General features: G+C 34.4%; 2 protein-coding genes across 2 annotated transcripts; one reads left to right on the top strand and one right to left on the bottom strand.

Annotated features, from left to right (window-relative positions):
* Positions 1-37,441: 37,441 nt before the first annotated feature.
* LOC142230444 (uncharacterized) lies at positions 37,442-38,486 on the bottom strand. The gene is made up of 3 exons (XM_075301086.1): positions 38,276-38,486; positions 38,022-38,220; positions 37,442-37,963 (listed from the first exon to the last, which is right to left on the bottom strand). Coding segments are annotated over exons 1-3 (570 nt in total). The 5' UTR covers positions 38,278-38,486; the 3' UTR covers positions 37,442-37,594.
* A 1,745-nt stretch (positions 38,487-40,231) lies between these two features.
* LOC142229534 (uncharacterized) lies at positions 40,232-41,482 on the top strand. Its single transcript, XM_075300096.1, has 4 exons — positions 40,232-40,569; positions 40,674-40,833; positions 40,891-41,008; positions 41,064-41,482. The coding sequence occupies exons 1-4, from the start codon at positions 40,440-40,442 to the stop codon at positions 41,403-41,405; spliced, it is 750 nt and encodes a 249-aa protein (XP_075156211.1). The 5' UTR covers positions 40,232-40,439; the 3' UTR covers positions 41,406-41,482.
* The last annotated feature ends 30,607 nt before the right edge of the window (positions 41,483-72,089 follow it).

A 72,089-nucleotide genomic window follows, 5' to 3' on the forward strand; every position in this document is an offset into this window, starting at 1 on the left:
TTATAGCCCACCCCACCCTATGGTGATATATATATATAAAAACTTGTATTTAAACGAGAGGTTGGGTGGTGTCTACAGAAGGATGGGGAGTATATCCATGAAAACAAATATGGCAAATTATTTTCCTGGTTTTTAAGGTAAACGTGTTAAATGCACTCTAGTGTAAATTCGTTCTCAGAAATTCATTCACGGATTGTGCCAAAAACGATATCATAACCATTAAACTCATAATGGGAAAATACAAAAGGCCAAAGGAAAACAATGCGATCTGAAAATAAGTGGATGTAAGTGTAATAAGATTAACACTTGAAAGTTATTAAAGTATACACATAGTTGAGGTAATAGAACGCAATAAGCGCTTTTGGTAAAAAAAAATTAAAATAAAATTTAAAATTAATAAATTTTCAATGAATCCTAACGCAATGGACTATCAAATATTTGTATACCCTCAAGAATAAGGATCTGGGATAAGGACTACATAATAGTAATTACGTTTGCAGTACATCTCAATATATATTAAATACATACGGGGGTTGCCTTTTACATTTTGGGATTGGGCAACCCTAGTGAGCCACCGTGGTGCAATGGTTTGCATGCCCGCCTTGCATACACAAGGTCGTGGGTTCGATCCCTGCTTCGACCGAACACCAAAAAGTTTTTCAACGGTGGATTATCCCACCTCAGTATTGCTGGTGACATTTCTGAGGGTTTCAAAGCTTCTCTAAGTGGTTTCACTGCAATGTGGAACGCCGTTCGGACTCGGCTATAAAAAGGAGGTCCCTTGTCATTGAGCTAAACAGACAGCTCTTCACAGACAGCTTCAATATGGAGCAATTTTAATAAATTGGAATTCACGCCGTGCGCCTTACGTGGGAGCCACCGATGTGCAATAGCCCTCCTTGGTCATGGATTCAACCCCAGTTTCGACCAAACAGAAAAATGTATATTCAGCGGTGGATACTGAGTGTTTCAAAACTTCTCTGAGTACTTCACCGCAATGTGAAACGCCGTTTGAACTCGGCTATAAAAAGGAGTTCACTTGTCTTTGAGCTACCCATAGAAGTACTCGTTTATAAGAGAAAGGAAATCGCGTATAGTATCATAATGGACACCTAACCTACGATACTTAACCTACACGGTGCTCTGGTTTGTTCAGTCGTTGTTTTATTGTATACCATTTGAACCACTAAAGGGTGATACGGTCAAAATTTGGTCAAGGGAAAACGCGTGTAAATCGGTGAAATCGTTTATTTAAAAAATCAAATTAAATTTCTTTTCCAAGTTCAATTAGTATACAATTCAGGAAAAATATTCAGTTAGGCTTTCGCTTTTCCAAATCCGAATTGCAGGGCCGCACGCTTGACACCTGCCATCAGATTTTGTACAGCCACCTTGTCCACCTTCGCCGCAGAAAGCCAGTTTGCCTTGAACTGCTGCTCGTCCTTAGCAGTTTTTATTCAAACACTCTTTCACGTAAATTTCTTGGTTGACAGTCCCGGAAGCTATGAAAATGCTACTTTTCAAGCCACAGGTACAGATGGCTTGCCAAACCAGATATTTCTTTGCGAACTTTGACAGTTTTATGTGCTTGAAAATATTTGCTACCTTTCCCCTTCCTTTTGCCGTATAAAACCCCTGTCCCGGAAGCTGCTTGTAGTCGGCTTTGACGTAGGTTTCGTCGACCATTACCACGCAGTCAAACTTCGTCAGCATCGTCGTGTATAGCCTCCGGGATCGCGCTTTGGCCGTCGTATTTTGTTTATCATCGCGATTTGGAGTCACTACCTTCTTGTAAGTCGATAGTCCGGCTCGTTTTTGGCTCGATGCACGGTTGTAGACGATACACCCAGCTTATTTGCGGCATCTCGGAGAGAGAGGTTAGGGTTTCGCTTGAAACTACCGGCAACTCTCTTTGTCGTCTCAGCGGCTTCCGGTTTTCGATTTCCCCCCGATCCAGACTTCCTGGCTGTCGACAAACGTTCCCCAAACACTTTAATTACATTTGTAACGGTTGATTTGGCAACTTTTAGCGATTTTGCCAGCTTTGCGTGCGAGTAGCTCGGATTTTCGCGATGCGCGAGCAAAATTTTGATACGCTGTTCTTCTTGCTTGGACGGCATTCTGACAACTGAAGAGTGAATTCCAAAATCAAAACAGGAGCAACATTCTACACACACACCCTTTAGATCCGTTCTTGTACCAAATAATTTTTTATAATTATCACAAATTTTTACTGGAAGTCGTTCGTTTACTCCAAATTCCAACGGTAGCACTGAGTTCACACCATCTACAAAGCTTAAATTTGATCGCCAATAATATACAATTCTTCCTGGCCTTCCACCTATTCCAAAATAATACTTAAAAAGATTCTCTGTTTTTCCACCCGTATCCACAACAATATCCTATAGCATGATCTCCTCGCACATGCAATGAATATATTCATAGTTTTATTGGATTTTAACTGCGCTATCATGTGACAGTTAAAGTGTTATTATAATTCGACATGCAGAAGGAGACACATGTTCATGTTAAAATGCTGGCATTTGTATATGTTGTGATATGACCCCAGCATTTTGAAAATGTTGCCACCCCACCAACAAAAACAAAACCACCGACAATTAAACCTGCAGTCACATTTTACGAAAACCAATATTGGAATTCAAGGTATTTCTCTTTGAAGCAAAAGCATAACCATATTTTGTCATACAATTTGTGGGTTTATCTATGGATGCGGTACGTGATGGTGACAAAAATAGCTAGTGAGCATTGTTGGTTTTACTAGCGGAGACAGTGGGCCATGGGAACGATGGTGCAGCAACTTTATAATTATACAGTACTTTCCTCCAAATCGAATAATTAGACTAACTAAATTACTTTTTGTTATGAAGTGTACTCTTCAAGAGCATTATATCCATGTGTTAGAAACGGAATAATAAAGTTAATATACCTCCCATCCTATAATGGAGGTTATATAAGAGGGCTAATGCTATACGTAGTTTTGAGAGAAGTAAACAAATCGTTGGGGAGTAACTTAAACCGATCGACTTAAAGTGCGGAGCAAAACTGAGTGGATATTTTACGTTTTTTCGTCCACAGATCACGCCTAATATTGATAAATTTCTTGGGAAATTTTTATTTAAACTTCGATTTTATTCGATTCCCAATTTGATTTTGTTTTGTACTTTGAGCTACTGTATATAAAATATGGCATATTATTCAAAATTCACATTTAAACGTGCAAATTGAGAACAATGTTGGTATTTGATTATACTTATTGACAAAGGTTGCAGCATATAACCGCATTCCGGCATTTCCATACCGATATTACATACCTTTAAATTCATGAAAAGAGGACACTCTTATAATTGTAGTCATTAGATAATGAAGAATTGTCATGCAATTTCGTAACAAAAATTCACAGCAAAACTATGGAAATTAATTTGCAAAGAAAATTTTGAAAGCACATCTAGAAGTATATGTTGAAGATTTTTTTGGATATATTTTAGAAAAATTTAATATTGTTTAAAAAATTAGATATTTTATTATGGTAAAATAATAATAAAATAATAGTCAATAAACACAAATAAATCTGAAGTTTACACCACCTTTGGACGCTAAAACACGCAGTGAAAGCTTATGATCACCTTAAACATATTTGAAGAGCATACTGTAATTTTTTATCAGGCAATTTGTGAAGTTTTATGTTTTTATTTTTAATTTAAATAAAATTTTTGTATCTTAATATATACATGTGTTTACCTTAATGCCAAATATTTGATCGCCATTTTCAGGTGAAAAAATTTGTGTCCCTTTTGTGCAAAAATTTTGTTTCCAAAAAGTCAAATCTGGAAATATTCAGAAAGTACAAGAAAATGTAGGTTAATTTAGAAAATTTTAACTAAATTATTTTACTAATTGCAACATGACACAAATAAGTTTATAACTTTCTTGAAATTGACGAACATTTTTACAAAACAAGACTTTTTATACACTCCACCGTAGGATGGGGGTATATTAATTTTGTCATTCCGCTTGTAACACATCGAAATATTGCTCTAAGACCCCATAAAGTATATATATTCTGGGTCGTGCTAAAATTCTGAGTCGATCTGAGCATGTCCGTCCGTCCGTCCGCCTGTTGAAATCACGCTAACTTCCGAACGAAATAGGCCATCGACTTGAAACTTGGCACAAGTAGTTGTTATTGATGTAGGTCGGATGGTATTGCAAATGGGCCATATCGGTCCACTTTTACGTATAGCCCTCATATAAACGGACCCCCAAATTTGGCTTGAAGACCCTGTAAGAGAAGCAAATTTCATCCGATCCGGCTGAAATTTGATATATGGTGTTAGTATATGGTCTATAACAACCATGTGAAAATTGGTCCACATCGGTCCATAATTATATATAGCCCCCATATAAACCGATCCTCAGATTTGGTTTGCGGAGCCTCTAAGAGAAGAAAATTTCATCCGATCCGGCTGAAATTTGGTACAAGGTGTTTGTATATGGTCCTTAACAACCATGCAAAAATTCGTCCACACCGGGGCGTAATTATATATAGCCCCCAAATAAACCGATCACCAGATTTGACCTCCGGAGCCTCTTGGAAGATCAAAATTCATCTGATTCAGTTGATATTTGGTACGTGGTGTTAATATATGGCCTCAAACACCCATGCAAAAATTGGTCGAAATCGGTTAATAATTATATATAGCCCCCATATAAACCGATCCCCAGATTTGACCTCCGGAGTCCCTTGGAAGAGCAAAATTCATCCGATTCGGTTTAAATTTGGTAAGTGATGTTAGTATATTGTATCCAACAACCATGCAGGAATTGGTTCCTATCAGTCTATAATTATATATAGCCCCCATATAAACCGATCCCCCGATTTGACCTCCGTTGTCTATTGGAGAAGCAAAATTCATCCGATCTGGTTGAAATTTGGTACGTGGTGATAGTATATGATATTTAACAACCATGCCAAAAGTGGTCCTTATCAGTCTATAATCATATATAGCCCCCATATAAACCGATCCCGACATTTGGTTTTGGAGCCTCTTGGAGGAGGAAATTTCATCCGAGTCAGTTGAGATTTGGTACATTGTGCTAGTATATGACCGTTAACAACCATGCCTAACTAAAGGGTGGTTAAATTGTAAGGGCCGATGTTGAAATTGAACCACACCTAAGCGCCAAGTTTTTTTCCGAATTTTATTTGACATTTCTCTATTTCAGACTTACTCAATTTGAACCATGGACGTCGTGAATGGGCAGAATGGTTCCAAGAAATGGCAACAGTGGCTGATCAATTTTCGAAGAAAATCATCTTCAGTGATGAGGCACATTTTCACCTCAGTGGATTCGTCAATAAACAGAATTGCCGCATTTGGGCGAATGAGAATCCAAGAGTGATTGTCGAAAAACCAATGCACCCACAAAGAGTGACTGTTTGGTGCGGTTTATGGGCTGGCGGCATCATCGCGCCGTATTTTTTCTAAAATGAGGCCGGTCAGGCAGTTACTTTGAATGGTGTTCGCTATCGTGAGATGATAACGAACTTTTTATGGCCCGAATTGGAAGATATGGATGTGGACGATATGTGGTTTCAGCAGGACGGTGCCACTTGCCACACAGCTAACGAAACAATGGTTGTTTTGCGCAACAAATTCAATGGCCGTGTTATCTCACGTAATGGCGATGTCAATTGGCCGCCACGATCATGTGATTTGACACCGTTGGACTTTTTTCTTTGGGGTTATTTGAAAGAAAAGGTGTACGACGATAGGTTAGGTGGCAGCCTGATGTATCAGGCTCACTTACACTATTTAGTCCATTGTGATACCACATTGTTGAACTTCTCTCTTATCACTGAGTGCTGCCCGATTCCATGTTAAGCTCAATGACAAAGGACCTCCTTTTTATAGCCGAGTCCGAACGGCGTTCCACATTGCAGTGAAACCACTTAGAGAAGCTTTGAAACCCTCAGAAATGTCACCAGCATTACTGAGGTGGGATAATCCACCGCTGAAAAACTTTTTGGTGTTCGGTCGAAGCAGGAATCGAACCCACGACCTTGTGTATGCAAGGCGGGCATGCTAACCATTGCACCACGGTGGCTCCCTGTACGACGATAAGCCAGCAACAATTCAAGAACTAATGGATGAGATAACTCGGCACATTAACGGCATAGAAACTCCACTATGCCTCAGCGTCATCGAAAATTTGGACCATCAGATGAAGGTGTGCCACTGAGGTCGCGGCGCCCATTTGGCCGATATTTTGTTCTATACATAATTGAGTAATACCAATATATCATAATAAAATAAAATTACAATAATTTCCTAAATAGTTTGTGTTTTATTCAAAATCAACATCGGCCCTTGCAATTTTAACCACCCTTTACGTCCATATCGGTCTATAGTTATATATAGTCCTCAGATAAATCGATCCCCAATCACACAAAAATTGGTCCGTATCAAGTTCATACGGCCTTAAGTTCGGCAAGGTCGAATCTTATGTACTCTCCACCATGCACGCAGAGAAGGAATATGATCACCTCAAACATGTTTCAAGAGCAAAATGTTATTTTTGTATGGTGACCATGTAACATGTTTGTCACGAAAATGTTATTTTCTCGTCAAATATAACCTGCTTGCCGAAATCAGATACATGATTTCCGAGAAAATAACATGGTTGCGAAAACCATGTTACATGGTCACCATCCAAAAATAAAATTTTGCTCTTAAAACATGTTTGAGGTGATCACATTCCTTCTCTGGGTGTGGATTGCGTAGAAACTTCTACTAAAGAAGGTCATCCACAATTAAATTACTTGGGTTGCGGCCGATGACAAGGCATCTTAAAACTTCTTAACATCATCTTCTGAATTGTACGTTAATGCATGCCGGATATATAGTAGACAAAAGAAAAGTCGATTAAATACGTATTTATTCAGTTCTCGACCGGTATAAATAGGGAAGAAATAATTACGATATTAACTTTTGTGCGATAATTATGGAGCCAGAATTGAAATATCGGGGTCGCTATATATATGGGGGCTATATACAATTATGAACACGAGTCTACCAAAAATTGCAGATTTTTTACTGTTTGGTAGATTGGTAGAATTCTTGATGTTTTGGAAGATTTTGCAAAATATTTCCCTCCAACTATGAAAGGTCTCATTTATCGACCTTTCATTCTCTTATATTAATAAAGCTAATCACGTACAGTTTAAAAATCCAAATTGTAACGAATACCACAAAATATAAAATGTTTTCTTAATTCCAAAAAAAAAAAAAAAAAAAAACTTTAAACTAAAGATGCAAAATCCTCAAAATAAATTTTAGCCTATATTTGAAGCGTTTTTATCCTAAATCAAAACATTCAATATTTCAGTTCATTTAAGGACGATTTCTTTAAATCCATTATGTGTTTCAATACTTTAAGGAAAATTTGATTCAGTTCAAAGATATACGATTTTAACAGAGGGACGCAAATTTCCAAAATTTGTAACCTAAATTTAATATCTTTTTTTTTTTTTTTGAAGCAAAAATTAAAAAAAACTTTGTTGTAATTAAAATTTCATTAGTTGAAAAAAAGTTGTCTTAATATCACGTAAACATTTTTTCAGTGCTTTCATTCCTTGGACAATTTTTGGGGTTTTACCGTTTTTTCCTCCACTTTTTGAACGCGATGCGACGAGGGGTTTCAAATGATACTCCCCGAAAAAAGTGAATCCACCATGAAAGGAAATGTAGGTTTATATTAGAAAATGTTAACTAAAATATGTTAGTAATTGTAACATAATACAAATAAGTTAATAGTTTTTGTCAAATTGAAGAAAAATTATTAAAGATACTATTTTTTATGTTGTTTAAAAAAATTTCATATTTTCGAAGAAAAACTTAAAAATTGTTAAAATGTCTTTAGCGTCGCACACACTGTTAGAAAAATATGTTTTTCATATGTTTCGATATAAACAAAATGTGTTACGGGCACAATTTTTAAACACAATATATTTAAGTGCAAACCTGTAATGTTCTCAAACTAACACTAAATGTTTGGAACACATATGTTAATATGTTAGAATATATTATGTTTGGGGCATGCATGTTTCATAAACATTATATGTGTGAATGTAAACATATATAAATTTACAAATTTCGAGTAAACATATATATGTTGTGATATTTTATTCAGAGAGCGACAGAGAGAGAGAGAGAGAGTATAGAGAAAGAAATAGAGATAAAAACCGGGAGGGTTGACGAAAGATATCAAATTAACACAGCGAGAGAATCGAAAGAGAGCAATTTCTGTGAAACCGTTTATATGTTGTTTCGAAAACTGCTTTATGATAAGGCCAAAAATTTTATACGCTTAAGTCTAAATATTATTTAATTTAAGTTTTAATATTATTTAATTTGTGTATATTATAAAATTATTTATGTATGTTTATACTCGACCCCACGTTCTTCCTTTGTTAGAGTTTTTGAATTCCTTCCAAAATATCAAACTTTTATACCAAACCCAGTTTTTTATTACAAAATTGTTATTTTTGCAATAAAAAAATAATATTTTATCCAAAAGCTCAGTCCATTTCGTTTATATCAAGCACTGTTTCTGACTGTAAATCTTTAATAACCCACATTTCGAAGTTTCATTATAAAAATTTAATATAGTATAAATATAAATGTGTAAATTAAAAAAAAAAACAATTGGTGTTTGGTCGGAGCAGGGATTGAACCCACGACCCTTTGCATGTACGGCAGACATGCTAACCACTGCTCCACGTTGCCAACACATGTATGTTTCTGTTAAATAAATAATGTTATGTTTGCATGGGCTCGTGGGCGCTGCAAACCATGCTATATAAATGTAACTTATAACGATAATTGTCTTCTGGTGACTATAACAGCTACGTAGCTCAGTGGTAGTGTGTTGGCTTACAAACTGTATGGTCCTCGGTTCGATTCTCCGTCCAGGCGAAAGGTAAAATTTAAAAAAATTATAAAATTGAATAATTCCTTCAACATTATTTGTATTACAGAAAAAGGTGCCAAGAACTAAAAAATTTCGTGGAAGTGAAAATTATGTTAGGGAATGAGCACAATCTTCTTTCGGGAAAATTCTTCCAAGCATATAATATTTTTGGGCTCAAAATGCTTCCTAACATATAATATTTTCTCATATAACAAACATATTAATGTTTCGGCAGTATCCAATAATATATGTGCTTCCTGCAAAATATGTTTGGAACATATGTTAGAGAGGCGATTTTTTTTGAGGGTGCAGAGGGGCAAGATCGCAAAAAATGGAGATTAATTGAAAAATTTAATTTTTGTTTTTTTGAAAAATACTTAGGATCCGATTAAAGTATATAAAATTCTACATCACTACTGAAAATTTCAATGTTATATGTTATTTAGTTGTCAAGCTGCTTTATGTTAAAATTAAATAATTTTTGAGCTATTTGCGCAAAGTAGTGTTTTTTTGAAATTCGGTATATTTCGGAGCCTAATATACAGTATTTCGCAAATCAAAAGTAATATTTTCACTACGGAATCTTCAACCTCTGGTATTTTGGCGTTGTTCTACAAAAATTGTGTAAACAAAAAATGTGTATAAATATTTTTAAAAAATATTTTAAAATGTGTCTAAATTTTGGCTATTTTCAAAATATTCTTAGATATTTAAACATGAATGGGGTCACTTGGCGTTAGAATATTAATGTTTTAATAAACTACAATTCCTAGGCTTTCATATTAAGTAATAAAATGTTGCGCGTTTTTGCGCGAAATTTTTTTTATTAAATTAACTGTGAAAATAGTCACTCAAGCAAAAAACACGAGTTTTTGTCTTTTCTTAGCTTTTTCTTGGTTTTCTTTGTTATAACTGTTGTTTTTAAATAGTAATTGTTATTGTGCGTTATGTGTTGTGTATTGAAATGCAAAAACGTCAACACGTCTGACGTTTTCGCATGATGTAAAACTTGTAATTGGGTTCCTGGGTTGTCCGAAACAAAGATTTTAAGAACTACAGAGATGTAGTTCAAATGTAGTCGACAGGATTGCCACGAGACATATTAAATAGGTTCCTACTTAGTTAAGATCCAATCCTATCTGGTAAATCAAAATTGCCAAAAAAGAAAAAATCCACCAACTTCCAAAATCAGTGATAGATCTACTTGTTTCGCCTTCAGTTTTGACGAACGTGGCACCAGAAGGCACAAATCATGAAACAGATGACGACGATGAATATTTGGAGGACAATGCATTCGAGTTTGATGACTTTGGGCATATATTTTAAAATAGCAGATCAGAAACACATGTCTTATAATATAAAACGATATAAATATAAAAACATATGTATAAACTTTTTTCCTACTTCGTAGATATGAAGGAACAAGCTATTTTTATAACAAATTTAATATCTGCTTTGGGTCTTGAATTTAGTTACACATATGATACAACAATACCTCTTTCGTCAACGTTATTATAATACAAATAAAATAATTAATATGTGAAAATTGTATTAATTTTTTTCCAAAAAACAAAAAAATTCGACTGAGCCAGAACATTTTTTAAAAGGGGGCGTGGCACCGCCCTATTTCACCTTGGATGTAACTCATACTGTACGATCAACATATATACCAAATCTCATATTCATACCCCTGATAGTTCATGAGATAATAAATAATAATAAAAATATATCCGTTCCAAGTTTGAATCGGCGGTGCCACGCCCAATCATAACCAAGTATAGCCACGGTCTATTAGCAGGACATGTATAGCCAAGGATTATTACCAGATTAATAGTACAACATTGCGAAAGTTTCATGACAGTCGGTCCGTTACTATGGCCGCTAGAGCTATTTTTAATAGTGGGAGTGGCACCGCCCACTTTTCCAAAAAATGTGTGGCCTATGTCACTCAGTGATAACGTAGCATTATAATAGTGAAAGAATTTTTAAAATCGGATAAGTAGTTTAATTAATCTCCATTTTGTGCGATTCTGCCCCACTGTGCGTCGTATGAAGTTCTAGATAGACATAATTTAAGTAAAATTTACTCATTTGAGAAGCTTATGAATTCAGTTTTAGAAAAATATAACCTTTCTTCGTATTTCGTAATAAGTAAAATTGTGTACTTCATTTTTATTAAATTTTGTTTTCATTTTTAGTTCACGTCATGAAAGTAAGACAAAAATAATTAAAATTAGAAAAATTTTCTCACATTTGGCAAAATTGAACTAAAATCAACTAATTTTCAATAACTAAAATAAACTTAAATCGGCTATAAAAAATTTCGTTGTCTTTTTTCTGGGAGTAGTAACAGGAAATTACTTGCCATATATATCAGTCACCCTGACTGTAGCGTAATAACGGGCATGATTATATTGTCTTATAATTTCTCCCTGATCAAGAATATATAATTTATATTGTCAAAAAATTATATTTGGAAGTGTAATAAACAGAATGGCAAACTTGTTATCATCCTATGGTAGTGTATATTATAAAATTAAAGATTTAACTATGGCTGATATTTAAACTTGACTTATTAAGTTACTTCATTTCAATAGAGATGGTTTTGCTACAATACCTATATGCATCTCTTAGAACTGAATGTGCAACCTTCCATAAGAAACATTTTTTTGCGACCAAATTGACCATTGTAACACCTTTTTGTAAATGCGGACCATCAATGTTATCGAGGGTGTAATGCATTGCTGTGTGTGTGTATGTACTGTGTCGGTGTGACTGCATTAAATTTCATCATCACGTTTGTTATCGCAAGTAAATTAACACCTTTGCAAAGCTCCCCCCTCCCTGTCACATAAGTGTTGGTGTTAAACACACATATTCACACTATCCCCCTAGTGACCTTTAACCGGACTCACAGGTATTTGTTCAACAACACACACACACACACGCGTGGTAACACAACATAATTTGTGGTTTCCCCACTAGCACTAAAGTCGAGAGTAGCATTTTAGTGAAATAAATAAAAATCCATTAAAATTAATTTAATTTAAATATTTGCTCAGCTTTGTTTTTATTGTCGAGATATACTCGTAGATAAGCTCGCGCGTGTGTATGTGTGTGTTTGTTCAAAAACGAGAGCGAGTGCCACATTTGCAATCACACATTTACCCATGTGTATAAAACTTGGAGTTGTTTTACTATTAAAAATGTATACGCTTGCATTTACGTTTTAATTGATATTAGTTCATATGAAATCATATTAATTTTTTTTTTGTGTAATTAAATAAAACAAGGACGACATATTAAAATCTCACATACAAAACAAATGACAGTGCCATACAATGAGATTTGTGAAAACGGATGTACATATTGTTAAATAATTTGCAATTTGTATAAATATGGAGATTTTTATTTATGTGAACAACTCGAGATGATAGTAGTCGTAATTAAATATAATAAAAATGATTCAACAAGTGAAAAAGTTAAAAAGAGTTGACCTAAGCTTAGTTTAGGCTGTTACTTAAGGCTCACTTATACCATTCAGTCCACTGGTCATGAACTTCTCTCTTAATAATGAGCGCTGCCCGATTCTATGCTAAGCTCAAAGACAAGAGAGCACCGTTGCCACAGTTGGTAGAATTCTACCAAAAATTAAGAGGTGCATCAATTTTCTATAGAAATAAAATGTTAACAAAATTTTTATAGAAATAAAATGTTGACAATTTTTTCTATAAAAAAAACACAATTTTGACAACATTTTCTACAGAAATGAAATTATGACAAAACTTTTTTAGAAATAGAATTTTGTCAAAATTATCTATAGAAAAAAATTTTTGATAATACAATTTTGACAAACTTTTCTATACAAATAAAATTTTAACAAAATTTTCTATAGAAATAAAATTTTGACGAAATTTTCTATGGAAATAAAATTTTGACAAAATTTTCTATAGAAATAAAATTTTGACAAAATTTTCCATGGAAATAAAATTTTGACAAAATTTTCTATAGAAGTAAAATTTTGACAACGTTTTTTATAGAAATAAAATTTTAACACAATTTTCTATGAAAATAAAATGTTGACAAATTTTTCTATAGAAATAAAATGTTGACAAAATTTTCTATAGTAATAAAATTTTGATAAAATTTTCTATAGAAACGAAATTTTGACAAAATTTTCTATAAACACTTTAAATAGAATACAATTATCACAAAATTTTTTTTAGAAATAATTTTTATAAAAAATTTCTATAGAAATAAAATTTTGACAAAGTTGGCTATAGAAATAAAATTTTGACAAAATTTTCTACAGAAATAAAATGTTGACAAAATTTTTTATAGAAATAAAATTTTAACAAAATTTTCTATGGAAATAAAATTTTGTTAAAATTTTTATAAATATAAAATCTTAACAAATTTTTATAAAAATAAAATCTTAACAAATTTTCTATGGACATAAAATTTTGACAAAATTTTCTATGGAAAAAAATTTTGACAAAATTTTCTATAAAAATAAAATGTTGACAAAATGTTCTATAGTAATAATTTTTTTTTTTCGTTTTGTTTGTTATTGTTGGTTTCTCTTCAATCGTTATTGTTGTTTTTGATCTCAGCTTAAAGCCATGCATTGACTAAACTACAAGTGTAGCTTAACCAACAGAGGAAAAGTATGCTTGTCAAATTTATTTGGGCAAAGCCCTATAGACTGCAAGATGGTTGCATGTACAGCTGTTTCGAAAATACCACATTCCTCATCAGCATCCTCTACTTGCAGCAAAACTATCAACCAATTATCAGAATAAATTCGGGTAATTCACTCAACCCAAAGTGAACTACACTTGAACCTCCCGAAAAAGGGTTTGATAGTCGGCTACTGCCTAAACAAATTTGCCAGCATATCTCTTTTTGACAATATTTTCTTTTTGACAATATTTTCTATTGAAATGAAATTTTGACAAAATTTTCTATAAACATTTTAAATAGAATAAAATTATCACAAAATTTTTTTAGAAATATATTTTTTTTTTTGACAAAAAATTCTATAGAAATAAAATTTTGACAAAATTTTCTATAGAAATAAAATCTTGACAACATTTGCTACAGAAATAAAATCTTGCCAAAGTTTTCTATAGAAATAAAATTTTAAAAAAATTTTCTATAGAAATAAAATTTTAACAAAATTTTCTATGGAAATAAAATTTTGTTAAAAATTTTACAAAAATAAAATCTTAACAAATTTTCTATGGAAATACAATTTTGACAAAATTTGCTATGGAAATAAAATTTTGACAAAATTTTCTATAGAAATAAAATTTTGAAAATTTTTTTTATAGAAATAAAATTTTGAAGAATTTTCTGTAGAAATAAATATTGACAAAATTTTCTATAGAAATAAAATTTTGACAAAGTTTTCTAAAGAAATAAAATTTTTTTTATAGAAAAACAAGTATATACGGCCGTAAGTTCGGCCAGGCCGAATCTTATGTACCCTCCACCATGGATTGCGTAGAAACTTCTACGAAAGACTGTCATCCACAATCGAATTACTTGGGTTGTGGTATCTTAAAACTTCTTAACATCGTTTTCTAAATTGTGAGTTAGTCCATACGTGGTACATATTAGACAAAAAAGGAATGTATAGGTAAGTCTAAAAATAATTACGAATCGATATGGACTTTTGCAGGGTACGTAGAGAGCCAGAATTGAAATATGGGGGTCGCTTATATGTGGGCTATATACAATTATGAACTTGATATGGACCAATTTTTGTGTGATTGGGGATCGATTTATCTGAGGGCTATATATAACTATAGACCGATATGGACCTAGTTAGGCATGGTTGTTATCGGCCATATAGTAGCACAATGCCAAATTTCAACTGACTCGGATGAAATTTGCTCCTCCAAGTGGCTCCAAAACCAAATCTTGGGATCACTTTATATGGGGGCTACATATGATTATGGACTGATATGGACCACTTTTGACATGGTTGTTAAATATCATATACTATCACCACGTACCAAAAGGCACCGGAGGTCAAATCTGGGGATCGGTTTATATGGGGACTAGATTATGGACTGATATGAACCAATTGCTGCATGGTTGTTGGATACCATATACTAATATCACGAACCAAATTTCAACCGAATCGGTTGAATTTTGCTCTTCCAAGTAGCTCCGGAGGTCAAATCTTGGGATCGGTTTATATGGGGGCTATATATAATTATGGACCGATTTCGGACCAATTTTTGCATTGGTGTTTGAGGCCATATACTAACATCATGTACCAAATTTCAGCCGGATCGGATGAAATTTGCTCCTCTTAGAGGATCGGCAAGCCAAATTTGGGGGTCCGTTTATATGGGGGCTATACGTAAAAGTGGACCGATATGGTCCATTTACAATACCATCCAAGCTACATCAATAACAACTACTTGTGCCAAGTTTCAAGTCGATAGCTTGTTTCGTTCGGAAGTTAGCGTGATTGCAACAGACGGACGGACGGACGGACATGCTCAGATCGACTCAGAATTTCTCCACGACCCAAATATATATACTTTATGGGGTCTTAGAGCAATATTTCGATGTGTTACAAACGGAATGACAACATACCCTATGTGTATACCCTATGGTGGAGGGTATACAAATGTTGACAACATTTTCTATGGAAATAAAATTTTTACGAAATTGCCTACAGAAATACAATTTTACAAAGTTTTCTAAAAAAGTAAAGAAATAAAATTTTAACAAAATTTTCTATGGAAATAAAATTTTGTCAAAATTTTCTATAGAAATAAAATATTAACAAATTTTATATGGAAATAAAAATTTTGACAAAGTTTTCTATAGAAATAAAATTTTGACAACGTTTTCTATAGAAATAAAATTTTAACAACATTTTCTATGAAAATAAAATGTTGACAAGATTTACTATAGAAATAAAATGTTGACAAAATTTTCTGTAGTAATAAAATTTTGACAAAATTTTCTATAGAAATAAAATTTTGACAAAATTTTCTATAGAAATAAAATTTTCTATAAATTCTATATCTTGATTTTTTTATATTTCGATCATACTATCAAAATCCATTGTAAGTTCTCCAATTTTGTAGAAGCAATAACTTTCCCTTGTTGTTCCAAGTTAAAATCGTTAAAACATTTAAAATTCGACACACTTATAATTCCAGGGATATTTATACAAACATTGAAATAAAGTGCTAAGATAAGAAAATAAAACATTTCTCTCGAAGAAAATACATATTTTTTCATAATAATCACATAAATTTAATCAAAAATTTCAATTTTTTTAATTTGGTAGAAGTTGATTAAGTTTTCTTCAAATTTTGGTAGATTATTGTTAGCACGAGTGGCAACCGTGCACGTGTCGAACGAAAATAAATCACGTGCAAGTGAGACAGATATAAGAAAGATGATATTATCCAGAAAATTTTAAAACAACTTTTTTAGTTAGTCTTTTTCATTTTTATAACCATAAATATAACAGTATAATAAAATTGACATTCGGTTTGTAATATATTGAAATATCAATTTCCGACTAAATCGTATTTTTGATCCAGGAGGAATTCTATATACCGATATCCTTCAGTCCATCTGTCACTCTGTTGCAATAACGCCACAGTCTTCTATAATGTGGCATCGTCCTGAAAATTTCCACAGTTAGTAGTAGTAGATAAGTAGGTTTTGGTATAATCGCAATTAAAGACCGATCGCTCAATTTGACTTCTTGGGGTCCTAGAAATACTGGTAATCTACTGTATTTTAGGTTAGAGTATTTTTAGGTTCATAAGGAGATATGTCATATTTTTTTTATATCAGTAAGAGTTCGATTTACGCCAATTGGGAAGATCAGGGTACCAAAGGCAAATATTTTTTTTTATTTGTTTTCTGATTAAATTGCGAAAATAATTGGTCCAATTAATTTTTTAATTGAAATATCTTCAATCAGAGAAATGATAGTATCAATTAAAAAATTAATTGAAAGTCAATTAAAAAATTATTTGAAAGTCAATTAAAAAATTAATTGATACTATTAATTTTTGTGATTGAATTTTGTTTAAATTAAACATTAAAACATTAAGTTTTTAATTGAACATCTTTTAAAACTCAATTAAAACTTTAACATAATTGGAAAAATTTTCGTGAAATTTTTTTCTGTATATGGATATTTAATATTTGGCCCGTATATAAATGTATTTAGTTCAAATCGTTAGATTAGGTAAAAAATAATTAACTCTCCTCATAATTAAAATGTTCGACTAAATATTCTTGTCTTTGTCGAACAATAATATAAATTTGCATTTTTATATCTTCTGTAAACTATATTCATATTAATACCCATAAATATTTGTATTTGATACTAATGGTGTCTTAAATATTGTCAATGTTATATGCCAATTTCCATATCATTGTATATTTTTGTATGTGTGTTGTTTTAATTCTCCAATTCAATCTCATGTAGATACATGCAAATAAATATTAAGATGCATATGGCCTTTGTTTGTATGGGTCACAAAGGATTTTCCACAATGACATACAACAGAAACAAAAGAAACTAAATTGAAATGGAAATGTGGGAGGTGAAAGTAAAATCCCCAAAGTTATATTGTCACAAATTTCCAAAAAAAATTATACCATTTTCAACACTTCTGTTGAATATTTTGCTCAATATTATTGTTTCTACTTTTGACAAGGATTCATAAATACGACAACTCTGTTAAAGGGTTATAAGATTTGGGGTATAAAAAGATTTATCAACGAGTTTTTGCTGCGTATACCTATAAAAATGTCCCAATGTCATCTTGAATCAGTTACATTTAGTCACATTTCCATAGACGGACGCACGGACGTCGATAATTCGACTCTAGAATATCTAGACGGCCTAAAATATAACATACACTGGCGATCAAAACCAAGTGGGTATTTTTATAATTTTTACTAGTGGTTGTATAACTTCTCGCATTTGGCTTAAATTTTCAGCGATTAAATGTTCATATATATTTTTTATTAAATAACTGTCTATATAGGAATTGTCTATTACTTTTGGTCCCTGTTTCATTTGGCATATTTAACAGAAATTATACAAATACATCAGAGGTGCCCCAAAAATCTAGCTCTATTGACAATGGAATAGCAAACACACAAAGGACTATCAATATAATGTGAATATATTTGAATTGGATGTCAGTTCATGCAAATGTAGATGAACATACTGACGTACGAATGAATGTGCGTACGTTTCCAGAAAAAGCCAGCACATATGTGGACACTCTCTAGCATGTATAACTCTTCAAGGATATGAAATACTTTATACGAATTGAATGCTAGTATCCTCTCTATAGCCTTCATATGCCAAAACACACACATACATTATTGCCTTTTAGCAATGTATACATGCGTGTGAGTATGCATCTGAGTTCTAAGAATGTATTTGTTTAACATTGCATGTGTATATGTACATACATATATGTTAAATATGAATACATAGATATTCATGAGGCAATTTTGGCAGCAGATGCTACTAATCTTAAATGTGTTGATTCTTCTTCAGGCATAACCAGAAGGACTGTCAAAGCTTCCCCATTTGACCCTTAAGTATTTGAAAATAATTTTTATACTTTTATACACTAACTATGTGGAACAGGGTGTTGAAAATATTTCACTTTAATAATTTTTAAGTTACTTTGGTAATTCATAAATTAAATTGAAGAAAAAATAATTATACACAGCTAAAATAAACAATGAATAAATTGAACTTCGTAATCAATTTTTTCTCACAAATACGAAATTGTTTTTTTTACCGTACCGTTTTTACACAGCTGAAATAAACAATGAATAAATTGAACTTCGTAATAATTTTTTTCTCACAAATACGAAATTGTTTTTTTTTTTACCGTACGTAACAAATATTCTTTAATTTGTTGAAAAAAAATCTACTAATTCTTGTTATATCGGAGTTTGTAATATAGTTTAGTTAAACAATTTCTTAAATTAACCACTAAATGCACAAGAACACCAATTCCTCCAAAATATATAAAAGGTTGGCTGATACGTCCCAGGTCTGACATATAGATGGCGTCGTAAGTATTAAATACATATTATTTTTCCCCGGTCTAACAACGAAAAACAATTTTTTTTTGTCAAAATTCGTTTTTTATTATTCCACATAGTTCCCTTCAAGAGCGATACAACGATTATAACGACCTTCCAATTTTTTGATACCATTTTGGTAGTACTCCTTCGGTTTTGCCTCAAAATAGGCCTCAGTTTCGACGATCACCTCTTCATTGCAGCCAAATTTTTTCCCTGCGAGCATCCTTTTGAGGTCTGAGAACAAGAAAAAGTCGCTGGGGCCAGATCTGGAGAATTCGGTGGGTGGGGAAGCAGTTCGAAGCCCAATTCATGAATTTTTGCCATCGTTATCAATGACTTGTGGCACGGTGCGTTGTCTTGGTGGAACAACACATTTTTCTTCTTCGTATGGGGCCGTTTTGCCGCGATTTCGACCTTCAAACGCTCCAATAACGCCATATAATAGTCACTGTTGATGGTTTTTCCCTTCTCAAGATAATCGATAAAAATTTTTCCATACGCAACCCAAAAAACAGAGGCCATTACTTTGCCGGCGGACTTTTGAGTCTTTCCACGCTTCGGAGACGGTTCACCGGTCGCCGTCCACTCAGCCGACTGTCGATTGGACTCAGGAGTGTAGTGATGAAGCCATGTTTCATCCATTGTCACATATCGACGGAAAAACTCGGGTGTATTACGAGTTAACAGCTCCAAACACCGCTCAGAATCATCAACACGTTGTTGTTTTTGGTCAAATGTGAGCTAGCGCGGCAACCATTTTGCACAGAGCTTCCGCATATCCAAATATTCATGAATGATATGACCAACACGTTCCTTTGATATCTTTAAGGCCTCTGCTATCTCGATCAACATCATTTTACGGTCATTCAAAATCATTTTATGGATTTTTTTGATGTTTTCGTCGGTAACCACCTCTTTCGGGCGTCCACTGCGTTCACCGTCCTCCGTGCTCATTTCACCACGCTTGAATTTTGCATACCAATCAATTATTGTTGATTTCCCTGGGGCAGAGTCCGGAAACTCATTATTAAGCCATGTTTTTGCTTCCACCGTATTTTTTCCCTTCAGAAAACAATATTTTATCAAAACACGAAATTCTTTTTTTTTTCATTTTTTCACAATAACCAAAGTTGCTTCACAAAAGACGCTCTATCTCACAAACTAATTGACTTGCAGACGTCACATTTTGACATGAATCATTTGAAGGTTGGTACTATATAAAGATAATATGCATTTAATACTAGCGACGCCATCTATGTGTCAGACCGGGGACTTATCAGCCAACCTGTTAGATTAGGTTAGGTTATGTGGCAGCCAGATGTATCAGGCTCACTTAGACTATTCAGTCCATTGTGATACCACAGTGGTGAACTTCTCTCTTATCACTGAGTGCTGCCCGATTCCATGTTAAGCTCAATGACAAGGGACCTCCTTTTTATAGCCGAGTCCGAACGGCGTTTCACATTGCAGTGAAACCACTTAGAGAAGCTTTGAAACCCTCAGAAATGTCACCAGCATTACTGAGGTGGGATAATCCACCGCTGAAAAACGTTTTGGTTTTCGGTCGTAGCAGGAATCGAACCCATCACAAACTAGGTGTGATTAATATGGTGTGTATCGGTGTAGTTTTTTATAGCCTTCTTATAGAATGATCTCCCGATTTGATTTTTATCAGATTTTCCTGATAATTTATATCTAGAGGTAGGAAATAGGTGTTCCGAATATGGTGTGTATCGGTTCATATTTTGTTATAGCTCCCATTTGACTTCTTGGGCTTCTGTAAGCCTCAATTTTGTATCAGATTTTCCAGAGATATTTTAGGACCGCAACTAGGGGTGCTGAATGTTGTTTGTATCGGTCCATGTTTTGTCATACCTTTCATATAGACAGATTTACCTGGAATTGGAAACTTTGAGTCTAGAATTGACTACGCAGAATACGGTGTGTAACGGTCTATGCTTACACAGAACGAAAAAATCATTTTGTTCGATAAAAAAAAAAACAAGTCAGTAAAGTAGAAAGTTGGGCGGGGCCGACTATACCCTAAACCATCTCTACTGAATTAGTAGACATTGTTTGTGGGGTATCAATGTTATAGGTTTGGGTGATAAACTGCATTTTCATATTTAAGAACATAAACGAGTACATGTTTATGGAAGTCTTGTCATAAGCTGAGCAGAAATGTCCGATATTAGGAGCTATAGTTGATTTTGCACCTACACAGTTAGTATGGTACTAATATTAAGTCCATTATTAAAAAAGAGGGAATCGCTCAATTAGTTGTGGGACTAAATCCAAATTTGTAAAAATTGGGCAATATTATTTTGTAAAAGCTACATGCAAGTCTAAATACGATCGGCTACGCGTAAAGAAAAAAAAACGTTTGTAAAACGTGTACCGAAAACGTTTTTATACCCTCCACCATAGGATGGGGGGTATATTAACTTTGTCATTCCGTTTGTAACACATCGAAATATTGCTCTAAGACCCCATAAAGCATATATATTCTGGGTCGTGGTGATATTCTGAGTCGATCTGAGCATGTCCGTCCGTCCGTCCTTCTGTTGAAATCACGCTAACTTCCGAACGAAACAAGCTATCGACTTGAAACTTGGTACAAGTAGTTGTTATTGATGTAGGTCGGATGGTATTGCAAGGCGAAAGGTAAAATTTAAAAAATTTATAAAATTGAATAATTTCTTCGACATTGTTTGCATTATAGAAAAAGGTGCTAAGAACTAAAAAACCTCGTGGAAGTGAGAAAGATGTGAGCGAAAATGCAATTAGCCAGAACAGATTGTTGTTTAGAGTTAGTTTTAATGAAATTGTTTTTACATCCTGGAAAAGAATAAACGTTTATCACGAAAAGTATATACTTCTATTCCAAACAAACTTCCTTACGGCGAAAAGCAAATGAGAAACGATCTTTTTTTGTCTAAAATTTCGTTTGCGAAGAAAGAATTATTTTTTTCTTTGCGTGTAGTACATCAAAATTTGAAATTTGAGTAACATTTGTAACAAAATTTTGAGAAATTTGAGCGATGCATATATAAGGGAGCTTTATCTACATCTGAACCAATTTGTATAATATTTTGCAGGTATGATTGATACCACAGACGGTTATCTTGTGCAAAATTCGAGTACGATCAGGTAATAAATGAGGCCTCTATGGTAAAAAATAAGGTTATTACGGCAAAATTTGGCAAAATCGGGAGCTATATCTAAATCTGCACCGATTTCGATTAAATGTTGCACATACAGTTAGTGCTATAGAAGATTACATTTAGCCAAATTTGAGTACAATAGGTTGATAAATAAGAGTTTTACGGCCAAATTTGCAAAATCGGTGGATACATACATGTATATGAGAGCTATATCTAAGTCTCAACCGATTTCGATAAAATTTTGCAGGTGATGCAGTAGATTACTTTGTGCCAAATTTGACGACGATCGGTTAGTAAAAAAGTGCAACGTGACCCCATTTGTCGAAATCGGGTAATACATATATATGGGAGCTATATCTAAATTTGATCCGATTTCTTCCAAATTCACTAACGTTCGTACTTGTGCCAAAACAACACCCTGTCCCAAATTTCATCAAAATCGGTTAAAAATTGCGACCGGAATTCTGTGAACAACAAATACATGGACAGACGGACGGACGGACGGACACCAAGTGCTAGATCGACTCAGGAGGTGATTCTGAGTCAATCGGTATATATTTTATGAGGTCTAAAATCAATATTTCTGGTAGGCACATTTTTTGGAAGATCAAACTTATTATACCCTGACCACTACGTGGTTTAGGGTATAAATACGAAGATTCAAATGAAATATTATTAATTTTTTCTGCGATAAACATTTGTAAAGATTCAACGTCCAGAGTTGTACACGGACGAAAAGGCTGTTTTTCATATGTTTGGGTGTAAATATTATATGTTTGGAACTCAATTTTTTTAACACAATATTTTTAAGTGCAAGCATATAATGTTCATAAACTAGCATAACATGTTTGGGATATATATGTTAATATGTTAGAACATATTATGTTTGGGACATAAAATGTTTGTAAATATAATATACTTAGATGCAAACATATATTAATTTGGAAATAGCCTATAAACATATATGTGTTTAGAAAGAGAGACCTAGAGAGTATGCTGCAAGTAAAATAATGGAAGTAACCAATTGGCGCCTTAAAAATATATCTACACAAAGAAAATTTCATTAAAATTTTTTACTACCAGTATATGCCCTAAGGTGAAACATAATGTGTTTGAACAATACAAACAATATTTTGTTTGCACCAATCCTGAAAATATATATGCTTGAAGCAAAATGTGTTTGGGGTATATGTTGCAGAAGCGATTTTTTTTGAGGGTGTAGGTGTTTTATCAAAAATATTTCCAAGTTGAACTGAGAAAAAAAGTGCGCTATTCAACATAAATATTGTAGGCATTTTATCACTTACAAAATCAATAAAGAAATCCACTATTCAACAATTATGTCATAGTAGATTTGTAAATTTAATATCCATTAAAAAAAGTAAACAAAAAAATAAAAAATATCGTATTTGTATTTTTTTTCGTGACTTTAAATCGATTAAAAAATCTATCGAAAGCATGACTTTTTTTATCGATTTAATTTCGTAAGCTTTTTATAATTTTTTTTTTAATTGTAATTAATGAATATATCCGCTATTTGATAAAAATGTTGTTGAAATAAAAAAAAAACCTAAAAAGAATAGTTTTATTATTATTTTTATTTAGAATTGTTCAACCAAACTTATAGTAAATATAATTTTCGATTTTTGAAAGAAACATTATACATTCCATCTCGAATTTAAATTCAAAATAGATTCCAATCTGTAAATAAGATTAACAGTTGTAAGATGTTAATAATAACGATAGTAACATTTTTTTTGTTTCTCTGGATGCTGCAAATAAATGTGCAGATGTATGTATACGCGCAACATCTGAAATACAACTGATAAAACACATACGACATTTTTATCGATTGGTGTATTTTTGTCGACCAAATAATAGATAGAATAATAGCAATATCTTTATCAAAAGAAGGATATTTTTATCAGAAATACTTACAAGTTTTAGTAATAAAATACATTTCGTCGTTGATATCTCAACTGTTTTATCAGAAATATTTTAAAATATTATTGATAAAATGCACGAGTATTTCAATTTATAAATTCAATTTATCAATGCAAAACTTTATCAAAATTTTCTTGATAAGTATTTTTATCAACATTTAAGGAGGCGTGTAGTCCCCATACACACAAAAAATTTTTTCTCTGATTCAATCACCAAATTAATTGATCCAATTAATTTTTTAATTGAAATGTCTTCAATCACGAAAATGATAGTATCAATCACAGTTTTAATTGGGCATAGAAAAAATTCTTGATTAAAAAATTAATTGATTTTTTCAGCAAAATTCAATTAATTTTTTAATTGATTCAATTAAAAATTTAATTGATGTTGATTGCAAAACGCAATTAATTTATTAATTAAAAAAGGTAACTATTTTTAATTACTTAGTTAGATTGGCTTAGAGTTTTTATTTGGATTAACAAATGATTGTTTGAAATACATTTTTAATTAAAAAAGTAAAAAAAAATCAGCACTTTTTTTAACTGAATTAGTCTTCCGAATTTGATTAAAAAGTTAATTGTATCAATTAAATTTTTAATTAAACATTTTAAAAATTTCAATCATTGACTTAATTAACTTAATGTTTCTATCATGATTAAAAAGTTAATTGTATCAATTAATTTATGAATTGAAAAAATTTTCAACTTCAATTAACTTTTTAATTGGAAATATTTTGGTGATATTTTTTTCTGTGTATAGACCGATCTCCCATTTTGACTTCTTGGACGTTTTGGTAAAATCCCCATTTAGACCGATCTGCCGCAGTTTTTATCCGATTGTCCTAAAATTGTACAACTGGAAGTATTGATATAATCCTCATATACACCGGTCTCCAGATACAATTTCTTAAGGGAATAGAAGGGCACTAATCATCCTAACTGCTAGATTTCTCATTGGAATGCTGCGTGTATATAGAAATTAAATTTAGGAGAGATATTTAAGATTCCTCTAAAACTCTAACAAAAATGGTTCTTATACATCTATATGTAGAAACTTTAAATTTAATCTCAGAAAGCGTACCATTTGAATCGATAAGCTTGCGAGGTGTATCTGTCATCAAATCCTCCTGAAACTCTGTATATTTTCATGTAACCTGCTACGACTAAGAGTTTTTCAAAGGAAACTATTATATTCGATTAATGGTTGTGGGTACTACAAATTTGGTGCGCCCGGATATAATTGTTCCAACTACGTATTTGTTTAATTCGATCTTCAATGTTTGAATGATATTTCATAAGAAAACCTACATTTTCAAATCCATGTTGTGAAAGTTAAATAGCTATTTTTCTGTAAATTAACACATTGTTAAACTACCACAACATCATCACTAATTGTTAACACTAACTTTTTCTGTTTAATAAAAATAACATAATCGTTTACTTGATTGCACATATGTTAGAATAAATTGTGGCAAAATAAGTAAAATCTCATATATGTTAAAAGCAGTTTAAAATAATGGACATTTGTAGCCATAATCTTAAGCGTTCTTTTTATAGCTCACTCCTAAAGTCATAACAATAAAAGTCACGAACACCAAAGGATGTAGAAACAAATTGCAAAAATTACAAGCTAACATGCTAACCGTAATTAGTGGTCAATGGATGGGAAACATTTTTAAATATCCCTACCCAAATTATTGGAGGTACAAAAAAAAAACATGCAAAATTTAAATTCCTCGTTAACATTTTATTGGCTCATAAATTAGAAAAGGTGAGGCTATAAATACGAACTGCATTGGCGTGAATATACTTTTGTTCTAGTAATTATTGCACAGTTTGCACAGAATACCACTTAAAAATAAATAAATCGTATTGGATGCTTATAAATTACTATATAAGCCCCCATAATAGCGAAACTAAATAAAATATATTTTTTAATCTTTTCACAAAAATCATTTAATAGCTGTAGCTAAGTCCAAGAGCCTTTGGGTGTTGTAGACTTTTACCCTTATTTTTCAAATGATGCAGTCAATAACTGTTCAATGGATTTCAACGTGTTCTCTCGTTGGACCTTCGAACAAGTGGTTGTCAGAGGGAACGTATGTTACCAAATTTCAACTGGGTGGTATGAAATTTGTTCTTCCAAGAGGCTTCCGAAGTCAAATCTGGGGATTGGTTTATATGTAGTCTATATATAATTCTGGACCGATATAGACCAATTTTTTGCATGGGATTGGTTTATATGCAGGCTATATATGGACCGATATGGACCAAATTTTTGCATCGTTGTCAGAAAGCATATACTAACATCACGTACCAAAAACTACTCCTTCAAGAGACTCCGGAAGTGAAATCTATTTATATGGGAGCTATATATAATTCTGGACCGATATAGACAAAGTGTTGCTTGGTTGTTAGAGGAGGTATATCACGTTCCAAATTTCAAACGGATCGGAACGGATCTGCAAAACAAATCTGGAGATCAGTTTATGTGGGGACTATATATAATTATGGACCAATGTTTACATGTTTATTATAGGGCATATACTAACATCATCAGCCGGAGTCTGGAGTGATATCGAAAATTTTCGTTATTAGAGGGCGTATGCTTACACCACGTACCAAATTTCAGCCGGATCGGACCAAATTTTCTCGCTCAAGTGGCTCCGCATGTCAAATCTGGGGATCAGATTATATGGGGACTCATGTAATTATGGACCAATTTTTGCATGTTAACAACCTTGCAAAAAGTAGTTGTTATTGATGTGGGTCGGATGGTATTGAAAATGGGCCATATCGGACCATTTTTACGTATAGCCCAGTGTTGCCAGGTTAGGGGTTTTCCCCAAAATTTAGGGGTTTTTTCACGTTTATGGGGATTGTTAGGGGTAACATTTATTTAGGGGATTTTTAGGGGGTAAAAAATATCTTAGACCTCATAAAGTGGAGCAATTTTCAACCAAATTTGGAACAATTCTGACATGAAATTGGCGGAGAAAGATGCAGGAAATAAACCCAAGTACCTAAATATAAGCAAGTAAGCATTACCATTATTTTCATTATCCTTTTCAATTGCTTCTTTTTAATTTAATTTTTTAATATTTGACACAGTTAAAAAAAAAAGAAATCCTATTTTAAGTTAGCAGCTCAAAGCATTTTTAGAGTTAAATTTTCATTCAATTATGGGTCTTAGGGAGCCACCGTGGTGCAATGGTTCAGCGCTGGATTATCCCACCACATTAATGTTGGCGATATTTTAGAGTTTTTCAAAACTCTCTAAGTGGTTTCACTACAATGTGGAACGCCGTTCGGACTCGGCTATAAAAAAGAGGTCCCTTGGCATTCAGCTTGACATGGATTCGGGCAGCACTCAGTGATAAGAGAGAAGTTCACCATTGTGGACTGAATAGTCTAAGTGAGCCTGATATATCGGGCTGCCACTTAACCTATGGGTCTCATAATTTAACACCTACAATTTGTAGACTGCAAGGGCAAACGATTTAAAATTTTAATAATCTATATATATACTGAATTTCGTTTATTTTTGTTTTTTTTTTACTTTGTAAACCGATTTTTTTAATTAATTTGATTTAAAAGATTTATACATTAAATTATTTTGTTTTATCTGCTTTTTAAATTGATATCGTATTATTATATATTTTTATTCAATTAAATTTTTAAAATGTATCACTACAGGATTTTTTCACGAAATTGGGGAACCCATTTTGTACTGTTCACATTCTTAAATTCTTGGGGGTTTTTGAAAAAACTCTAGACCACTTTAGGGGTTTTTTTCTTAAGATTTGGGGGGATGATTCAAAAATCACCTAGCAACACTGGCCCCATATAAACCGGCGCTCAGATTTGGCTTGCGGAGCCCCTTGGAGGAGCAAAATTCATCCGATCCGGTTGAAATTTGGTACATAGTGCTAGTATATGGTCTTTAACAAACATTCACATATTGGTCCTCATCGGTCCATAATTATATGTAGCACCCATATACACCGATCCCCTGATTTGGCTTACGGAGCCTCAAAGACAAGCAAATTTTATCCGATCTGGCTGAAATTTGATACATGGTGCTAGTATATGGTATTTAACAAACGTGCAAAAATTGGTCTACATCGGTCCATAATTATATAGCCCCCATATAAACCGATCCCTAGATTTGGCTTGCAGAGCCTCTAAGAGAAGCAAATTTTATCCGATCCGGCTGAAATTTGGTACATGGTGTAAGTATATGGTCTCTAACAACTATGCAAAAATTGGTCCACATCGGTCCATAATTATATATAGCCCCCATATCAACCGATCCCCCGATTGGGCTTGCGGAGCCTCTAAGAGAAGCAAATTTCATGCGATCCGGCTGAAATTTGGTACATGGTTTTAGAATAAAGGGTGATACGGTCAAAATTTGGTCAATATAAACTATTTCTCTCAATTTTGCATTTAAAAAACCTGAACAACCCTCATTTTGAAGGTGTGTGTGTAGAATGTTGCTCCTATTTTGATTTTGGAATTCACTCTTCAATTGTCAAAATGCCGTCCAAGCAAGAAGAGCAGCGTATCAAAATTTTGCTCGCGCATCACGAAAATCCGAGCTACTCGCACGCAAAGCTGGCAAAATCGCTAAAAGTTGCCAAATCAACCGTTACAAATGTAATTAAAGTGTTTGGGGAACGTTTGTCAACAGCCAGGAAATCTGGATCGGGGGGAAATCGAAAACCGGAAGCCGCTGAGACGACAAAGAGAGTTGCCGGTAGTTTCAAGCGAAACCCTAACCTATCTCTCCGAGATGCCGCAAATAAGCTGGGTGTATCGTCTACAACCGTGCATCGAGCCAAAAAACGAGCCGGACTATCGACTTACAAGAAGGTAGTGACTCCAAATCGCGATGATAAACAAAATACTACGGCCGAAGCGCAATCTCGGAGGCTGTACACGACGATGCTGACGAAGTTTGACTGCGTGGTAATGGACGACGAAACCTACGTCAAAGCCGACTACAAGCAGCTTCCGGGACAGGAGTTTTATACGGCAAAATGAAGGGCAAAGGTAGCAGATATTTTCAAGCACATAAAACTGTCAAAGTTCGCAAAGAAATATCTGGTTTGGCAAGCCATCTGTACCTGTGGCGTGAAAAGCAGCATTTTCATAGCTTCCGGGACTGTCAACCAAGAAATTTACGTGAAAGAGTGTTTGAATAAACGTCTGCTGCCTTTCCTGAAGAAACACGGTTGTTCCGTACTGTCTTGGCCGGATTTGGCATCTTGCCATTACGGTAAAAAGGCCATGGCTTGGTACGCCGCCAACAACGTGCAGGTGGTTCCCACGGACAAGAACCCTCCCAACACGCCAGAGCTCCGCCCACTTGAGAAATACTGGGCTATTGTCAAGCGGAACCTAAAGAAGACCAAAAAAACTGCTAAGGACGAGCAGCAGTTCAAGGCAAACTGGCTTTCTGCGGCGAAGAAGGTGGACAAGGTGGCTGTACAAAATCTGATGGCAGGTGTCAAGTGTGAGGCCCGGCAATTCGGATTTGGAAAAGCGAAAGCCTAACTGAATATTTTTCCTGAATTTTATACTAATTGAACTTGAAAAAGTTCAATTAGTATAATATTTTTTAAATAAACGATTTCACCGATTTACACGCGTTTTCCCTTGACCAAATTTTGACCGTATCACCCTTTATGGTCTCTAACAACCATGCGAAAATTGGTCCACATCGGTCCATAATTAATAAACCCCATATAAACCGATCCCCAGATTTGACCTCCGGACCTATTGGAGGAGCAAAATTAATCCTACCCGGTTGAAATTTGGTACGTGGTAAAATTTGGTACATTGCGCTAGTATATGGCCGCTAACAACCATTCCAAAATTGGTCCATATCGGACCAATTATATATAGCCGATCCCCAAAAATAATCTACCAAAATATTATTTTTATAGAAAATTTTGTCAACATTTTTTTACTATAGAAAATGTTGTCAAAATTTTATTACTATACAAAATCTTGTCAGGATTTTATTTCTATAGAAAATTTTGTCAAGATTTTATTCCTATAAAAAATTCTGTCAAAATTTTATTTCTATAGCAAATGTTGTCAAAATTTTTATTTCTATAGAAAAATTTTTTTTAAATTTTATTTCTATAGATTTTTTTTTTTTTTAATTTTATTTCTACAGAAAATTTTGTTAAAATTTTATTTCTACAGAAAATGTTGTCAAAATATTATTGCTATAGAAAATTTTGTCACAATTTTATTTCTGTAGAAAATTTTGTCAAAATTTTATTTCTATAGAAAATTTTGTCATCCGATCCGGCTGAAATTTGGTACATGGTGTAAGTATATGGAAAATTTTATTTCTATAGAAAAATTTTTTAAAACTTTATTTCTATAGAAAATTTTGTCAAAATTTTATTTCTACAGAAAATTTTGTCAAAATATTATTGCTATAGAAAATTTTGTCAAAATTTTATTTCTATAGAAAATTTTGTCAAAATTTTATTTCTATAGAAAATTTTGTCAAAATTTTATTTCTATAGAAATTTTTTTCAAAATTTTATTTCTATAGAAATTTTTTTCAAAATTTTATTTCTATAGAAAATTTTGTCAAGATTTTATTTCTATAGAAAATTTTGTCAAAATTTTATTTCTATAGAAAATTTTGTCAAACTGAATTTTTACGTATTTAATCGGCCTTTTTTACACCCACCACCATAGAATGGTGACGGGGGTATAATAAGTTTGTCATTCCGTTTGTAACACATCGAAATATCGATTTCCGACTATATAAAGAATATATATTCTTGATCAGGGAGAAATTCTAAGACGATATAACGATGTCCGTCTGTCTGTCTGTCTGTTGTAATCACGCTACAGTCTTCAATAATGAAGCAATCGTGCTGAAATTTTGCACAAACTCTTCTTTTGTCTGCATGCAGGTCAAGTTCGAAGATAGGCTATATCGGTCCAGTCCCCATATAAACCCCATATATAGATCTAGTCCCCATATAAACCGACCTCCCGTTTTGGGGTTTTGGGCTTATAGAAATCGTACTTTTTATCCAATTTGCCTGAAATATGAAATCTAGAGATATTTTATGACCATAAAGAGGTGTGCCAAAAATGGTGAGTATCGGTCCATATTATGGTATAGCCCCCATTAGACCGATCTCCCGATTTTACTTTTTGGGCTTATAGAAACCGCAGTTTTTATTCAATTTACCTGACATTGGAAATCTAGAGGTATTGTAGGACCACAAATACGTGTGCCAAAAATTGTGAGTATTGGTCCATGTTTTGGTATGGTCCCCATATAAAACGACCTCCCGATTTGGGGTCTTGGGCTTATAGAAATCGTAGTTTTTATACAATTTGTCTGAAATTGGAAATCTAGAGGTATTTTAGGTCCATAAAGAGGTGTGCCACAAATGGTGAGTATCGGTCCATATTTTGGTATAGCCCCCATATAGACCGATTTCCCGATTTTACTTCTTGGGCTTCTAGAATCCGAAGTTTTTCTCCTATTTGTCTGAAATTGGAAATCTAGAGGTATTTTCGGGTCATAAAGAGGTGTGCCGAAAACGGTGAGTATCGGTCCATATTTTAGTATAGCCCCCTTAATCCCCCCTTAATCACTTAAGTGTCCACAAGTCCTCAAGCCCTCCTGAAATTTCAAAGGAAACCCTAATATTTGGTTCATGGTGGTGGGTATTTAGGATTCGGCACGACCGAACTTAGTGCTGTATATACTTTGTTTTTTTGTTTAATATATACCCCGTATCGACTATCCTACAATTGAGAAGACTGTGTTAAGAAGTTTTAAGATACCTTGCCATCGGCAAGTGTTACCGCAAACCCAAGTAAGTCGATTGTGGATGACAGTCTTTAGTACAAGTTTCTATGTAATCCATGGTGGAGGGTACATAAGATTCGGCCTGGCCGAACTTACAGCCGTATATACTTGTCTGGTATTGACTTTATCTTGTTTAAAAATAATTCGATTTCTTTACGTACACAGGCCTTAGCAACTCTATAATACTGACACCCTCATATCTACACATTAACATTTAGTCTTACGACCACAAATTTACTTACTTTGTAAAGGTTCTAGTTTTCAGCTTACCTTTTTATCTATGTATATACAACAATAAAAATACTTTTGCTGCAGGATAGCAATTACTTGTAACGTACTAAATTCGAATTTTCATAATTCAAGAACAGCTATCGACATGGAAGCAAAATCTGTTGATTGTTTATAGGTTAGCAAATAACATAAATATCATACAATCTTCGATAACCTTTACCGTTTTAAAAGTTCATTTAAAATACAAAAAAGGAGAAAATTGTAAATTTCCAGTAACAAAGTCAAATAAGGTCTAAGTGTTGTGTATGGGTGCTACCGCCAATAAAACAATTCCCCTACGGAAAAGTTCTAGCAATTGCTAAGAGAAAATCACCACACATACACACATATTGAGCTGTACTCAGGGTTGCCAGTATTTTTTAGCTCTTGTCTCCAAATCATGACGCTTTCGCCCCATAAATTCCCCATATAAAATTGAAATTCCCAAGAAACATTATCACCAAATTTTGACAACTATTCACTAATAAAAAAAATAAAAGCTAACGAAATTTTAAATAAGTTAAAGTTCATAATCATTTAAAAATGAGTTTCATTAAATTTAAGTACCGTCTTTAAAAATTTCGTTCCTCAGCTAAACACGTATATCTTTGTAGGAAGTCAAATTTACCTTAAAGTAATAAAAACATTTTTGGTTCATAATCGATAAATTAACTAAATTACCCTTACTGATACTGAATTTTTGGATCAAAGATAAAAAAGCTGAATTCTTGTTTTGGTAGATTCCTACCAACTAAAATGTACTGCAATTTTCTATATAAATAAAATTTTGATCAAATTTCCTATAAAAATTTTGAGAACATTTTCTATAGAAATAAAAAATTGAGAACATTTTTTTTTTTGGAAATAAAATTGTAAAAAAATCCTATAGAAATACAATTGTGACAAAATTTTCTATAAAATAAAATTTCAACGATAATTTCTATAGAAATGAAATGTTGACAAAATTTTCTATAAAATACAATTTTAACTAAATTTTCTATTAAATAAAATTTTGACGAAATTTTCTATAAAATAAAATTTCGTCGACATTTTGAAAAAAATTAATTGTATAAATTCAATATCTTTAATCATTTTAATTTTCGTGTTATTCCACGCTATCAAATTCCATTGCGAGTAAGTGGCAATTTTGAATGTCAACTCACTTTCATTGGCCATATTGCTTGCTTCATTGGGTCCATTTCAGATGTCCCACATAAATTGCATTATACGTCAATACATGGTTTTCCCTTTATGCTTTCCACAGAATCATTTTTAGTTCATATATGCAACGGTTGCTACGATACCATTCTACACCCAAATTGTAGGGCAAATGGAATTTAAGAACATACATAGAACTAAAATGACCTCATATTACAATTCAGGGTTGAAAGCCACACAAATTGTATGTTTCTGTGGGCGAGAGAATGCTAATCCCTCCCTTTGTTATAGAAAGTTAATGTTTATGATAGCATATTGTTGTAAGGCTATTATTTGCAATAAAATCCCAATGAATCTGCACAAAATATGGATATTTAAGCAAGATTAAAATGGTGTTGGTTTTTGTTCCAACTCAAAATTACAAAGACGAGGAGCTTACTTGATGATGATACCTAAAAATCGAAAATTACATAAAAATTCTGCAAGATTATAAATTTTTATATGAAAAATTTATTTTGCTAATATCTCTCAAACTACGCGTCCTAATAGGAATAGGAGCTAATTCGTGATGACTACTAAAAATTCGAAAATTACATCCTAAAGCGAAAAATAACTTTTTGCTTGTTTTGCTCATATCTCCTAAACTGTGTGTCCTCGAGCGTTTAAGTGGAGATCACTCCTAAAAAAATCGAAAATTCCTAAACTGTGCACACGGGAGTAAAAAGAAACCTAATTGGTAATCACTTTCCGAAAAATGCTACCTAATTCCTAAACAAAGCAATAAATTTTTATATGAAAAACTTCAACCGTAGGATGAGGGGTATACCTACTAAGCTTTTCACTACCTTTGTAATCCATGAAACTATTAATATATATATAACAAAACATAGACTATAGACTTGTTATTGATGTAGGTCGGATGGTATAGCAAATCGGCCATATCGGACCACTGTTAGTTAAGTCCCCAAATCTGGGGATCGGTTTGTATGGGGACTACACCTAGACCTCGTTTTGAGTGGCAGATACGTTCCAAAAAAACACGACGCAAAATGAATTATTAGTTTCTAAGGAAAATTATGCAAAGATTGGAGAAAGATAATAACGCACATTTGAAAATCTAAGGACGCAAAGTGAAAACAAGTACTAATTCAACAGCGACACAATTTCGAAACAACGCAAAACGAAACGACGCAAACCGAGGTCTAGGTGTATATATAATTATGGACCGATGTGGATCAATTTTTGTTAAAGACCATGTACCAAATTTCAGCCGGATCGGATGAAATTTGCTTCTCTTAGATGCTCCGCAAGCCAAATCTGGGGATCGGTTTATATGGAGGCTATATATAATTATGGACCGATGTGGACCAATTTTTGCATGGTTGTTAGAGACCATATACCAACTTCAAGTACCAAATTTCAGCCGGATCGGATGAAATTTGCTTCTCTTAAAGGCTCCGCAAGCCAAATCTAGGGGTCCGTTTATATGGGGGCTACACGTAAAAGTGATCCGATATAGCCCATTTGCAATACCATCCGACCTGCATCAATAACAACTAAAGGGTGATACGGTCAAAATTTGGTCTATATAAACTTGACGTATTTTTTTCAATTTTGCATTTAAAAAACACCCCTGAACACCCCTCATTTTGAAGGTGTGTGTGTGTAGAATGTTGCTTCTATTGTAATTTTGGAATTCACTCTTCAGTTGTCAAAATGCCGTCCAAGCAAGAAGAGCAGCGTATCAAAATTTTGCTCGCGCATCGCGAAAATCCGAGCTACTCGCACGCAAAGCTGGCAAAATCGCTAAAAGTTGCCAAATCAACCGTTACAAATGTAATTAAAGTGTTTGGGGAACGTTTGTCGACAGCCAGGAAGTCTGGATCGGGGGGAAATCGAAAACCGGAAGCCGCTGAGATGACAAAGAGATTTGCCGGTAGTTTCAAGCGAAACCCTAACCTCTCTCTCCGAGATGCCGCAAATAAGCTGGGTGTATCGTCTACAACCGTGCATCGAGCCAAAAAGTGAGCCGGACTATCGACTTACAAGAAGGTAGTGACTCCAAATCGCGATGATAAACAAAATACGACGGCCAAAGCGCGATCCCGGAGGCTGTACACGACGATGCTGACGAAGTTTGACTGCGTGGTAATGGACGGCGAAACCTACGTCAAAGCCGACTACAAGCAGCTTCCGAGACAGGAGTTTTATACGGCAAAAGGAAGGGGAAAGGTAGCAGATATTTTCAAGCACATAAAACTGTCAAAGTTCGCAAAGAAATATCTGGGGGGTTACTCTGTATTGCGATACGAAAGCAAATGCGATGCGATAGCTAAATGCGTTAAGAGTACAATTCGGTACTCTGTATCACTTGCGCAAACGCTTTCGCAAAGTAAACTGAAAATATGGTAACGCTTTAGCAAAATAAAGCGAAAATATGACAACGCTGGCTGCACAATGTAAACAATAACGAAAATGATAAAAAGAAATGTCAAAAAATTGTAAATAAAAACATTTTAAACAATCTTCCGTTCGGTGCGTGTGCTTTTAAAACTTGCTAATCGTTTATAACAAAAACTAATAATTATGGATTCGATAGCGTTATGGTTTGAAGAAAATGAACATGAACGAATTACAAGAAGAATTTTGCGAGATCGGACAAATATACTCTCCCTAAGTGACCACGGGTAAGAAAATGGAAACTCAAATTATGTGGCAAACGTTTTCGAATATTTCATTTTTATAGATTTATACAAAATTTTCGTCTTAATAAAGATGCGTTTATGTATGTATTAAACGATATTAAAGACGACCTCGTCGTTCCAAATAAAACCACAGCCCTTCCAACTCCAATAAAAGTGGCCGCTGCTTTGAAATTGCTTGGACAAGGTGGTTATCAACACCAAATCGGCCAAGACCATCTTTTAGGACTATCACAGCAATCTATGTCGCGCTGCTTAAAAGAAGTTTGCGAGGTGATTGAACGAATACTTTGTCCCAAGCACATACAATTTGAGGTAACTGCGGAAGAGGAAATTGAAATAAAGAGAGGGTTTTTCCATACTTGTGGCATTCCTGGGGTGATTGGGGCCGTTGATGGCACCCATATACAAATGATTCGACCGGCCAGGAACGAACACCTATACTTCAATAGGAAATTAAAACACAGCATGAACGCAATGGTGGTATGTATGTTTTTATGTGTCAATGCCGCTTATGAAATATTACTTTCATTTATTTTTTAGATATGTGATCACCAAATGAGAATTACATTTATAGATTGCCGGTATGGTGGTGCTAGCCATGACTCACATGTTTGGGCCCTTTCCAACGCAAAGCAAAAATTAAAAGAACGTTTCGATAGAGGAGAAAGGGGATTTTGGCTTCTTGGTAATAAACTTAAAACAAGTTTAAATTATTTTTTTTCTTAAATAGACTAAAAGTGATTTTTTTTCTTATTTTTTTTTCGTCTAAGGCGATTCGGGCTACCCACTGGAACCTTGGCTACTTACTCCATACAGGAACGCGACGGAAAACTCATCCGAGAGTCGTTTTAATAAAAAGTTTTGCAAAGGAAGGTCCATAATTGAGAGAGTGTTTGGTGTTTTGAAAGGCAGATTTCGGTGTCTATTAGCAGCCAGAGAGTTACATTACGCACCAGAAAGAGTGGTTCAAATAATGAACGTTTGCTCTGCCCTCCACAATATTTGCGTAGATTTTAATTCACAACTGTCAACACACGAAATTATTGAGACAGAACGTCTTAATGAAATTGAAATGTCTGTTTATAGCAATACGAACAACAGCGAAGAAACAAATATTGCTCAGGAAATAAGGAATAATATTAGAAACAATTTGATTTAAATAAAATAACATTTATTTATAAAAAAACAAATAAAAAAGGAATTCATTCTTTGTAGTGTAATAACAAACTTATAATCTAAAATGATACAGCTTCTATATGGCGATTTTGAGATCTTAAAATTCATTAATCAGTCGTTCTTAAACTAGCTTGCCTTATAGGCATATTATAAAAAATATCGTCACATATCACAAAGTTTTACTTAATTCTAATTCTAAAATTTTCTTTTTTAATTCTAATTTGATAGAAGGCTATCACGTTCGTTTTGGAGTGACAGCCGTGAACGTTTGGCAGACTGTAAGCTTTCATTCAAGCAGTTACGTTTGGCCGCGGGCGCTGGTTCATCTTCGTTTTGGGGCGATAACAAAACCTCTTCTATAACATCACTGATATCTGAGACAACTTGGCTAGTATTTGCACTTGTTCCGAAGCACGTTGATGATGGCAGTCCGTTAACTGCTTCTTCCATATGAAGAAGCTTTATAATTTGTTCCTCCATAGAGGAAAGCGGGCAATACTGCGAGACACCACCGCCCGTGCTGGAAATACTCATTTTGTTTTTGCGCATCTTAACCTTAGTATGATTTTTTAGGTCAGACCAAACCTGTAAATATGTACATATAGTTATTTTCACATTTAATATACAAAATATAATACATTACTTTTTTCCAACCAGCGACATCTCTTACAGGAGGTCCATTTGCATTGAGGTCATCAGCCAGTTTTGTCCACAAAATCTTAGCGCGTTGTTTCGCATTTGCACTCTGCAACTGTCCCTTGGCCAAATCGCTGTGTTGGACCATAAAGTCTACCAACGTTTGAAACTGACGTTGCTGCGTCTGCAACTTTTTTGGTTTTTCCCTAAAACAATAAACAATTTAGATACAAATATAAAAATTTAATTGTGCTTACTTACATATTTGTTACTTTGCGATTGCTATTTTGTTTGCGCACGATTTTTGCGATCAACGAACGAGTTTGACATACGCTTTCGCATTATAGAGTGCGGTGATGCCAGATTTGCGAAAACTAGATGCGCAAGGTAGATACGAAAACGAATTACTGAGTACCAATTACTAGATTCGCGACAATTTTTCTTACGCATCGCAATACAGAGTAACCCCCCTGGTTTGGCAAGCCATCTGTGCCTGTGGCTTGAAAAGCAGCATTTTCATAGCTTTCGGGACTGTCAACCAAGAAATTTACGTGAAAGAGTGTTTGAATAAACGCCTGCTGCCTTTCCTGAAGAAACACGGTTGTTCCGTACTGTTTTGGCCGGATTTGGCATCTTGCCATTACGATAAAAAGGCCATGGAGTGGTACGCCGCCAACAACGTGCAGGTTGTTCCCAAGGACAAGAACCTTCCCAACACGCCAGAGCTCCGCCCAATTGAGAAATACTGGGCTATTGTCAAGCGGAACCTAAAGAAGACCAAAAAAACTGCTATGGACGAGCAGCAGTTCAAGGCAAACTGGCTTTCTGCGGCGAAGAAGGTGGACAAGGTGGCTGTACAAAATCTGATGGCAGGTGTCAAGCGTGAGGCCCGGCAATTCGGATTTGGAAAAGCGAAAGCCTATTTGAATATTTTCCCTGAATTTTATACTAATTGAACTTGAAAAAGAAATTTAACTTGATTTTTTAAATAAACGATTTCACCGATTTACACTCGTTTTCCCTTGACCAAATTTTGACCGTATCACCCTTTACTTGTGCCAAGTTTGAAGTCGACAGCTTGTTTCGTGATTTTAACAGACGGACGGATGGACATGCTTAGATCGACTCAGAATGTCACCACAACCCAGAATATATATACTTTATGGGGTCTTAGAGTAATATTTTGATGTGTTACTAACGGAATGACAAAGTTAATATATCCCCATCCTATGGTGGAGGGTATAAAAAACACAAAAAGTTGTTTTCTTTGCAAAAAAATGTGGTATACAGATGTTCTTTATTTACCATATTGTATATTATGCATATTTTTCGGAGGAATCAGTGATCTTGTGCATTTAAGGGTTGGGTTAGGTTAGGTGGGAGCCTGATGTATCAGGTTCACTTAGACTATTCAGTCCATTGTGATACCACATTGGTGAACTTCTCTCTTATCACTGAGTGCTGCCTCCTTTTTATAGCCTAACCTCCTTTTTATAACCGAGTCCGAACGGCGTTCGACATTGCAGTGAAACCACTTAGAGAAGCTTTGAAACCCTCAGAAATGTCACCAGCATTACTGAGGTGGGATAATCCACCGCTGAAAAATTTTTTGGTATTCGGTCGAAGCGGAAACGAACCCATGACCTTGTGTATGCAAGGCGGGAATGCTAACCATTGCATCACGGTGGCTGGTTAACTACCATGCGAAAATTGATTCAGAACGACTTCAGTGAAAAGTTTACCGACTTGGGACAAGGAAAACAATCTTATATCAGAGAAATGCGTTTTCTACAAGCTAAGCATTCGTGTTTTAATGTTAACAAATCTTTGGCCACGAGATAATATTTTTTCAGTGCGAATTAAGCCATCGTAACATTATTTTCACAAGATGAAATTTTCTCTTCTAAAGGTGGGTACTATGTTCGGTTTTCGAGTTGAAAACCACTTTATTTTCGTGATTACTTTTCCTTATATAATCAAAATTATAAATGAAAATAAACATATTCCTGTAAAGTCTCGCCGAAATCTTTAGGAAAAAGAAACTGCGCGTCAAGTGAGTTAATTTTTCTGCTTCATATTGAACTGTTTTAATAAAGTAACCGCGAAAATTTCAACGCGAAAACAGAACATAAGAAGCTCCTCAACACAAATGTGAGGAGTTTATATGGGGGATATACCTAAAGGTGGAATTACATACCATGCGGTCATGCGTGCGTACGTTATATGCAATTGTCAAAAAAAGTTAAAATGTGGGAAATACTATTGTTTGAGTTACACGACAACGTAACTGGCGCATACGGCCGCATGAAGTTGACGAACTTTTAACTTTTCAATGCGTTCGAGTGCGTTGACAACACTTGTCATATGGTTTTGATTTGTTTACAAAACGTAACCTACCCCAAACAAACGCCAAACCATCTAAAATATGGACGAAAATCTTATTGAGGAAGTTAAAAAACATAAAGTTATATACTTTAAAAAGTGTTTAGAGTATAAAAACAAAATAAAACGTGCAGAGGCGTGGGATGCAATTAGCAAATCTATTGGTGTTCCTGGTAAGTATAATTATAATTGTGTACATAATGTAAAACTCCTGACAATGGAGTTTACGTATGTTTCTGGAGGATTCCAGCAATAATATCCATGTGTTATGTTTCAGAGTCCGATTGCCAAACTCGATGGCGAAGTTTGCGTGACCGTTATGTTAAGGAATACAATAAAATCCATCGTGCATCTGGAAGTGGCTATGATGGTAACGACAGTCAGTGGCCTTTATTTAAAAACATGGAATTTCTCCGGGAACAAGTGGCCCCAAGAAAGTGAGACTTTATGTTGTATGTACAAAGGAAAGGGTTTAACATAATCATATATTTCAGAACAATATCGAATATAGCAAGACAACAGCATAGCCAAGTTCATGAAATTGATATTGGCGTAAATATGGAGTATTTAAATTCCGAAGAATCGTTTATAGATAGCAATGAAGCGGATACGGTTCGTAAACTATACATCTGTAAATTACATTACATGTACTATATCGTCTTTTTAGCCATGCACTTTCGATTATATTGATTACGACTCCCAGGAAGCGATACCATACCAAAACCAAAAAACATCAGATAATGAAGCCAAGGCAAATGGTAAGCGAATGCGAAAAAGAACTAGCAACAGCAACGAGTTAGGTGATTTTTTAAACAAAATATCAACTATTGCCGAAAAGCGTTTTTGTTCTAATGCCGAAGAAGTTCCACCGACTGATAATAAACATAAAGGATTTTTCCTTATGGTTCAAGATCTCTTTAAAAAGTTGCCAGAAGAGGAGGTTGATGATTCAAAAATTTATTTTATAAATTATTTGCATGACAAAATCAAACACGGTCATTTCTTGTAATATATAAATTTTAATATAATATACTTACTTTAATTACTTATACAAACTTTAGAAAATGGAAAAATAATGTTATTTTATTTGGTAACGTTTTTTAATCTAAATTTGGTTTAAGAACAGGTATTCACATAAATAGTCCCTTTGCTGAAATGCTTTTTTAGTCGAATTGTTGGACGATAGCCTAGACATTTTTTTAGGTTTGTCATTTTCTTTTCTCCATAATCCTTCAATAAGAACTCCATTTTTTTCTCTGTCGACAAATTCTTCTGGGCAATAGTCAATATACAACTCCTTCAAAAAATTGTGAAGTACCAAACAAGCACATACAACTTTCTCTGCAGATTCTGGAGACATATTTAAAGAATTTCGCAAAATTCGCCATCTTGCAGTCAAAATTCCAAATGCATTCTCTATAGTTCTCCGTGCCCGAGAAAGTCTTTTATTAAAGTTGTATTTTTTCTCATTTAATAATAGTCCGGGATAGGGTCGCATCATATAAGATTTCAATGGAAATGCGGCATCTCCCACAATATAAAAAGGGAAATCATTTTCAGTGCCAGGCAGAGGTGAGTTAGGGGGAAACCCCAAATAATTGCTATCAAGTTTTCTTCCAAACTCAGAATATGTCAGGACACCACCGTCACTCTGACTTCCGAAAGCCCCTATATCTACTGCTGTGAACATGTAATTTGCATCACACACACCGAGAAGTACAATGCTGTAAGTACCTTTAAAAATATTTGTTTTTATATCGGATTCGTTCAGTTTCAGCATTAAACTCACCTTTGTAATTATAAAATTGCGAACCCGAATTTTTTGGGCAGGTAATCGCGATATGTTTGCCGTCAATCGCGCCAATACAATTTGGCAGATCCCACATATTCTTAAAGTCTTCGGCAATTTGCTTCCAATCTTCTGTGTCTGGTGTTTTTAGGTATACTGTGTGGAGTTCGTTCCATATAATTCCGCAAGTCTCCAAGACAATTTTTCTTATCGTGGGCACAGACATTTTAAATGTCAATGAGAGGTATTGTCTTGAGGGTCCATGGGCTAAATAACTTTGTATAATGAAGAATGAGGTTTATTTATAAGTACATTTTATTTAATGTTACACTTACATCAATGTGAGCAAAAGACGAGATTGAGGAAGAATTGCTCTAGACGAACTTTTTATCAATTTTGCTCCGACTTTTTGAAAAAGGATGTCGAACACATCGGGACTCATCCTAGTTGCCATGAAGAATCGCTCTGGGTCATTTCTTAGCGTTTCAAAGGTTGTAGCAAAAAATCCAGAAATGTCCCTCTCCAAAAACAAATCCCGTACCCAAAATCGTCTTTTAACCCGTTCAATAGATTTCCAACCAGATGCTGTACACAACGCGATAATTACTAGATCCAAAAAATCGAGGAAATCTTTTGTAACGTTTATTTCAGAAAACATTTCGATAAATTGTAATCAAATATACGTTAAAATAGAAATCAAAACAGCTGATGACAAAACGCATTTAGTTTCCGACGCATGTTGTGTAACTCCATTGAAAAATCGTAGTCGTCAACGCATTCGAATATAACGTACGCACGCATGACCGCATGGTATGTAATTCCACCTTAACAGTGAGCCGATATGGCCCATTTGCAATACCATCCGACCTACATCAATAACAACTACTTGTGCCAAGTTTCAAGTCGATAGCTTGTTTCGTTCGGAAGTTAGCGTGATTTCAACAGACGGACGGACATGCTTACATCTACTCAGAATTTCACAACGACCCAGAATATATATTTTTATGGGGTCTGATATCGAAATATTGTGTTACAAACGGAATGACAAAGTTAATATACCCCCCATCCGATTGTGGAGGGTATAAAAAGCTGAATATATGGATAAAGCTCCCAACAAATTTGAGGGACTTTAAATGCTATCGAAAATATTCGGCTGAGGAATGATGCAGGGCATAATACAGTCGGTACCACCCGTCTTTAGACATTCCTTAATGGTTTTATTTTAACTCTGAGATATGTTTTATTTTAAAAAATTCGTATTTTTGATTTGAATTACGAAATTACTTTATTTAATTAATTTTTATACCCTAAACCACATATTGGTCAGGGTATAATAAGTTTGATCGCCCAAAAAATGTGCCTACCAGAAATATTGATTTTAGACCCCATAAAATATATACCGATCGACTCAGAATCACCTCCTGAGTCGATCTAGCGCTTGGTGTCCGTCCGTCCGTCCGTCTGTCCATGTATTTGTTGTTCACAGGATTCCGGTCGCAATTATTAACCGATTTTGAGGAAATTTAGTACAGGAAGTTTTTTGGGCACAAGGACGAACGCTATTGAATTTGGAAGAAATCGGATCAAATTTAGATATAGCTCCCATATATATGTATTGCCCGATTTCGACAAATAGGGTCACGTTGCACGTTTTTTCAAACGGATCGTCACCAAATTTGGCAAAAGGTAATCTTTTCCATCGCCCTTCAAGTCTGCAAAATTTCATTCAAATCGGTTCAGATTTAGATATAGCTCTCATATATATGTATCGCCCGATTTTCCCAAATTTGGCCATAGTACTCTTATTTATAAACCAATGTTACTCAAATTTCAAATTTTGATGTACTAGCCGATCGTACTTATACGTACTTGTAGCTCTTACATAAGAATATTGCTCGATTTTTACAAATTTGTATTTATTACCCACACTAATTTAACGATTTTCTCTTTTTTAATAATGGGCTCAATATTAGTGGCATACTAACTGCGTAGGTGCAATATCAACACAGCCAGTGTTGCTAGAAGTAGGGGAAATTCCCTATATGTAGGGTTTTTCTAATATTTAGCGTCTTGTAGGGACGTAGGGCCACAATGTAGGACATTTTCACTCAACACAATTTGTAATAATTTTTACATTTTGGTGGCTCTAGAGGAGGAAATTAGAAACCGACAAGGCTTGATCTTTAACAATGTGTGGTAAACTTTATTCCTGTAGAAAATTTTGTCAACGTGTACCCCTTAATTTTCTTAAATATGTAACTGCGGTTTATCTCCCAGACCTATATTTTACCCCACAAATGCTTATGATTACTAATTCTGTAATGGTGGTTTAGGGTATGATATAGTCGGCCCCGCCCGACTTTCTACTTTACTTACTTGTTTAATATTCAAGTGTTTTTTGTGATAAAAATTTTGTTTTGACTGAAAAATGTGTACGTGTAAGTAATTTTTTCGGTAACCCACAAAAGTCAAAACCCGAAAAGTATTATTTTCGAAATTTGAAAAAGATGAAAAATCCACTTTGTATAAAGTCGACTATTTGATTGCGATTACCATTGTTACCTGATTGTTCTTCGCAAAAAAGAAGTTATAAATGCCTCTAAAATTGTGTACAGTAATGTCTAAAGATTATTAACATACGCCGTTGTACTTCTATATGAATACTTTTATTTTAGAAAAACATTCTATTTCTATAAATTAAAGCTATATCGTCTTAAAATGGGTTCCATCCACACACACACACACATATATAACCAAAATTAAATGGGACCCACAAGAAATATGCTTCTCTTAGTTATTTCAAATCACAAAATACAATCCTCACTACTTTCTTAATACTTCATTTTATCTAGCAAAATAATTCCATCTCACAATATAAATATAAAAGGACGTGGAGAAACCACTAAATCTAGGAAATCGTTTTCAAAATAGTTTCGATAGCCACCGTAAAAGGGAAAGAAATATGATAAGGGTCCTGGTGTCATAAGATATCAAGAGGATATACATGCAAAAGCATACATGTACGAGTACTTCAATGAAACCTTCAACAGTCTCTCTCCCTCTCTCTATCTCTCTCAACACCCCCCAAAACAAAATGACACATACGTATGAAATCCTTGATTATGAACTGGATTATTGCCTGCAGCTTTCACGAAATCTACTGAAAATTTTTGGGGTATGCATTTAGTTAATGCAGTCAAGTGTGAATTTCATTTCAAATAATCACTGGCATTGACATTTCTATAGAGACCATTCATACATGACTGTTATGGGACACGTACACAAGAAGGACGGGGGCATTCAAGATAGTTCATCAAAATGATGAGGGAAAAAGTTTATAAAGGGTGATTCTTTTGAGGTTAGGATTTTCATGCATTAGTATTTGACAGATCACGTGGGATTTCAGACATGGTGTCAAAGAGAAAGATGCTCAGTATGCTTTGACATTTCATCATGAATAGACGAACGATCTGCCACAACGTCGAATTTTCAGTGAATGGGCCCTAGAAAAGTTGGCAGAAAATCCGCTTTTTTATCGACAAATTTTGTTCAGCGATGAGGCTCATTTCTGGTTGAATGGCTACGTAAATAAGCAAAATTGCCGCATTTGGAGTGAAGAGCAACCAGAAGCCGTTCAAGAACTGCCCATGCATCCCGAAAAATGCACTGTTTGGTGTGGTTTGTACGCTGGTGGAATCATTGGACCGTATTTTTTCAAAGATGCTGTTGGACGCAACGTTACGGTGAATGGCGATCGCTATCGTTCGATGCTAACAAACTTTTTGTTGCCAAAAATGGAAGAACTGAACTTGGTTGACATGTGGTTTCAACAAGATGGCGCTACATGCCACACAGCTCGCGATTCTATGGCCATTTTGAGGGAAAACTTCGGAGAACAATTCATCTCAAGAAATGGACCGGTAAGTTGGCCACCAAGATCATGCGATTTGACGCCTTTAGACTATTTTTTGTGGGGCTACGTCAAGTCTAAAGTCTACAGAAATAAGCCAGCAACTATTCCAGCTTTGGAAGACAACATTTCCGAAGAAATTCGGGCTATTCCGGCCGAAATGCTCGAAAAAGTTGCCCAAAATTGGACTTTCCGAATGGACCACCTAAGACGCAGCCGCGGTCAACATTTAAATGAAATTATCTTCAAAAAGTAAATGTCATGGACCAATCTAACGTTTCAAATAAAGAACCGATGAGATTTTGCAAATTTTATGCGTTTTTTTTTTAAAAAAAGTTATCAAGCTCTTAACAAATCACCCTTTATATACGATACGACAATAGCTCGTCGATAAAATGCACAATCATGAGAAACAGAGATGGTGTATATTTGTTTTAATTTCTAAACTCCCAAAGGGAGCCACAGTGATAGCATGGCTAGCATACAATTATGCATACAAAGGGTCATGGGTTTAATACCAGTTTCGACCGAACATCAAAAGTTTTTCAGCATTGGATAACCCTCTCTCAGTAATGCTGGTAACATTTCTTCAAAGCTCATTTCACCGTTACCAGTAACACAATTCGGACTAGACTATATGAGGCACTAATTGATAAGAGAGAAGTTCACCACATGTATTACCTCGATAGATTGAATAGCCTATACGAACCTAAAATTATGAATGTCACTATACCAAATAAAAACTAACCTAAACACCCAAATAAGGTTTTAAGAAATAAGTGAAATATATACTCACAGCATTGACGTAGCTACATTATTAAAAAACAGGAAATCTCACAATTAGTTGTTGGTAATAAATCCAAATTGGTAAAAATCGGTCAATATTATTTTGTAATAATAGAAGATTACATTTAGCCAAATTTGGGTACAATCGGTTTATAAATAAGAGTTTTACGGCCAAATTTGGCAAAATCGGGCGTTACATATATATGGAGGCTATAGCTAAATCTGAACCGATTTCGATAAAATTTTGCATACTTAAAAGGAAACATATATATGAGAGCTATATCTAAATTTCAACCGATTTCGATCAACTTTTGCATACTTAAAGAATGAAGCAAAATATTACTTTGTGCCAAATTTGACGACTATCGTTGAGTAATAAAGCGCAACGTGACTCCATTTGTCGAAATCGGGCGATACATATATATGGCAGCTATATCTAAATTTGATCTGATTTCTTCCAAATTCAATAGTGTTCGTCCTTGTGCCCAAAAAAAACACTCTGTACCAAATTTCATAAAATCGGTTAATAATTGCGAACGGAATCCTGCGAACAACAAATACATAGACAGACGAACAGACGGACGGACACCAAGCGCTAGATTGAATCAGGAGGTGATTCTGTGTCGATCGGTATATATTTTATGGGGTCTAAAATCAATATTTCTGGTAAGCACATTTTTTGGCAGATCAAAATTATTATATCCTAACCACTATGTGGTTTAGGGTATAAAAATTGGGGTCTAAAACCGAAAATTGTGCATTGGCTATACACGGCAGTGGTTAGACCTATAATGCTATATGGTGTTGTAGTCTGGTGGCCGGCACTTCAGCAACCGACAGGTTTAGATAAAGTTCAGCGTATGGCGTGCTTGTGCATCTCAGGCGCATTCAGTAAGACAGGAACAGATTCCCTTAATGTCATGCTGCATCTATTGCCTTTAGACATTTTGGCCGAATAGTCACCTGCAACAACGACACTAGATATGCTAGTGTTCTCACGACGTCAGATATCATTTCTGATATCTGCTAACGGGTCGCTGCCTGATAGGCGAATTTGCAAAACCTATTGGTGCGAAGTATAATGACTATTGTATGAGCTGTCATGATGCGGAGGAAAAGGAATCAATTAAACACCTCTTGTGTGAGTGTCCTGCATTTTGTGTAAGGCGTAAGCAAATTTTGGGGGCATATAGCTTCAGATTACTGGCGTACCTGGAAAACGTTAACTTAAGCAGTCTGTTAATGTTTTTGGAACAATCTGGTTGGTTCAACAAAAGAAAATAATAGAGAAGGTTCAGTGGTTAAAACTAGAAGTTCCCATATGTAATAGGTACTTTTAGTTAAATGTGGTATCACAATGGACTGAATAGTCTAAGTGAGCCTGAAACTAAATCGGGCTGCCACTTTAACCTAACCTAATCTTGTCTTTCAACGTACTCCCAACTCCCAATGTCTGAGTTCCCCAATGAGGGGTGATATGGACGGAATTCTTCAACCTCTATATATCTATTAGAAATCTATACAGTGGTCTTTTATATACCATAAAGGGTGATACGGTCAAAATTTGGTCAAGGGAAAACGCGTGTAAATCGGTGAAATCGTTTATTTAAAAAATCAAATTAAATTTCTTTTTCAAGTTCAATTAGTATAAAATTCAGGAAAAATATTCAGTTAGGCTTTCGCTTTTCCAAATCCGAATTGCCGGACCTCACGCTTGACACCTGCCATCAGATTTTGTACAGCCACCTTGTCCACCTTCTTCGCCGCAGAAAGCCACTGCCTTGAACTGCTGTTCGTCCTTAGCAGTTTTTTTTGTCTTCTTCTGTAGGTTCCACTTGACAATAGCCCAGTATTTCTCAATTGGGAGTAGCTCTGGCGTGTTGGGAGGGTTCTTGTCCTTGGGAACCACCTGCACGTTGTTGGCGGCGTACCACTCCATGGCCTTTTTACCGTAATGACAAGATGCCAAATCCGGCCAAAACAGTACGGAACAACCGTGTTTCCTCAGGAAAGGCAGCAGACGTTTATTCAAACACTCTTTCACGTAAATTTCTTGGTTGACAGTCCCGGAAGCTATGAAAATGCTGCTTTTCAAGTCACAGGTACAGATGGCTTGCCAAACCAGATATTTCTTTGCGAACTTTGACAGTTTTATGTGCTTGAAAATATCTGCTACCTTTCCCCTTCCTTTTGCCGTATAAAACTCCTGTCCTGGAAGCTGCTTGTAGTCGGCTGTGACGTAGGTTTCGTCGTCCATTACCACGCAGTCAAACTTCGTCAGCATCGTCGGGGATTGCGCTTTGGCCGTCGTATTTTGTTTATCATCGCGATTTGGAGTCACTACCTTCTTGTAAGTCGATAGTCCGGCTCGTTTTTTGGCTCGATGCACGATACACCCAGATAATTTGCGGCATCTCGGAAAGAGAGGTTAGGGTTTCGCTTGAAACTACCGGCAACTCTCTTTGTCGTCTCAGCGGCTTCCGGTTTTCGATTTCCCCCCGATCCAGACTTCCTGGCTGTCGACAAACGTTCCCCAAACACTTTAATTACATTTGTAACGGTTGATTTGGCAACTTTTAGCGATTTTGCCAGCTTTGCGTGCGAGTAGCTCGGATTTTCGCGATGCGCGAGCAAAATTTTGATACGCTGCTCTTCTTGCTTGGACGGCATTTTGACAACTGAAGAGTGAATTCCAAAATCAAAATATGAGCACCATTCTACACACACACACCTTCAAAATGAGGGGTGTTCAGGGGTGTTTTTTAAATGCAAAATTGAAAGAAATACGTCAAGTTTATATTGACTGTATCACTCCTTAGTTTCGAATTTACTAGCCACATAGTATGTACACATTGTAAAAAAAGCATTGTTGTGAGTCCAAAGATTTCATGTCCTTAAATTTCGAATGCGAATTTTGCTTAGAATAGAAAACGCATTTCTCTGATATAAAGTTTTTTTCTTTGTCCAAGAGTCTATAAACTTTTCAATGAAGTCGTTTTGTCCTTATAGTTAAATTATTCGACTTATAATTTGGTCTCCTAATAGCAAAGACAATTTCGTTTTACTAAGGTCAACTTGTATTTAATACTTCTGAAAAAATCTTCAAAATGAATGGAATCGTCTTTTAATTTGTTGACTTTTTGTATTTTTACTACAAAGAAAAAAAAGCGTTTAAATATAGGATATGTTTTTTAACACTTTATTTAAAATACATTTTTTACTTGAAACATAACATAAGAAACAGCTGAAAAAATTAATAAATTAAAATTGGTTTCCTAGAATCAAGTACGCAAAACTTAAAATAAGGTATTTTTTGAGGGTAAAAGTACTTTTTACTCAATTTCAACAAAAATTCCATTGAACGATTATTGTCAAGAGCTCATATAGACTCAATTTTAAAGAAAATAAAATTTTGTAATTTTATTTGTCAACTCCTCTATTTTAAATCTTTTTTTTTTAGTTTTATATCCGCTTACAAAGACTACCGTAGTATTGCAATCAAGGTTATCACAGTTGGTAGAATTCTACCAAAAATGGTAGTTCTTTTTACTGTTTTGTAGATTGGTAGAGTTCATGGTACTGCATAAATTTTCTATAGATAAATAATAACAAAGTTTTATGTTATATAGAAATAAAATGTTGGCAAAATTTTCTATAGAAATAAAGGAGATGTTTTTTAACACTTTATTTAAAATACATTTTTATACCCTCCACCATAGGATGGGGGTATATTACCTTTGTCATTCCGTTTGTAACACATCGAAATATTGCTCTAAGACCCCATAAAGTATATATATTCTGGGTCGTGGTGAAATTCTGTGTCGATCTGAGCATGTCCGTCCGTCTGTTGAAATCACGCTAACTTCCGAACGAAATAAGCTATCGACTTGAAACTTGGCACAAATAGTTGTTATTGATGTAGGTGTGATGGTATTGTAAATCGGCCATATCGGTCCACTTTTACGTATAGCCCCCATATACACGGACCCCCAAATTTGGCTTGCGGGGACTCAAAGAGAAGCAAATTTCATCCAGATGAAATTTGGTATATGGTGTAAGTATATGGTATCTAACAACTGTGCAAAAATTGGTCCACATCGGTCCATAAATATATATAGCCCTCATATGAACCGATCCCCCGATTGTCGAGTTTAAAGTTTAAATTGTCGTTAAAAATTTTTAAATGAACTTTTGTAGCATATGAAGAAAAAAGCTGAAAAAAGGAATAAATTAAAATTGGTTTCGTAGAATCAAATACGCAAGGCTTAAATCTTAAATATGTCCAATTTTCCGCTTCTTTGGCTAGGAATCAATATCAAATTCATTAGTGTACAAATAAAATCTTTGGAGTCGGGCTTGTTTTTTTTTTCAGTGTAGTTAGAAGTTTTATCAGCGATCTTCCTAGATGTAATAAAACTAATAATTAGCTCCATTACACGGTGGTTGAGGCACCGTTGTGCAATGGTTAGCGTGCCCTACTTGCCTTAAGTCTAATATAACTACCAACTAACGTAAGCTCCTGTAGAAAAAAAGATCTCAATTCACTTGCCGATAGCATTTGGGGCGTGGACAATGAAGCCTTCATATCGACAAGCTTAATATAAAACAATTTGCAGATCTGTGGTGAATTATGCAGCCCAGAAGTAATATTTTCTGTGTGTGTATCTTTCATATAACAAACAACTCCCCAATGAATATTTCATATTCTCTCATTAACTGACAAACCTTCTTAAAATAAAAGACCCTTAGCTCTTTCATATTATTTACACTAAGAAATTTAGCCCTTTATCGTTTTGTTAGTTTAAGCTGATTCATTACTAAAGTAATTCATTTATCATTTGCTAAACTTTTAAAAAACTTCATCTTTACCCTATTTAAAGAGCGGAAATTGTATTGCCACTTCTCAAAAACAAAACGGATGAATGTGGTGTCCACACATTTTGCGGATATACTGAGGTGTACCAAACTTCAACTAATGACACTAGCATTGCTAACATAGAATGGAATGAAAGAGCACCAGTTATTTACGAATATGCCTGTCAGTCTGATGATAATTTGCTTTGTGTTTTGTCAATTTTTAGTCTTTTTCTTTGGTCATCCTCCTGCTCGTTAGTTTTACTGGAATTTTCGTTGGTCATGCAGCAAAACGTGATGCCCAGAATATGAAGACCACTACTTCACAATTAGTCTTATACGACTAAAGCTTTCATACAATTACCTAATATTGTTTGGTTGGTTTAAAGTTTGTTTAATATAATTGAGGGCAGAGTGATAATGAAAGGTTGTCGTCACTCAAATATTAATAACTTGTTTTAAGCCCGATTTTAAACGATTTTGTGTTCACATCAGGTTCTGGGTTTATAAGAACCATTTTTGTTTGAGTTTTAGAGGAATCTTAAACTTCTCGTCTACATGTGCAACAAAATACCAATGAAATACTGTCTTTTATTTGTGGAGAAAAAAAATTATATAAATAAATTTGTGAAAAAATTTTCTACAGAAATAAAATTTAGACAAAATTTTCTATAGAAATAAAATAACATATTGATAAATTTTTATATAGAAATAAAATTTTAACAAATTGTATGTAGGAATAAAATTTTGGCAAAATTTTCTACAGAAATAAAATTTTGACAAAAAATTCTATAGAAATAAAATTGTGAGAAAACTTTCTATAGAAATAAAATGTTGACAAAATTTTCTATAGAAATAAAATTTTGTTGTTTTTGATTTCAGCTTAAAACCATACATTGACTAAACTGCAAGTGTAGCTAACCAACAGAGGAAAAGAACGTTTGTCAAATTTATTTGGGCAAAGCCCTATAGACTGCAAGACGGTTGGAAGGACTCACGTTTCGGAATTACCACATTCCTCATCAGCATCCTCTACTTGCAGCAAAACTATCAACCAAATATTAGAACAAGAACAAAAAAAACGAATGAAATAAAATTTTGACAAAATTTTCCATAGACATAAAATTTTGACCAAAATTTGCTACAGAAATAAAATTTTGACAAAATGTTCTATAGAAACAAAATGTTGACAAAATGTTCTATAGAAATAAAATGTTGACAAAATTTTCTATAGAAATAAAATTTTCTGTAGAAATAAAATTTTGACAAAATTTTCTATAAAAATTAAATATTGTTGTTTTTGATTTCAGCTTAAAACCGTGCATTGACTAAACTGCAAGTGTAGCTTAACCAACAGCGGAACAGAACGTTTGTCAAATTTATTTGGGCAAACCCCTATAGACTACAACTACAAGATGGTTGGACGGACGCACGTTTCGGAATTCCCACATTCCTCATCAGCATCCTCTACTTGCAGCAAAACTATCAACCAATTATTAGAACAACAACAATAACATGAAATAAAATTTAGACAAAATTTTATATACGAATAAAATTTAGACAAAATTTTCCACACATACAATTTTGACAAATTTTTCAATAGAAATAAAATTTTGACAAAATTTTCTATAGAAATAAAATTTTGACAAAATTTTCTATAGAAATAAAATTTTGAGAAAATTGTCGACGAAATAAAATTTTCTATATGAATAAAATATTGGAAAATTTGCAATAGAAAAACAATTTTGACAAAATTTTCTATAGAAATAAAATGTTGACAAAAATTTCTACATAGATAAAATTTTGACAAAATTTTCTATAGAAATAAAATTTTGACAGAATTTTCTATAGGAATAAAATTTTGATAACATTTTCTATAGAAAAACCAGTAAGGAAAGTCTAAAGTCGGGCGGGGCCGACTATATTATACCCTGCACCACTTTGTAGATCTAAATTTTCGATACCATATCACATCCGTCAAATGTGTTGGGGGCTATATATATAAAGGTTTGTCCCAAATACATACATTTCAATATCACTCGATCTGGAAGAATTTGATAGACTTCTACAAAATCTATAGACTCAAAATTTAAGTCGTCTAATGCACTAGGGTGGAACACAATGTTAGCAAAAAAACCAGTAAGGAAAGTCTAAAGTCGGGCGGGGCCGACTATATTATACCCTGCACCACTTTGTAGATCTAAATTTTCGATACCATATCACATCCGTCAAATGTGTTGGGGGCTATATATATAAAGGTTTGTCCCAAATACATACATTTCAATATCACTCGATCTGGAAGAATTTGATAGACTTCTACAAAATCTATAGACTCAAAATTTAAGTCGTCTAATGCACTAGGGTGGAACACAATGTTAGCAAAAACCAGTAAGGAAAGTCTAAAGTCGGGCGGGGCCGACTATATTATACCCTGCACCACTTTGTAGATCTAAATTTTCGATACCATATCACATCCGTCAAATGTGTTGGGGGCTATATATATAAAGGTTTGTCCCAAATACATACATTTCAATATCACTCGATCTGGAAGAATTTGATAGACTTCTACAAAATCTATAGACTCAAAATTTAAGTCGTCTAATGCACTAGGGTGGAACACAATGTTAGCAAAAAAAATATGGGAATCGTTTAAATCTGAAGCAATTTTAAGGAAACTTCGAAAAAGTTTATTTATGATTTATCGCTCGATATATATGTATTAGAAGTTTACGAAAATTAGTGTCATTTTTACAACTTTTCGACTAAGCAGTGGCGATTTTACAAGGAAAATGTTGGTATTTTGACCATTTTTGTCGACATCAGAAAAACATATATATGGGAGCTATATCTAAATCTGAACCGATTTCAACCAAATTTGGCACGCATAGCAACAATGCTAATTCTACTCTCTGTGCAAAATTTCAATTAAATCGGAGTTAAAAATTGGCCTCTGTGGTCATATGAGTGTAAATCGGGCGAAAGCTATATATGGGAGATATATCTAAATCCGAACCGATTTCAACCAAATTTGGCACGCATAGCTACAATGCTAATTCTACTCCCTGTGCAAAATTTCAACTAAATCGGAGCAAAAAAATGGCCTCTGTGGTCATATGAGTGTAAATCGGGCGAAAGCTTTATATGGGAGATATATCCAAATCTGAACCGATTTCAAGCAAATTCGGCACGCATAGTTACAACGCTAATTCTACTCCCTATGCAAAATTTCAACTAAATCGGAGCAAAAAATTGGCCTCTGTGGGCAAATGAGTGTAAATCGGGCGAAAGCTATATATGGGAGCTATATCTAAATCTGAACCGATTTTGCTGATATTTTGCAAGTTTTTCGAGACTTATAAAATATTCGGATGTACGGAATTTGAGGAAGATCGGTTGATATACACGCCAATTATGACCAGATCGGTGAAAAATATATATGGCAGCTATATCTAAATCTGAACCGATTTTTTCCAAAATCAATAGGGATCGTCTTTGAGCCGAAACAGGACCCTATACCAAATTTTAGGACAATCGGACTAAAACTGCGAGCTGTACTTTGCACACAAAAATACATCAACAGACAGACAGACAGACAGACAGACAGACAGACAGACGGACAGACAGACGGACAGACAGACGGACAGACAGACGGACAGACAGACAGACGGACATCGCTAAATCGACTCAGAATTCAATTCTAAGCCGATCCGTATACTAAAAGGTTGGTCTATGATTACTCCTTCTTGGCGTTACATACAAATGCACAAACTTATTATACCCTGTACCACAGTAGTGGTGAAGGGTATAAATATGGGAATCGTTTAAATCTGAAGCAATTTTAAGGAAACTTCGAAAAAGTTTATTTATGATTTATCGCTCGATATATATGTATTAGAAGTTTACGAAAATTAGTGTCATTTTTACAACTTTTCGACTAAGCAGTGGCGATTTTACAAGGAAAATGTTGGTATTTTGACCATTTTTGTCGACATCAGAAAAACATATATATGGGAGCTATATCTAAATCTGAACCGATTTCAACCAAATTTGGCACGCATAGCAACAATGCTAATTCTACTCTCTGTGCAAAATTTCAATTAAATCGGAGTTAAAAATTGGCCTCTGTGGTCATATGAGTGTAAATCGGGCGAAAGCTATATATGGGAGATATATCTAAATCCGAACCGATTTCAACCAAATTTGGCACGCATAGCTACAATGCTAATTCTACTCCCTGTGCAAAATTTCAACTAAATCGGAGCAAAAAAATGGCCTCTGTGGTCATATGAGTGTAAATCGGGCGAAAGCTTTATATGGGAGATATATCCAAATCTGAACCGATTTCAAGCAAATTCGGCACGCATAGTTACAACGCTAATTCTACTCCCTATGCAAAATTTCAACTAAATCGGAGCAAAAAATTGGCCTCTGTGGGCAAATGAGTGTAAATCGGGCGAAAGCTATATATGGGAGCTATATCTAAATCTGAACCGATTTTGCTGATATTTTGCAAGTTTTTCGAGACTTATAAAATATTCGGATGTACAGAATTTGAGGAAGATCGGTTGATATACACGCCAATTATGACCAGATCGGTGAAAAATATATATGGCAGCTATATCTAAATCTGAACCGATTTTTTCCAAAATCAATAGGGATCGTCTTTGAGCCGAAACAGGACCCTATACCAAATTTTAGGACAATCGGACTAAAACTGCGAGCTGTACTTTGCACACAAAAATACATCAACAGACAGACAGACAGACAGACAGACAGACAGACGGACAGACAGACGGACAGACAGACGGACAGACAGACGGACAGACAGACAGACGGACATCGCTAAATCGACTCAGAATTCAATTCTAAGCCGATCCGTATACTAAAAGGTTGGTCTATGATTACTCCTTCTTGGCGTTACATACAAATGCACAAACTTATTATACCCTGTACCACAGTAGTGGTGAAGGGTATAAAAAGTGACAAAATTTTCTATAGAAAAAAAAATTTACAAAATTTTCTATAGAAATAAAATTTTGTTTTTTTGTTTTATTTCAGCTTAAAACCATGCATTGACTAAACTGCAAGTGTGGCTTAACCAACAGAGGAAAAGAACGTTTGTCAAATTTGTTTGGGCAAAGCCCTATAAACTGCAAGATGGTTGGACGGACGCACGTTTCGGAATTACCACATTCCTCATCAGCATCCTCTACTTGCAGCAAAATTATTAACCAAATATTAGAACAACAACAATAACAAAACAAAACGAATGAAATACAATTTTGACAAAATTTTCTATAGAAATAAAATTTTGACAAAATTTTCTATAGAAATAAAATTTTGATAAAATTTTCTATAGAAAATAAATTTTGACAAAATTTTCAATAGAAAAAAAAAATTGACAAAATTTTCTATAGAAATAAAATTTTGTTTTTTTTTTGTTTCAGCGTAAAACCATGCATTGACTAAACTGCAAGTGTGGCTTAACCAACAGAGGAAAGGAACATTTGTCAAATTTATTTGGGCAAAGCACTATAAACTGCAAGATGGTTGGACGGACGCACGTTTCGGAAATACCACATTCCTCATCAGCATCCTCTACTTGCAGCAAACTATCAACCAAAGATTAGAACAATAACAAAACAAAACGAATGAAATAAAATTTTGACAAAATTTTCCATAGACATACAATTTTGACCAAAATTTGCTACAGAAATAAAATTTTGACAAAAATTTCTATAGAAATAAAATTTTGAAAAATATTTCTATAGAAATAAAATTTTGACAAAATTTTCTATAGAAATAACATGTAGACAAAATTTTCTATAGAAATAACATTTTAAGAAAATTGTCAACGAACTAAAATTTTCTATATAAACAAAATATTGGAAAATTTTCAATAGAAATACAATTTTGACAAAATTTTCTATAGAAATAAAATTTTTACAAAATTTTCTATAGAAATACAATATTAACAAAATATTCTATTGAAACAAAATTTTTACAAAATTTTCTATAGAAATAAAATTATGGTAATATTGTCTATAGAAATAAAATTTTGACAAAATTTTCTATTGAAACAAAATTTTAAGAAAATTGTCGAAAAATAAAATTTTCTATATAAATAAAATATTGAAATCGCTTCCACATTTTGGGTAAAACTTTTAGTGGAAAACACCAGATCCCTCAAAATGCAAACTCCTCTGTAGATAATCTTGTCAGAGAGGAAGTCACTCGATTCAATCTCTGCCTTGACCAGACATTTACTGCTGCTACAGAAGCCGAAATCACCAACATAATTAAGGGCCTTAAACGCAAAAAATCTCCCGGTCTTGATGGTATCAATAACGTATGTCTGAAATCGCTTCCAAAAAAAGGAATATCGTTTTTAACAGTTTTCATCAACAGTTGCCTAAAAACGGGGTATTTCCCCAATGAATTCAAAGAGGCAAAAATTATAGTTATTGTGAAACCAAATAAACCCGCGGATTCACCAACCTCTTACCGCCCAATCAGTCTGCTTTCATCTATTAGCAAATTGCTAGAAAGGGTAATTAAGAATCAAATAACTGATTTTATAGACAATCATGATATTTTGCCTCCACAACAATTCGGTTTTCGTAGGGATCACAGTACAGTGCATCCCCTCGTGAGGATAAGAGAATTAGTTAAATCCAATTTCGATAAACAAATGTCGACCGGAATGGTTTTAATTGACATTAAAGCTGCGTTTGACTCGGTTTGGCATGAAGGGCTAATTTTTAAACTTATTCGCTTAAAATTTCCACTTTATTTAGTTAGAATCATTAAGAACTTCCTTACGTCAAGGTCATTCAGGGTATATATTGGTTCATCTTACTCCGAGAGATTTAGTATTGACCCAGGTTGTCCACAAGGCTCATGTTTATCCCCAGTTCTTTACAACATATATACTTCAGATATCCCCATTATGGATAACTGCGTCATTTCGATATTCGCGGACGACACCGCGATTCTTTGTTCAGGAAAATTATCTGCCGATAACATTGCAAATTTACAACATGGACTTGGAATCTTATTCGACTATTTCTCAAAATGGAAAATATCTGTGAATTGCAGTAAGAGTCAGGCTATATACTTTACAAGGAAAAGGAAATTATGTTTCCTCCCTCAGGAAGATATTAGTATTAGCAGTGGTGTTATTAAGTGGGAAGATAAGGTCAAATACTTAGGTGTTTATTTAGATCCTAAACAGCCATAACTCACATTAAGAGGATTCAAGTAATACAAAATAAAATCTTAAAACTGATCAATAATTTGCCTAGATATTATTCTACGGCCCGTTTACACAAGGACGCGGGAATCGAACTTGTACATGTCAAAATAAACGATTTAATAGAACGTTTTAATGTCAAATGTTCATATTCTGAATATAATCATATCTCCGAGCTAGTCTCCTAAGATATGAGCCTAGTTTATAAGATTTTTAACTAACAAAATTTGTATAGGTTTTTGTAAATTTTTCCCTTCAATTAAAATATTAATCTCATTAAGTTAATTCATTAATTCCAGTGCTATGTTTAAGTAGAAAAAGTATAAAAAAACCTTAAACTCTTTGAATTGTACATATAGTGGTTAACCAAATTGTAAATAATATATATCAATAAACATACATCTAATCTAAAAAATACAATTTTGACAAAATTTTCTATTGAAACAAAATTTTTACAAAATTTTCTATATAAATAAAATTTTGGCAATATTTTCTATAGAAATAAAGTTTTGATAAAATTTTCTATAGAAATAAAATGTTGACAACATTTTATATAGAAATAAAATTTTGGCAACATTTTCTATAGAAATAAAATTTTGATAAAATTTTCTATAGAAATAAAATTTTGACAAAATTTTCTATAGAAATAAAATTTTGACAAAATTTTCTATAGAAATAAAATTTTGACAAAATTTTCTATAGAAATAAAATTTTGACAAAATTTTCTATAGAAATAAAATTTTGACAAAATTTTCTATAGGAATAAAATTTTGACAAAATTTTCTATAGAAATAAAATTTTGACAAAATTTTCTATAGAAATAACATTTTGTAATAATTTCCTATAGAAATGAAATTTTGAAAAAATTTTCTATAGAAACAAAATTTTAATAAATTCTTCTATAGAAATAAAATGTGGACAAAATTTTCTATAGAAATAAAATATTGAGAAAATTGTCGTTAGAAATAAAATTTTGACAAAATTTTCTATAGAAATAAAATTTTGGCAAAATTTTCTTTAGGAATAAAATGTTGACAAAATATTCGGCACACTTTTTTATGGACCTAAAATGCCTTAAGATTTTCAAATTAAAGCAAATCGGATAAAAATTACTGTATCTAGATGCCTAAGAAAACAAATCGGGAGACCGTTGACCCAATGTACCTCTATACTTCGAATTTTCGAACAGGTTGGCTAAAAACCTACAAAGCGGAAGATCGAACTAGATTTACATTTTCAAGCAAAGCGGATAAAATTTGAGGAGTCCAGATGCTCAAGAAACCTAATCGGGGGTTCGGTCTATATAGAGACCTATACCAAAACGGGGATATCCCAAAATATGAACCAAAAACAATAATTTGCAATTTTAGCCAAATCGAACAAAAATTGTCTCGATACTAAAAATCCCAAATCGAAGGGAGTCGGTTTATACTGGGACTATATCAAAACCTGGACCGATATAGCCCATTTAGGAACCTCACCTGCTTGCAGACTATAAACGAACCTGTGTCAAATTTCGGACGATTGCGTCATTATTGAAAGCTGTAGAGTGATTGTAGAGTGATTGCAAAAGACAGATACAATATTATTGGTATTTCTCCTTAATCAATTTCGGAATGTGTATGTATTACAAATGGAATGGAAAACTTATTATACCGCCATCACCATTATATCATGGTATTGCATGAATTCCATGATTGTGGGTATTTAAGATTCGGCTGTGTCGAGCTTTTGGCCGTATATACTTGCTATACCTTACAGGAAGGCATTAGGAAACTAGACCTTTTTCAGCTCCAAATAGTTTTTATCATGCCACAGTAAAAGTCACATTCATAGGATGTCGGAATTTCATTAGGCCAAGTACTAACTAAACCGGCCAGCCTTACCTCTCACACAAAAGTCCAATTGAAGTGCAGTAAAAGGGCTATCCGAGAAATGGGACAAGCCAATCGAAATATTTCGACGAAAAAAAAAACAAAACAACACGTTTTTCAATTTCAGCTTCCTTTCGAATTTCCTATTGATTTGCCTGCTGAATAATGATTCCAAAGTTGTTGTGTATCTCCTTTCGGTTCTGCAATTGCTTCCAAAAGGCACAGAGTTTTCAGGGTTTCCTTTCCTTTTTCTCCCTTTCGAAGGTTACTCCTTTTGTGTTGGTCTTATGGCCAAATTGCCTTTATCAGAAGAGTTTTCGGTCTATTTTTGTGCTTGTCATCTACAAAAATTTTAGCATAACTTTTTCCCCTCGTTTTATCGTTTATTTGCGGCGAATCTTCTCGGCCTTATTTATTATGCATTCTATGGACATTTTCGTGTTGGGGGAGGGAGTACATTTTTTTGCGAAGATGTCTTTTTTGGCCTAGTATTTCATCTATGTTTTGGGATTGTGTTTTGTGCAATGCTGATTTTAGGGCCTATTTTTTGAAGCATGACAGCCAGTAAAAACAAATCCATTTTAATGGGGGTTTCTGTTTTTTAAAGTGCTGTTGATTTATAAAGAAAAACATTAAGGCTACGCTGTTAAGCAAACAGTTTATTAGGAGGTGAAGGGGAAAGCGATGTTATGGGCAAAACTTCTTAAACGTTACCCCCTGGATTTTGAACTGTGGTGTCAATGGTCAACCATTGTTACAATTTTTAATGCCCAAAAATAATGGCATTTCATCTTTCTTATTTGGGAATGACCCGTAAATATCAATTTCCGGTTTAACAAATTAACTGGCTACACTCTTCTTCTTTTCCACTCCGTCTCCAAATCAAAAAACATTAACGTAAAAAACTGGTGTGGCTAAAATAATTTATGACACTATTAAATTTTGGAAAAAGGGTTTGCAAAAACCATTCAAGGTCCTGGAGAAGTTTCCATTGTTTGTGTATTGAACAATTTCTTTTTAAATGACCTTTAGACATTACTGATTATTGGGTAATCAGGATAAATGAGATTTTAATGATAAACGGTATTTAATTGGATGATTATTTATGAGCTACAAAGCTTTAACATTAAAATGGTACAAAATAAACTGAAAAAAGCTTACAGAGGTTCAACGATTTTGTCTCTTCTTTAATTACTTTGGTATTGATTTCCACCCAAGGAACGAAAAAAGGCGCAATTCACTTTCAAATTATATTTTAATCTATTCGTAATCATAGACCAACCTTTTTGTATACGGATCGGCTTAGAATTAAATTCTGAGTCGATTTAGCGATGTCCGTCTGTCTGTCTGTCCGTCTGTCTGTCTGTCCGTCTGTCTGTCCGTTTGTCTGTCCGTCTGTCTGTCTGTCTGTTTATGTATTTTTGTGTGCAAAGTACAGCTCGCAGTTTTAGTCCGATTGTCCTAAAATTTGGTACAGGGTCCTGTTTTGGCTCAAAGACGATCCCTATTGATTTTGAAAAAAATCGGTTCAGATTTAGATATAGCTGCCATATATATTTTTCACCGATCTGGTCATAATTGGCGTGTATATCAACCGATCTTCCTCAAATTCCGTACATCCGAATATTTTATGAGTCTCGAAAAACTTGCAAAATATCAGCAAAATCGGTTCAGATTTAGATATAGCTCCCATATATAGCTTCGCCCGATTTACACTCATTTGCCCACAGAGGCCAATTTTTTGCTCCGATTTAGTTGAAATTTTGCATAGGAAGTAGAATTAGCGTTGTAACTATGCGTGCCAAATTTGATTGAAATCGGTTCAGATTTGGATATATCTCCCATATAAAGCTTTCGCCCTATTTACACCCATATGACAACAGAGGCCAATTTTTAACTCCGATTTAGTTGAAATTTTGCACAGGGAGTAGAATTAACATTGTAGCTATGCGTGCCAAATTTGGTTGAAATCGGTTCAGATTTAGATATAGCTCCCATATATATGTTTTTCTGATTTCGACAAAAATGGTCAAAATACCAACATTTTCCTTGTAAAATCGCCACTGCTTAGTCGAAAAGTTGTAAAAATGACTCTAATTTTCCTAAACTTCTAATACATATATATCGAGCGATAAATCATAAATAAACTTTTGCGAAGTTTCCTTAAAATTGCTTCAGATTTAAATGTTTCCCATATTTATACCCTTCACCACTACTGTGGTACAGGGTATAATAAGTTTGTGCATTTGTATGTAACGCCAAGAAGGAGTAATCATAGACCAACCTTTTAGTATACGGATCGGCTTAGAATTGAATTCTGAGTCGATTTAGCGATGTCCGTCTGTCTGTCTGTCCGTCTGTCTGTCCGTCTGTCTGTCCGTCTGTCTGTCTGTCTGTCTGTTGATGTATTTTTGTGTGCAAAGTACAGCTCGCAGTTTTAGTCCGATTGTCCTAAAATTTGGTATAGGGTCCTGTTTCGGCTCAAAGACGATCCCTATTGATTTTGGAAAAAATCGGTTCAGATTTAGATATAGCTGCCATATATATTTTTCACCGATCTGGTCATAATTGGCGTGTATATCAACCGATCTTCCTCAAATTCCGTACATCCGAATATTTTATAAGTCTCGAAAAACTTGCAAAATATCAGCAAAATCGGTTCAGATTTAGATATAGCTCCCATATATAGCTTTCGCCCGATTTACACTCATTTGCCCACAGAGGCCAATTTTTTGCTCCGATTTAGTTGAAATTTTGCATAGGGAGTAGAATTAGCGTTGTAACTATGCGTGCCGAATTTGCTTGAAATCGGTTCAGATTTGGATATATCTCCCATATAAAGCTTTCGCCCGATTTACACTCATATGACCACAGAGGCCATTTTTTTGCTCCGATTTAGTTGAAATTTTGCACAGGGAGTAGAATTAGCATTGTAGCTATGCGTGCCAAATTTGGTTGAAATCGGTTCGGATTTAGATATATCTCCCATATATAGCTTTCGCCCGATTTACACTCATATGACCACAGAGGCCAATTTTTAACTCCGATTTAATTGAAATTTTGCACAGAGAGTAGAATTAGCATTGTTGCTATGCGTGCCAAATTTGGTTGAAATCGGTTCAGATTTAGATATAGCTCCCATATATATGTTTTTCTGATGTCGACAAAAATGGTCAAAATACCAACATTTTCCTTGTAAAATCGCCACTGCTTAATCGAAAGTTGTAAAAATGACACTAATTTTCGTAAACTTCTAGTACATATATATCGAGCGATAAATCATAAATAAACTTTTTCGAAGTTTCCTTAAAATTGCTTCAGATTTAAACGATTCCCATATTTTTATACCCTTCACCACTACTGTGGTACAGGGTATAATAAGTTTGTGCATTTGTATGTAACGCCAAGAAGGAGTAATCATAGACCAACCTTTTAGTATACGGATCGGCTTAGAATTGAATTCTGAGTCGATTTAGCGATGTCCGTCTGTCTGTCTGTCTGTCCGTCTGTCTGTCCGTCTGTCTGTCCGTCTGTCTGTCTGTCTGTCTGTCTGTCTGTTGATGTATTTTTGTGTGCAAAGTACAGCTCGCAGTTTTAGTCCGATTGTCCTAAAATTTGGTATAGGGTCCTGTTTCGGCTCAAAGACGATCCCTATTGATTTTGGAAAAAATCGGTTCAGATTTAGATATAGCTGCCATATATATTTTTCACCGATCTGGTCATAATTGGCGTGTATATCAACCGATCTTCCTCAAATTCCGTACATCCGAATATTTTATAAGTCTCGAAAAACTTGCAAAATATCAGCAAAATCGGTTCAGATTTAGATATAGCTCCCATATATAGCTTTCGCCCGATTTACACTCATTTGCCCACAGAGGCCAATTTTTTGCTCCGATTTAGTTGAAATTTTGCATAGGGAGTAGAATTAGCGTTGTAACTATGCGTGCCGAATTTGCTTGAAATCGGTTCAGATTTGGATATATCTCCCATATAAAGCTTTCGCCCGATTTACACTCATATGACCACAGAGGCCATTTTTTTGCTCCGATTTAGTTGAAATTTTGCACAGGGAGTAGAATTAGCATTGTAGCTATGCGTGCCAAATTTGGTTGAAATCGGTTCGGATTTAGATATATCTCCCATATATAGCTTTCGCCCGATTTACACTCATATGACCACAGAGGCCAATTTTTAACTCCGATTTAATTGAAATTTTGCACAGAGAGTAGAATTAGCATTGTTGCTATGCGTGCCAAATTTGGTTGAAATCGGTTCAGATTTAGATATAGCTCCCATATATATGTTTTTCTGATGTCGACAAAAATGGTCAAAATACCAACATTTTCCTTGTAAAATCGCCACTGCTTAGTCGAAAAGTTGTAAAAATGACACTAATTTTCGTAAACTTCTAATACATATATATCGAGCGATAAATCATAAATAAACTTTTTCGAAGTTTCCTTAAAATTGCTTCAGATTTAAACGATTCCCATATTTTTTTTGCTAACATTGTGTTCCACCCTAGTGCATTAGACGACTTAAATTTTGAGTCTATAGATTTTGTAGAAGTCTATCAAATTCTTCCAGATCGAGTGATATTGAAATGTATGTATTTGGGACAAACCTTTATATATATAGCCCCCAACACATTTGACGGATGTGATATGGTATCGAAAATTTAGATCTACAAAGTGGTGCAGGGTATAATATAGTCGGCCCCGCCCGACTTTAGACTTTCCTTACTGGTTTTTTTGCTAACATTGTGTTCCACCCTAGTGCATTAGACGACTTAAATTTTGAGTCTATAGATTTTGTAGAAGTCTATCAAATTCTTCCAGATCGAGTGATATTGAAATGTATGTATTTGGGACAAACCTTTATATATATAGCCCCCAACACATTTGACGGATGTGATATGGTATCGAAAATTTAGATCTACAAAGTGGTGCAGGGTATAATATAGTCGGCCCCGCCCGACTTTAGACTTTCCTTACTGGTTTTTGCTAACATTGTGTTCCACCCTAGTGCATTAGACGACTTAAATTTTGAGTCTATAGATTTTGTAGAAGTCTATCAAATTCTTCCAGATCGAGTGATATTTAAATGTATGTATTTGGGACAAACCTTTATATATATAGCCCCCAACACATTTGACGGATGTGATATGGTATCGAAAATTTAGATCTACAAAGTGGTGCAGGGTATAATATAGTCGGCCCCGCCCGACTTTAGACTTTCCTTACTGGTTTTTTACTAACATTGTGTTCCACCCTAGTGCATTAGCCGACTTAAATTTTGAGTCTATAGATTTTGTAGAAGTCTATCAAATTCTTCCAGATCGAGTGATATTTAAATGTATGTATTTGGGACAATATATAGCCCCCAACACATTTGACGGATGTGATATGGTATAGAAAATTTAGATCTACAAAGTGGTGCAGGGTATAATATAGTCAGCCCCGCCCGACTTTAGACTTTCCTTACTGGTTTTGTATTGCAAACAATGCACTATGGATGAAATCGCGATTTAAATTTTTAATATTTTCTAGAAGGGGTTTACTAACGAACATATTGATAGTAAACCAGTAAGGAAAGTCTAAAGTCGGGCGGGGCCGACTATATTATACCCTGCACCACTTTGTAGATCTAACTTTTCGATACCATATCACATCCGTCAAATGTGTTGGGGGCTATATATTGTCCCAAATACATACATTTAAATATCACTCGATCTGGAAGAATTTGATAGACTTCTACAAAATCTATAGACTCAAAATTTAAGTCGGCTAATGCACTAGGGTGGAACACAATGTTATTAAAAAACCAGTAAGGAAAGTCTAAAGTCGGGCGGGGCCGACTATATTATACCCTGCACCACTTTGTAGATCTAAATTTTCGATACCATATCACATCCGTCAAATGTGTTGGGGGCTATATATATAAAGGTTTGTCCCAAATACATACATTTCAATATCACTCGATCTGGAAGAATTTGATAGACTTCTACAAAATCTATAGACTCAAAATTTAAGTCGTCTAATGCACTAGGGTGGAACACAATGTTAGCAAAAAAACCAGTAAGGAAAGTCTAAAGTCGGGCGGGGCCGACTATATTATACCCTGCACCACTTTGTAGATCTAAATTTTCGATACCATATCACATCCGTCAAATGTGTTGGGGGCTATATATAAAGGATTGTCCCAAATACATACATTTAAATATCACTCGATCTGGAAGAATTTGATAGACTTCTACAAAATCTATAGACTCAAAATTTAAGTCGGCTAATGCCCTAGGGTGGAACACAATGTTAGTAAAACAAAATATGGGAAACGTTTAAATCTGAAGCAATTTTAAGGAAACGTCAAAAAGTTTATTTATGATTTATCGCTCGATATATATGTATTAGAAGTTTAGGAAAATTAGAGTCATTTTTACAACCTTTCGACTAAGCAGTGGCGATTTTACAAGGAAAATGTTGGTATTTTGACAATTTTTGTCGAAATCAGAAAAACATATAAATGGAAGCTATATCTAAATCTGAACCGATTTCAACCAAATTTGGCACGCATAGCAACAATGCTTATTCTCTTCCCTGTACAAAATTTCAACTAAATCGGAGTTAAAAATTGGCCTCTGTGGACATATGAGTGTAAATCGGGCGAAAGCTATATATGGGAGATATATCTAAATCTGAACCGATTTCAACCAAACTTGGCACGTATAGCTACAATGCTAATTCTACTCCCTGTGCAAAATTTCATCTGAATCGGAGTTAAAAATTGGCCTCTGTGGTCATATGAGTGTAAATCGGGCGAAAGCTATATATGGGAGATATATCCAAATCTGAACCGATTTCAACCAAATTTGGCACGCATAGCAACAATGCTTATTCTCCTCCCTGTACAAAATTTCAACTAAATCGGAGTTAAAAATTGGCCTCTGTGGTCATATGAGTGTAAATCGGGCGAAAGCTATATATGGGAGCTATATCTCATAAAATATTCGGATGTACGGAATTTGAGGAAGATCGGTTGATATACACGCCAATTATGACCAGATCGGTGAAAAATATATATGGCAGCTATATCTAAATCTGAACCGATTTTTTCCAAAATCAATAGGGATCGTCTTTGAGTCGAAACAGGACCCTATACCAAATTTTAGGACAATCGGACTAAAACTGCGAGCTGTACTTTGCACACAAAAATACATCACCAGACAGACAGACAGACAGACAGACAGACAGACGGACAGACAGACGGACAGACAGACAGACGGACATCGCTAAATCGACTCAGAATTTAATTCTAAGCCGATCCGTATACTAAAAGGTTGGTCTATGATTACTCCTTCTTGGCGTTACATACAAATGCACAAACTTATTATACCCTGTACCACAGTAGTGGTGAAGGGTATAAATATGTGAAACATTTAAATCTGAAGCAATTTTAAAGAAACTTCGCAAAAGTTTATTTATGATTTATCGCTCGATATGTATGTATTAGAAGTTTAGGAAAATTAGAGTCAGTTTTACAACTTTTCGACTAAGCAGTGGCGAGTTTACAAGGAAAATGTTGGTATTTTGACCATTTTTGTCGAAATCAGAAAAACATATATATAGGAGCTATATCTAAATCTGAACCGATTTCAACAAAATTTAACACGCATAGCAACAATGCTAATTCTACTCCCTGTGCAATTTCAACTAAATCGGAGCAAAAAATTGGCCTCTGTGGTCATATGAGTGTAAATCGGGCGAAAGCTATATATGGGAGATATATCCAAATCTGAACCGATTTCACCCAAATTTGGCACGCGTAGTTACAATGCTAATACTACTCCCTGTGCAAAATTTCAACTAAATCGGAGTTAAAAATTGGCCTCTGTGGACATATGAGTGTAAATCGGGCGAAAGCTATATATGGGAGATATATCTAAATCTGAACCGATTTCAACCAAATTTGGCACGCATAGCTACAATGCTAATTCTACTCCCTGTGCAAAATTTCAACTAAATCGGAGTTAAAAATTGGCCTCTGTGGTCATATGAGTGTAAATCGGGCGAAAGCTATATATGGGAGATATATCCAAATCTGAACCGATTTCAACCAAATTTGGCACGCATAGCAACAATGCTTATTCTCCTCCCTGTACAAAATTTCAACTAAATCGGAGTTACAAATTGGCCTCTGTGGTCATATGAGTGTAAATCGGGCGAAAGCTATATATGGGAGCTATATCTAAATCTGAACCGATTTTGCTGATATTTTGCAAGTTTTTCGAGACTCATAAAATATTCGGATGTACGGAATTTGAGGAAGATCGGTTGATATACACGCCAATTATGACCAGATCGGTGAAAAATATATATGGCAGCTATATCTAAATCTGAACCGATTTTTACCAAAATCAATAGGGATCGTCTTTGAGTCGAAACAGGACCCTATACCAAATTTTAGGACAATCGGACTAAAACTGCGAGCTGTACTTTGCACACAAAAATACATCAACAGACAGACAGACAGACAGACGGACAGACAGACGGACAGACAGACGGACAGACAGACAGACGGACATCGCTAAATCGACTCAGAATTTAATTCTAAGCCGATCCGTATACTAAAAGGTTGGTCTATGATTACTCCTTCTTGGCGTTACATACAAATGCACAAACTTATTATACCCTGTACCACAGTAGTGGTGAAGGGTATAAATATGGGAAATATTTAAATCTGAAACAATTTTAAGGAAACTTCGCAAAAGTTTATTTATGATTTATCGCTCGATATATATGTATTAGAAGTTTAGGAAAATTAGAGTCATTTTTACAACTTTTCGACTAAGCAGTGGCGATTTTACAAGGAAAATGTTGGTATTTTGATCATTTTTGTCGAAATCAGAAAAACATATATATGGGAGCTATATCTAAATCTGAACCGATGTCAACCAAATTTGGCACACATAGCTACAATGCTAATTCTACTCCCTGTGCAAAATTTCAACTAAATCGGAGTTAAAAGTTGCCCTCTGTGGTAATATGAGTGTAAATCGGGCGAAAACTATATATGGGAGATATATCCAAATCTGAACCGATTCCAACCAAATTTGGCCTGCATAGTTACAATGCTAATTCTACTCCCTATGCAAAATTTCAACTAAATCGGAGCAAAAAATTGGCCTCTGTGGGCAAATGAGTGTAAATCGGGCGAAAGCTATATATGGGAGCTATATCTAAATCTGAACCGATTAGGCTGATATTTTGCAAGTTTTTCAAGACTCGTAAAATATTCGGATGTACGGAATTTGAGGAAGATCGGTTGATATACGCGCCAATTATGACCAGATCGGTGAAAAATGTATATGGCAGATATATCTAAATCTGAACCGATTTCTTCCAAAATCAATAGGGATCGTCTTTGAGCCGAAACAGGAACCTATACCAAATTTTAGGATAATCGGACTAAAACTGCGAGCTGTACTTTGCACACAAAAATACACCAACAGACAGACAGACGGACATCGCTAAATCGACTCAGAATTTAATTCTAAGCCGATCCGTATACTAAAAGGTTGGTCTATGATTACTTTTTCTTGGCGTTACATACAAATGCACAAACTTATTATACCCTGTACCACAGTAGTGGTGAAGGGTATAAATATATTTATACGAAAATATATGCCGAAAATAAAAAATAAAAACGATGCATGACATAAAAAATAATTGTTTAGAAAAATATTTGATAAAAAATTGCCGCTAGTGAGATTTGAACCTGCGTTTCTAATTTTTTCGTTCATACTAATAAAGAACATCTAGAGAAGCAATTAGAATGTTATTCCTTGGTGTCGTATTACGATCATATCACAAACATTTGAATTAGCCTTTTGACGCTTTATGTTCAATGGCGTTTGTGGCTGAGTGTGCTAAGGCGTTCTGTTATGGTGCCAGCAAACCGAGGTTCAACCCCTGGTCGGAGCGAAAAAGTTTTTCAAATTGTAAAAATTAGATAATAGGAAAATAATTGTGTAATAAAACATATGGATGAAAAAACAAGTATATACAGCACTAAGTTCGGCCGGGCCGAATCTTAAATACCCACCACCATGAACCAAATATTAGGGTTTCCTTTGAAATTGCGGGAGGGCTTGAGGACTTGAGGACACTTCCCGAAGATAAATTTAAAGAGTTCACCTATGAGAACTATATCAGATTCTGGATTTATAAGAACCATTTTTGTTTGAGTTTTAGAGGAATTATTAACATCTCTTGTAAGTGTGCAAGAAAATTATAAAATAACGTCTTGATTTGAAATCCTTAATCTGTAGAAGTAAAATCTGGAAATTTTACATTGAGTTTCAAGAAATTTTCACCACCCTCAAGAAGTGAAGTCGGTCTATATGTAGGCATTACCAAATGGACCGATAAAAACTTAATCCGATACACGTTTTTGTGAGCCTAAAACACCAGAATACTTACAATTTCAGGCAAATCAGATAAAAACTACGGTTTTTAGAAACCCAAGGAGTTAAATCGGGAGATCGTTCTTATGGCTATGGGCTATACTAAAATATGGACCGATACTCACCGTTTTATGACCAGAAAATGCCACTAGATTTCCAATTTCAGGCAAATAGTATAAAAACTTCGGATTCTAGAAACCCAAGAAGTAAAATCGGGAAATCGGTCTATATGGGGGCTATACCAAAATATGGACCGATACTCACCATTTTCAGCACACCTCTTTATGGTCCTAGAATACCTCTAGATTTCCAATTTCAGACAAATTGGATAAAAACTACGGTTTCTATAAGCCCAAGACACCAAATCGGGAGGTCGTTTTATATGGAGACCATACCAAAACATGAACCGATACTCACAATTTTTGGCACACGTATTTGTGGTCCTACAATACCTCTAGATTTCCAATTTCAGGTAAATTGAATAAAAACTACGGTTTCTATAAGCCCAAGAAGTAAAATCGGGAGATCGGTCTATATGGGGGCTATACCAAAATATGGGCAGATACTCATAATTTTTGCCACACGTATTTATGCTCCTACAATATCTCTAGATTTCCAATTTCAGGTAAATTGAATAAAAACTGATAGACAGACGGACATCGTTATATCGTCTTAGAATTTCTCCCTGATCAAGAATATATATACTTTATATAGTCGGAAATCGATATTTCGATGTGTTACAAACGGAATGTCAAACTTATTA

Source organism: Haematobia irritans, chromosome 3 (genome assembly GCF_050003625.1).
Source record: "Haematobia irritans isolate KBUSLIRL chromosome 3, ASM5000362v1, whole genome shotgun sequence".
Lineage (NCBI taxonomy): Eukaryota > Metazoa > Arthropoda > Insecta > Diptera > Muscidae > Haematobia > Haematobia irritans.

What these genes read in the sequence shown, in the direction of transcription:
- LOC142230444 (XM_075301086.1), bottom strand. An exon ending in ATGTCGCTGGTTGGAAAAAA is followed by an intron (nt 37,964 to 38,021) that starts GTAATGTATTAT and finishes ACATATTTACAG; the next exon opens with GTTTGGTCTGACCTAAAAAA.
- LOC142229534 (XM_075300096.1), top strand. Translation starts at nt 40,440, where the DNA reads ATGGACGAAAATCTTATTGAGGAAGTTAAAAAACATAAAGTTATATAC. An exon ending in CAAATCTATTGGTGTTCCTG is followed by an intron (nt 40,570 to 40,673) that starts GTAAGTATAATT and finishes GTTATGTTTCAG; the next exon opens with AGTCCGATTGCCAAACTCGA. An exon ending in ATAGCAATGAAGCGGATACG is followed by an intron (nt 41,009 to 41,063) that starts GTTCGTAAACTA and finishes TCGTCTTTTTAG; the next exon opens with CCATGCACTTTCGATTATAT.